The 72,089-nt window shown below is 38.1% G+C and overlaps 1 protein-coding gene across 1 annotated transcript; it reads left to right on the top strand.

The window, feature by feature from the left end:
• The first annotated feature begins 19,467 nt into the window (after positions 1-19,467).
• LOC139744331 (uncharacterized) lies at positions 19,468-49,689 on the top strand. The gene is made up of 25 exons (XM_071654772.1): positions 19,468-19,494; positions 20,165-20,228; positions 23,167-23,273; positions 24,336-24,537; positions 26,002-26,291; positions 26,988-27,099; positions 28,116-28,478; positions 29,444-29,779; positions 33,659-33,826; positions 34,817-34,899; positions 35,536-35,728; positions 36,427-36,593; positions 36,739-37,002; positions 37,501-37,642; positions 38,337-38,513; positions 39,544-39,867; positions 40,444-40,511; positions 42,330-42,428; positions 43,387-43,522; positions 44,382-44,672; positions 45,041-45,343; positions 46,050-46,346; positions 47,157-47,453; positions 48,422-48,550; positions 49,490-49,689. The coding sequence occupies exons 1-25, from the start codon at positions 19,468-19,470 to the stop codon at positions 49,687-49,689; spliced, it is 4,839 nt and encodes a 1,612-aa protein (XP_071510873.1).
• Positions 49,690-72,089: the final 22,400 nt, after the last annotated feature.

Below are 72,089 nucleotides of genomic sequence, written 5' to 3' on the forward strand. Positions count from 1 at the left end.
GAAAACCATTCTTGCGCGCAGTTTGTGCGTAGCTCTCAAGACATAATATGGTTATGTGCGAATGTCGTGTGTAACACTGCTGAACTAGGGCAAGTAACATACATGAAAATCACGTGACTAAAATGGGAGCAACGCAAAATTTTCCAATAATCACGGGCAGAATGTTTCCAAGGAGAGTATAGACAGCGGTCTCGGGTTGAAGTCAAATAAAACGTTCTTTTCTCTTTTTGTTTGTGTGTTTGCTTGTTTTGTTGTTCTAGATTTTCCATCAGAGAAGATAGCTGGATAATTTAGTTTTTTCTCTTTCTCTCTATCTCTCTCTTCCTCTTCTCCCTATTTTCTGTTCCTTTTTCTCAGACTTTTTCTTTTTTTCTTTTTTTTTTCTATTCCCGACTTTCCCAGTTTCCCGCACTCTTTGGTAGTAAGTTTTCCCCCCACTTACTTCCCCCTTCCCCCTTTCCCTCAGAGGTACCCACATGTTACAAGCATAGTCTTTTGAGTGGGTACCTCCACTTTTTTTTCACAGAGTGCATGAATAGAAAGTATGTTTCTTTTTGTACTAAAAATGCAGACATGAACATGTTGTTATCCCTGTCTGGCTATGTATATTATCAACGACTCGCATGCCAAATGTATCATATTGTTTGTTGTACATTCTGTTGGAAAAAAGTGAAAATAAAGTTTGAATTTCAATTTCAATTTGAAAAAAAATTCAACATGCATTTTAAGGAGGGTGCCAATAGGCAGCAAGGAATAACATGTACATGTCAGTTGTCATTACAAAGTGAGGAATTTTTCATACAAACATAATCTATTTATACATTCTGTGAAAAAATGGAGGCACCCACTCTAAAGACTGTGCTTGGACTGTGTGGGCACCTCGTAGGGAAAAGGAAAAAAAAGGTGAATAGCTTAAAACTACAAGTGTGCGGTGAGAAAAGAAGGGGAAAAGGGGAAAAAGAAACAGAAATAGAAGGAAAGAAACGAGATAACTAAAAGTTAAAAGCCTAGATCAATCGATACAATAAGGATCAATCCCTCTGAGACTATTAGCCAAAGAGTATAGAGCAAGAACGTGACATAGGGAAGTTGCTGACAGCGGGTCAATTTGGATGTGAGGCTTTTCTTTCTCTTTCATTTACCTCTGTTGTGCGTTGGTTGAGCACGAATATACCTTGGAAATATACCTTGGAAGTAGGCATTTAAAGTTAATAACTTATTTGCCTCTCGTTGTCGTTATCATCAGGACGAAGAATCCACATTAGGACACAAGTCTAGTGGCGCTGTACAGCAGTTGATGAACATGGACAGGCAAAGGACTCTTCTGGGTCAAATTGGTCTTTTCTTAACAACCAAAATTTCGACAAGTTGGACTTGAAAGTGTTAATTGATGTACTCTCCACCACAGCAGATGGGAGGTTGTTCCAATCATTTATACATCTCTGAGAAAAGGATCCATGTCGAATGCATGCATGTTTTGTGTTTGCGTTTGTTTGTTTGTTTGTTTGTTTGCTTTTTGTGTGTGTTCTGATTTCTTTTCTGAGGATTCACTGCCGCAAATATCTGATTACCTGTAGCCCCCCCCCCCCATTGGTTGTACCCAAGTGACATTTCATTCACTTTACGGGTTTTCAGAAAATTTGTATTGTTTGATGTGCAGATGTATGATATGATTTCAAATAGAAAAAACCAAATAAATGAAATGGAATCAAATTTGATAAAATGAAATGAAGTCGTTATGAGGTAAGACACCTCGGTCATGAGCTTTATAGTAGTCAGACGTCATTTGGCGCGAATTTGTCCCCAAACATACAACAAACGTTTGCGAGAATGTCTCAAAAGTACACGAACAGTTTTCGCTTCTGTCGAAACTCATGATCGAAAAAAAAAACCTTCTCTGCTTTCGCGGAACGTTATACTCGAGACTTCTCCATATCGGGATCTGTTTGGGGTTTCACGAAGATCGCGCACGTCATATGACGAGACTTTAGGAACATTTTCAAGAACAAATCAAGAGCAAATCACACCCATAGGAATGATAAAAAAATCACGTGAAATGTCCTTTCTATTTTGGGAACTCCTGAAGTAAAAACGATACATACGAAGAGTTGACGACGCTTCCGAACCCCCTTGCCCGTCTGTCGATCTTTTGCAGACTTTATAGAAGACGAAGGGTAAATGATTTGCGTAGGATGCTAATGTCGACAAAAAAGGTGGTTAAGTCCGACAAGTTTTGCATATCTTGTACCGAGAAGTAATTTGTTTGCAAGAAAATAATTCAATTTGCAAATCGAAATGATAGTGTTTTCACTTAACACCGCACCTCCCACATTGGTTTGAACAATGGGAAATGATAGATAAAAAACCCAGAAAATCGGGTATAGATGATGTTGATTGGTAGACACAGAATCTCCCGCTGTAAGACACAAAGATATGTTGATATCTTTTTTCTGTCTCTGTTTGAGTCTATTCTAAGTACACACACACACACACACACACACACACACACACATTCACACACAAACAACATGCACACAAATATGAAGAAAACTGTTACTATAGTATTAGCTTAGTTTTTATTTACGTTAAAGGTCCTGTTTACCTTTGGGAGCAGTGACTTCAAACATTTTCAAGATATCACATTTTGATGCATATTATGTGTAGGTCTGTTGTGTCACAAAACATCCTAGGATGAAAATTTCCGCAACAAAGTCTAAAATATAAGGCAATATCAGTATTTTTCTCAATAAAACATAACTGTAGACGGTTAGTATGGAAACATCTTTATTATTACTATTGTTAAAATTTTGCACATTTAACAGTAATTAACATCGACTATTCGGATTTTTACATTAGTTGTTTCTATCCTAACTCACATTTCAAGAGTATTTTAAAGCACCAATGCTGGGTTTTTGTTTCATCTGCAAATGGTAAATTATGCCTTTATTGAAGGTGCCTTTAATTGAGAGATTTACGCCTTTAATTGAGTGAAAATGTCATTCAAGAAATATGCATGGCTGCATGCGTTTAGGGATGATAATTTTAAAGATGTGAAACTTTAAAGTCTTCTTCATTTTATGTCCGAATTTTTAGAAATTTCTTTCGCTTCTTGCGTCTGATTTTTTAAATAACTAAAGTCGTCTTTAAAACTGAACTGGTAGCAGTACATCATCATTTGGTTGTGGTTTCTTAACTATCCTCTCCATTTCCCTTGTCAGTACATGACAAAGAAGACAGATCAAAGTAAACATTGTGGAAATAAAGTAAACATGCAGATAAAAAAGAGAGAGAACTCATCCATCCAATTAATGACGTAAAATGATAGTAATAGGGGAAAAATAAGTTCCGGACAACAATAGACTCACGGATGCATTCTGTATTGGGATGGAGAAATGTATTGAGATATTGTAGATATGAATATACACAGACTAACTGATTCATATTAAGAATATTATTGATAACTATAAACTCCGGAGAAAATAAAAACCCAACGATTAAATTTACATGGATCTCAAGGCTCGGGCAACGATGTAGAGTGAAAAACTTACCCCTATAGACGCAATGTTCGCCATGCCATTACTGTTAATCCGTGCGGTATTCATGTATCAGAAATTACTGTTGTGTCTCTACAACAGCATGAATTGAAATATTACGCAATCATACAGATTTGTGTTTGATTGAAAATCCAACTGGAAGAAAATGCCTGTAACTATTACCGCAAGAAATGACTCTCTCTGAATGAACTTTGTTGTCGGGTGCTACACCTTTTTAAATGAATTGTATGTCCTATTGCATCAGTAACTGAGTGAAACAAGTATTTGTTAGATAATTCTTCTTTTGTACGAAATTAGATCACGTTCACGATTGGCTTCTCCGCGTGATTTATTTCTTGTTTCTTTTTAAAAGAGGTTTAGGAGCTTTGATCGATTGCATTCATCACGTTTAATGCTGCATGTTTAAGGACCATTTTATTTCCCCGCCCTTTCAGAGGCTCAATGCAGGATAGAATAGTAATCTAGATCTCATATCCTGTGCCGTCATTGGTTTATCGTTTCTTTTTTAAAGGAGTTTTAGGAGCAATAATCGATTCCATTCATCACGTGTAGGGATGCATGTTTAGGGACCATTTTGTTTTTCCCACCCTTTCAGAAATTCGATACAGGACAATACAGTAGTATAGACCTCATATCCGGGAACGTGATCGGTTGATCGTTTGTTTTTAAAAGGATGCTTAGGAGCATCGGACTGGCCTCTCATTCATCCCGTTGACATACAAGATCAATAATTAGCGAAACGTGGCAACAAGTGAGTTTATTTCCACTCTTTTTGATTCAAATAGGTATAGATATTGATCGATTGCATTCATCACGTGTAGTGCTGCATGTTCAGGAACCATTTTGATTTTTTTTCGCTCTTTCAGAGACTCGATACAGGACAATACAGTAATCTAGATATCATATCATGGGACCCAGAAAAACGCCACCATTGTGGAACTAAAAGTACGAGAACTAATGCTGTTTCCACATGATCATCTATCATATCTATTATCGCTATTGTAAATTGGTCTGGACACTGCACTTTCCATAATTGCTTTACAACTTCATCATGCCATGAAAGTACAAGTTCACCTTAATATCATATGCGGTTGATTGAATTTAGTAATATTAGTAGTACGCTTCAGTGAAAGTTTGAGGAAAATTGGACAATCCGTTCAAAAGTTATGAGTTCAAGTTGAAGTTTGAAGTTTCAGTGTCACCATCGCTGGATGAGTTGATTACTACAGCTTGTGATGTTTTATACATGACGTGTAGAGCGATAGAGAGATAGATAATTCAACAAAATGTAGTTTTTGTCAAAAAAAGTGTACATTTTCTTGTCATGTTACCAGGTTACTGAGGTACGTTAAGGTTGATATTATTTTCCCTGCCTTCTGAAAAAGACAAGTCAAGGTTAGTCTTCTTTAATGCAAGAAAAGTGAAAATATGTTGAATTTTCTTTGATCATTTTCCTTATCATTATCATACGCACGTGACATTACAAAATGTAGGTATCTTCTCATCTAGCGACGGCGGCACTGAAACTTCAATAATTATTAACTTTTAAACAGAGTGTCCGCTTTCCCTTAAACTTTTACTGATGTGCTATCTGCATTCACTCAATTCACACATAAAAACTGGGCATAGTATTGATTGTGGTGAGGATTCAGCCTTTTTGTGACATACTTAGAAACCACTTTATGAAATGACCCATAAGCAGAGCATACGATAAGCATTCTGAGAGGAATTCAAAGTATATAGGACGAAAATCTGGTTTGAAATGGCTGAGATATCAAAAAAAAAGAAAGAAAGAAAAGAAAAGAAGATAAAACAAAGCGATCATGATAAAAGGTGGGTCCCCCTTCATCGATTTGTTTTGGGATCTCAGCCATTTCAAAACCAATTTTCATCATAATAAACTATGAACTCTTCTTACAATTGTATGCTCTTCCATAAATTGTTTTAAACTATCTCAAAAAATCACCCCCTAAAAAAAAAAGAAGAAAAAAAGTTGGAAACCTGACGCCCCGTGTCAACCGAAACCATATCTTGAGAGGAGACCTCTGGATGATTTTTCAGACTTTTACATTTGAACAACTATAAACTAGTTAAACTGTGTACAGAGTTTCAGGATTTATATTGATTGGGAGGGATGGGGAATAAGAATGTTTTCAAAATGTATAACAACTTGCACTGAACAAGGATGATGACATGGCAGCCTCACCATAAGAATGCATGGCTTGGGGCTCAAGGAGTCATTACAAAAGAAGGCAGGCATGGATTCTACACAGGTGGAATTGTTAAGCAAGCGATATTGTAACGGTGTGATATTGCTACATTTTTTTAATATGTGAGGCTCCTATATAGTATGTCATCGCTATTGTTCAATGTAATTTGTTTTGGGTGCTTCAGAGTACTGATTTCTCTGCTCAGGAACCACAATAAATTCTACAAATCTATAGGAGCTGTCGATTTATGTACTATCGACGGGATGTGAAATTACGCAAATCGTCTGGAATGACCCTTTAAAGAGATGGTATATTGGTGGCGATGAGGATTGAGCTTGTAACCTTTTGCAGGATGCTAAGAAACCATTTGTGAAGTGTTACAGAGCATACCGTTTAATAGGAATTAAAAGTTTATTATTTTGATGAAAATCGGTTTTGACACGGCTGAGATATCTAAAAACAAAATAAGACTGTGAGGTCCTAATCAAAGGTGGGTCCCACCTCTTGTAAGATTTTTTTTGTACCTCAGCCAATTCAAAATCAATTTGCATCATCCCTATGAATGTTAAATTACTCTTGAAATTACATGTTATTTCATATTTCATATGAGGTTTCTCATTCTCACCCCCCCCCCCAAAAAAAAAATAGAAACCTGAAGGCAGCCCTCAACCAAAACTATTGTCCTTTTAAATCTAAAATTATATGTAGTTGCTGCAAGAAGCAACAGCCAAGTTCACACACACACACACACACACACACACTCACAGACACACAAATACAATTATGCGCATATTCTGGCATTTGCAAGTGTTAATAATCATATACTTACATAATATGATATGTGATTATATATGCCATATATGATCAAAATAATACATATACATTTTGCATTTTGGTATTTGCTTTTTTCTTTTCATAAGCTGTGTTGCTTTGGTAATAATATTTGTTTCTGGAAGATTATGCAATAAATTCATATTTCTTTTCTCCGAGCTCCCTTATTTTTTTGAGCGCTTGACTTGAAGTTATACACATGTGACCACTACGGTATGAGGGAGTGCAGACCCACCTTTTGTAGTTGTCGGATGGTAATGTTGTCGTGGTGACAAGTTTTGTTTGTGTTTTTTTTTTGAAGGTCATTCAAATTGCCGGCGGATGTGATAGGCTTCCTGGTTCATTGTTGAACAATGCGTTGCCACGGTAACAGCGTTTATTTTAATGAACAATCATACAAAAATACTGTGGATCTAGCTAACTCACTGCGTGAGTTTTGAGCATTTTGCTTGAAATTTGGCACATGTGATCATTATATGACTTAGATATGTGAAATTAATTTTTATTATTGTTGAGAAGTGTGTTGCCATGGTAACAATAATTATAATTTGAATGAAAATTAAATAATAGTAATGTGAATACACTTAACCCCCTTTGCTTTTGAGTATTTGACTTGAAATTTGGGACATAATTTATTATGATGGTTATGATATCATAATTGTGCAAACTTCATTTTATAATGTTAAACATTGTGTGGCCATGGTAACGTCAATTTTTATTGATAATCATATATATTACCGATTTATTCATTCAGTTCAGTTCTTATTTCTCCATTTCAAAATCAATACAAGTCAACAAATCAACAAAATGCTTACACAGTCATTTAGACCAGGCGTCCACTAGGGCGCGGACAAGACGCGGACAAGCCCCGGAATGCAAATTTGGTATTCCGCACTCCTTCGGGAACCTGTCCGCACGTTCCTGAACGTGTCCGCTCACTGTCCTAAACATGTCCGGGCGTTTCCGCACCTTCGGGAGAGAGAAAAATTTCCGCGTCCAAATTTTGATCGAGACCAAAATTTGGACGCGGAAGTGAACTTCCTGACACCTTCGGCGACTTATCCTGACGATGTCCTGAGGATGTCCCGCTTGTCCGGAACCCTTCCGCTCCTTCCGCACACGCTCCGGAAAGAATCCCGCGGTGTGGGGAAGCTTCCCGAATGAAAGCGGAAGACACCAGGAATGTTTTAGGACAGCGCGGAGCCAATGCGGATCTATATATGCAAGTGTCCGGAACCTGTGCGGAAATTTTGTGATCCAGACATGAAAATGTCGACACTTTCCGCGAGCGTCATGCCAATGAAACGCAAAATGAGCAAGAAGGGAGGCGAGGCCCCTATGCAAATATCTCCATCACAGGCACACCATTCGTCTTGTGATGAAGAACAGGTAAATCTAAGGAATTTCCGGTCCCAGAAGGCAAAGAAGAAGGTAGTAGAGACTGTGCCAAAAGCAACCAGAAAGAAGTGAAATCAGCCCCCTAACTTCCTAGTAAGTTTGTTTTGATTTGATCTTTTCAGAAATTATTTTTCATCTGAGTGACTTTCCTTGTTCCTATTACTTACTATAGGCCTAGTACATTTTCCTTTATGTTGTTTTCGTATTTTATTTGCAAACAAACTATGTTGTCCCATGTGACAGCCCAGCTGAAAAATCACAAAAGTAGGTGGAAGTACACTCAGAAGAAAAAGCATAGCATTTTTGGCTAAATGTTAATGTACTATAATTATAAACATGAACAAGTTGTTATTCATACGTAAATGCTTTCTAATGATACAACATATTAGAACAAAAGACAAATTCATCACACTAAAAAGCATGAATTCAATAGCAAAGATATACCTGTCGTCTCATTACAATGTAATATCTTTGAAGCCCAAAATAACAATGAAAGCTAAAGATGATAGAGGAAAATGAAGAATTTTCTGTAACTTCAAAATTCAAGCGAAATGAGAGAAAAAGCAATAAATCATGAATTCGAAAAAGTGTTAAATTTCTGTCTTTCTTTTGTTTTTGTTTTTTTTTTGCTGAGTGTTAAAAGTACACATTAAGCATCAAAAATCATATCAGAAATATTCTTTACCTGAATGATTTTCGTAGTTGTTATTACCTAATAATTTTTTCTTCTCTTTTTGTTTTAGTTGCAAATAAACTCGATTGTCCAATTTGACAGCCCAGCTGAGCCCCCCCCCCTCCAAAAAAAAGTAAATTAAAGTAGGTTAAAATTATTTCCCCATTTTTACACTTCATTGACAATAGGCTAGTAAGCTCTAAGCATTAAAAAATTCTCGGACTTGAAAATGTTCAAAAGTGATCAAAATAAGAGAGGGTTAGAGATGCAAAAGGGTAAAAATCAGAGAAAGAAAAACAAATTTAATGATTAGGATCATTTTGGCATGCTCTACAGAAGTATCAGACAAAACATGTATATACTTCACGATGGATAAAGCACAGGTCTAAAAAAAGGGAATAAAGAATATATATATATATATATATATATATATATAAAACAATACTGCAACAAAGTTCATGCTGTATTCACCAACGGTTTATTTCTTGTGAAGAAATAAACCGTTGGTGAATACAGCATGAACTTTGTTGCAGTTTTGTTACTTATCTTTTTATCTTGCCCAAACGTGGACTACCTTATCAACATGATTATATATACATATATATATATATGTATATACATTTACATTTTTATGTATATCATATATATGTATATATGTATATATATATGGTTCAAAAAGTTTGCGAATATCATCCATGTGACTGTAGGCAGAGAAAAAATTGTTCTCCCAGATGAGACAAATCAAAAAAAAAATGAGGCGTCAGCCGACATGCAGACAATCCTATTCTTCGACTTTTGGTGGTCACATTCTATCATCAAATAATATTGACCAATCATATTAATATAATATCAGCCGCTACTGCGGAAGCATAACAAGGAGCATCAATGACGGCTAGCAGTCAAATGAGGAAAAGTCAAAGTCAGCGCCAAATTTATACCTTTCCATTTTCCTGGTATTGTCCGCAGTTTGTCCGCGTGCCTAACTTGTGTTGTCCGGAAGGCATCCTGATTGTCCGCGTTCATTCCTGGTGTAATCCTAGATGTTTCCGCGCTGCCCGGCTACGATTAGCATATTCCGAGGTATTTCGCGCTCTTCCGGAGTGATTCCTAGGTTTGTCCGCAGTCAGTCCGCGGACAGTCCGCGGACAGTCCGCGGACAGTCCTAGGAATGTCCCAGGACAAGCCAATTCACAAAGTTATTCCGCGTCTGTCGCGGACAGGATGCCGAAATAACAAAATTTGCTTCCGCAACCCTTCCGGGGCTTGTCCGCGCCCAAGTGGACGTCCGCCCAGTCTACAGAGCTGATATTCATAACGTTTGGATCATACATACATTTTTTTTTTCAAGAACGAATATTATATAGAAAAGGAAGCAATATGAAATGATAAAAATGAAATGCAGGGGACCATCATCATAAGCTAAGCCTGACGAGGAAGATGACCCCAGGTAAAGAGATACATCAAGAAAATCTTGCCACTCACTGAGTGGGAAGTAATTGTGCGATGGGCGTGCGGTGCAGTGCGGTGTGCATTGTGCTGGGATGAATCTTGATTTGTACGTTGAGTGTTATTTTGTGTATCAGTGTGATGAGGTGAATGTTACTTCAGTTATGGCCGTGAACTCATTGTTTAGGGTGTTTGTTGACCAGGTGGTATGAATATTTACGTGTCAGAAGTATTCTGGATCTAAATTAATACTCAGGTTTTGAGCACTTGATTTGAGATACGACGTATTGATTATTAGTAAGCTAAATATTTATCTGTTTAATGTTGAACAATACATTGCCATGGTAACAATATTTAAAAAAAAGCATATAGAAATTGCTGGTTGAGCTATAACTCCTTAGGTGGGGGTATTAATCACATTGGGTGATAGTTTTAGTTTTTGATGAAATTTATGGTTAACATTTTGGTTGATAGATACGTAGGCCCAACATGGTATTATCGTTTGTTTGATTAATGTGTGTATAATTGTCAGAGTATAGTTATTGTGTGATTGTATGTACGGGACTCAGTGGAAGAACTGTACAGTATGTTGTATTTAGTGTAAATGTCATATTGCCTGTTATGTTTGGATGTGCACGGCCCCCAGTGAGGACAGAACCTGCCTACTGATGGGGCTACCCTGTTGAAATAAGACCGAATATGTAATTAAGTAAGTAAATAAATAAATAAATAAGTAAATAAATAAACAAATAAATAAATATAGATAAATATATCTTATCGTGTGTGTATGAGAGAGAGAGAGAGAGAGAGAAGTGGTTAAAGATTTGGGGAAACATTAGGTAGATATCAATATTTATGGGGCAGAGATAAAAGTAGCAGGTGCAGCAACACCTCATCGATGATTACTGTGGTGGCTTCACGTTGCAGAAGACATGGTGCCTGTACGTGAGAACACTGATTTGCGGGCACAGAATGATTATCAGGGAGTATTTAGAGGGAATCATGACCTCATATTTCGCTTTTATGTAGGTCCCGTTGTTCTTTGGTATAGATTTTTCGATTGTGGATTTCATCTCATTGTTTTCTCCATTTAGATTAGTATACACATTAGAACAGCCGTCATGTATTTCTAAACTGCAGAAATAAAATTAGAAAGGCCCTGGCTTACCTACTCTTGTTTTCCGAATAATTTACCAGCAAAACAAGATTAAGCAGTTTACATACTCACACACATTTCATGCAGTGAAGCATGGGCGTCTACAATATGCTATATTAATATGTAATCTTGTACGTGTGTGTATGTTTGTGTGTGCGTTTGTGTATTTTGATTCGTATGAGCAACATAAATCTCACTGATTCATGCTTCTTCCCATCTTACTTAATCATGCAGGATAAAAATAGGGTTAAATCACAGTTAAATGAAACGTCGTATACCGAAAAGATTTTAGTCGATGTCATTTTTATACTTGATCTGTTGATGTTAATTATTCTGAAGATTCGTTAATCAGAAATTGAAATAAGTTTTGTTATTTCGAAACACACACACAGTCCATTATACCTATAGATGTTCGTCAATCCGACATTGAAATCGAGTTCACCAATCCAAAAATCTGTATCGTTATTCCAACGGTTTGTTACACCTAAAATGAAATATGATTTGCTAATCCGAGTGTTTGTTAATCCGAAAACGAAATAAGACTCGTAGAAGTGAAAAGAAGGTGCGTGCCTATACACGAACCGTTGAAATTACGCACCCTGTTCCGTTTTCCAATTAACAAACTTTCGGATAAACGTACTGTTAATTTTCGGATAAACAACTTCTCGGAATAACGAACCGTATTTTATTTTCAAACTGTTACAATTTTTCCTGTGTGGAAAATCCCAAAGTTGCATGTCCCTGTTTAATACGATCACTCGAATTGAAACTTAATGTAATTTTGAAGCAATTCAATTCCTGTGGATCCAATCTAAAGCATGTGTACATTTAAACATTCTGTTCCGCTCAATTGTACGGTATCACCGTATATTCTACAAAGATTTCACATTCGAAAATGTCACTACTCTGTCATAAAATATGGTATCGGGTGTGTAAAGCCAGGTTTTTCATCTTTAATTCAGTTCATGTATTACTCATGTTTTGAATTGCATACATATACATTAGATCAATAAATTCACGAATATATCTAAAACGCAGTAACAATCAGATACTTTTTGCTTCAGGAAATTTTACACGGCATCCAACAATTTGCCACATAATATCAGCGAGAAACATGCGGACTGAAAAAAGACACATCAGCATCTAGCCAACTTAAAGTTGCATCATACTTTAAATGTACATCTACAAAGAACAAAACAAAAAATAGTAATTCTATAGCATTGCACTCTCAAACTTGTATTTATGCGTTTCATCCTCAGCTTTCACAATTTGCCGTGTTGTATAAAGTGTAAACCTATTATAGAACATGAGATTCAGTGCTATCCATTGTTAGTTTATTTCAAACTACAAGTGTATTTTTTTTCTTTGCATATCTCTCTATTCTATTCGGTGACTATGCTGCCACGTGTGAAGATAGCCATGAGAAACGATGAATACATTTGTACGTTTCTCAGATGATTTGTTAACTTAATAATATTCATAAGTAAGTGAATATGGACATCAAAATTTTGTGGAAAATAATCTTCGTATAGCATTAGTTATCATGTTTAGCAAAGGAAATCAGAGCTCACAACGTACTAACGACAGCCAATTTAGAACTGCTATATCACTTTAAAAAGCTATCCCTACCTCTCTGACAGATATCGTTGACGTGGATATTTGGAACATTTCTCATCACATATAAACAGAGGCCAATATGCGAGGGTAAAAGCCCCATGACCTCCTTGGGGGAATATGACATTTTCTTGAAGTCCTGCTGTGACTTCTCGTACGGGTTATCATCATTTGAACCTCCCAATACTTAAAAAGATCATATAGTTTTGGTTGAGACCTAACTTCAGATTTCTAACAATCTTGTTGAGATAATGAGAAACTTCTTATAAAATGTGACAGAGCATGTAATTCCGAGAGGAATTCAAAGTTTGTTTAATGATGAAAACTGGTTTTGAAATGGCTGAGATAACCAAAACAGAGCCATCCTAGTAAAAGGTAGGACCCAACTTTTATTACAATCGCTTTGTTTTACTTTGTTTTGGATGTCTCAGCCATTCCAAAACCGATTTTCATCTACAGTAACAACCTTTGAATTATTCTTAGAATGGTATGCTTTGTAACATTTCGTAAGTGGTTTCTTGGTATCTCGCAAAAATTCAAAGCACAATCCTCATCTCAAACAATACTATACCATCCCTTTAAACAGTCTGTATATCTGGTTTTACTATAAAGTAGCTGGTCCCCGTCCGTTCAACAAGATGGTGTCGCTTGTATAAGCGCGCGAAGAGTTCGCATTTTCTCTCAACGACACCGTCGGCATCTTCAAAATTGAAGCTGACACACAGGGAGTTCCGGATGCAGTACTTCGCACACCCTACCACCACGTCAACGTAACGCACTTCGATCAGTCCATTCTTCGTAGAGGGAATTGCCCTGTCGAGTCCGAGAGCGACGTAATGAGCCGATCGAGAATTAGCAGACCGATAGTCATCTGAGTTGAAGAGAGAAACGATACATTTTGGGAGATGACAGATTGTGAACAATTGTCATACAGAAAAGTTCAGTTTTTTTCTCACTCTTCTATAGAACACATTGAGAAAGTCGTTTAATATTTATAATACATACAAATTATGTCATTATGAAAAGAAGTAGTTATTTTGCCTACTTTCTGATAAATGACAATGATAACGGCAAAGTTATTACTTGTCGGCCATCGATTACATTTATCTCATTACCTTTAACTCAAGAACATAATATGATTTTCAACCCTCTTTTCAATATATTCTCTTGAAATTTAATCGTTCAACCATAAAGGAGAAAAGACATAACGCAAGACATTGATGTTTGTTGTGATTGATAAATCACAAGCTGAAGAAGTATAGCAATTATATCATTAAAATCTAGGTGAAGGTTATGAGGAACTCCATTCATTACTACAAAAAGTAATGTAAATGAATTTAATAGAAAACATATGATGACAATATTTATCTTAACCGCAGAAACCCCGGGAAAGATGAAGGTGAAGACTTATATGTTGTATTCCAACAGTAATATCAGGTTAACAGAAGGATATACATAAAATATTTATTGTTTTTACATTTTAAATGGAACATTTGTAGGAAGTGAGGTCTAAAAAGCCACATAACGCCATTGCATGAAGTAAACATTTCGTAATTAAACAGCGCCAAATGATTCACATGGATTAGAAAACACAAATTATGTGAGTAAAAATGAAACGAAACAAAACATACAAAGTATTGACGGAAAATTATAGGGATATAATGAATTGTGCCAATTAAAAATACAAATACAACATTTGGAACACTATCGTTATATTTCAGTTATAGGCTGACATTGGTCTTCTTTCTATTGAGTTACCTAGCAAACTACTGCACCTACCACTTGCACAGCAAAATATTGCAATGTGGCAACGCTAGACGACCGACACCTTATGAACATGGATATGTTCAACATTTCAAAACGGGAAAACAACCACCTTCTTCACAATAGAGATAGTATATACGCTGTTCCAGAAAATAGACACAGACAGTGCGATGTAACATTGAAGAATTATAATATATGTTCCTCAAACTCAGGCAACCAGACTATAATAACAACGATAAACGTCATTACCATCGTCACCAATGATGACTTGTAACATTGATAATGATGATTAAAAAAAAACAAACAGCAACAAACAAACAAACAAACAATATGAAATTGAATACAATGCAATCTATGAAAAAGTTGGTTGAGAAATTGACCAAAAATACATCAGGAGAATTCAAAAATAAGAAATTAGACCCAGTATCTCCAAAAAAAAAAAAATGTAGCTGTTAACGACGTTTACACCCTTCCTATTGTAGATTGTGTCCATGTTTTGTCTTTTTACTGCAACAATGATACATGAGTGCTTTAAAATATTGTCCTTTCGCACTGAAACATGTGTGACAATAATTGTTTTCCTGTGAAACAGATAATACAGCCGGTTGAGTATGTCAAGAAAAACCATTATGAAGTCAAAATTCAACACGCTTATCATTAAGAACTGCTTAATTATGAGTTGAGTCGTGCAGACCACGGTACTACCACCGTACAAAAAATGAGAACGAAGGTAAAACAAATGTCAATTACTCATTCAAATGTAAAGAATGCCATGGTTAATTTGAAATGACATTAACTCGAAACATCAAGAAAGTTAAAAGAAATGGATGTTACTCATATAAGTAGGGCATAATGGAGAAAGAAGTTATGGATTAAAAAAAAGTGGAGAAGAAAAATGTTAATCCAAAATCATTCAGCCTATACTTCGATGAATACAAGTTGTACCTGAAAAAGAAAGAGACAAGAAAAAGAAAATTAGTTTGCCATAATTATAAGACACGAATTACAGCTAACAATGTCAAATCACATCAGTAATGATCCAAAGATGGAAACATTAAAACAAAAAGACCACACACATTATTAATGACAGTATCTTATTTGCTCTCTTTATCTATGATGATCAGACTGCGTCATTCATTAAAATATTCCACTTGGCACTATTGGATTATACAAATTTTTAGCTATTGTTAGAATTATTTCTACTCAAATTTTGCTTGCTATTTGCAAACATCAACAGAAATGCTAGAATTTCTTACTGATTACAGTTAAATCAGACATTAGTCCATCATCTAAGATACAACATATGAAATAATTGAGTATACTTTTGACGTCAGAAGAATAAATTTCACTTACTTGTGGAAGAATACACTTGTGTGGCTACCAACGTGAACGATTCTGTTTCTCCATCTAAAAGAACGTAGAATAAGAGGAGATAGTTATTCTGCTTCATGTGGTGGTCATAAATGGTGTAACACTGACCAACAATTCTCCTTCCAACGTTTGACCGTACCAGCGAGAAAAATAAATATAACCATTGAAAAAAACAATGCTTCAACAAATATTATGCTATCTTATTTTATGTATTCTCTTCGAGGACATTGTAAAGAGATTTAGTAGTTCACTAAAAGTACACGCATGCGCAAACATTGTAAAATCATAAGAGATACATTTTATGTTGTTTTATGAATTGGATTGTGAGAGGGAACGGAGCCAGACTGCTGCCTAAAATGTGACCTTGACTGCTGTTTTTTCTGTTTTTCCTTGATTTGCTGATTATTCGTACTTCATGATTGATTTTATCGATTCGACACATTTCCTACAAAATTTTCACAAGTAATTTATCACTGCCTTGGCTAGGAAAGATTGCTGCAGCATACAAAAACTAAAGGAAAAACAGACTTCAGTACGCTATAGGCCCTACAATGCACCTTCCGCATTGAATTCAGTGAACGTAGATAATTATGTCAACCTAATTTAGGCGAAAATGAAGAGCTGCAAACGTTTCATTTCATTGCGGAGTAGACCAACCTTCGGAAGAATGCAATATTTGCCGCACACCGCAACTATCACCGTCAGCAACAAGTTCTGTGTCACCGATCGATAAATATGGCGTCGAAAACAAATTGCCACTAACTACCTAAAGGGAAAAAGAGACAGTGCCTCTTAGATGCAAACGTTCTCTTAATATAAATCACACTAGTTACCTTATTGATTGGCGTCAATGCATTGATTTTGCTCATCATCGGCCAAGGATATGCACTTTTCGGGGAAGTAAAGTGGGTTACAAAATGAAATCAAAATTGCTTCAGCTAACACCATTGGCTAATTACATGTGTGACGTATCTACTTCATCAACAAGTGAAGCGATAGAAAATTGTTCAAACGACCCCAGATTTTAAGCTGTCGTTATTTCGAAACTATCGATTTTTAAACGGTTATAACTCTTGAAATATATCACTCACTTACGTCAGCATACGTTATTCAACTTTCTTTGGTGTAAACAAGCTCCCTTGCTTGTTTAGTTCTTTACAGTTCGAGGTAAACCCCCTCAGTGCCATATTATCTTGATACAAGCAACGCAGGCAAGCTGTGAAAAACTAGTCTGTTTTTCAAACCCATCTTATTATATTTTGATAAATTTTGTAGAGAAGCTTCGAAGCTTTCCAATTATGGTGATGTAACTCTTATGGCAAATCTTTGATCACTTTTCTTTCAAATGACCATTAGGTATACATAATGGTGCAGGATTGACTTTTGCACACACACACACACACACACACACACACACACAGTGACAGAGACCTTAGAATTTACCCGGATATCCAATAGGGAGCATCGCTTTAATATCTTTATCACACATCGCGAGTAAGGCTTTCATTGTATTATGGCATTTGGCATGTTATTTGGTTTGGGCGGGTTTGTGCGTTTGAACAAAATATGCAAACTTAGCACTTGACTGGGTCCGGCGTACGAACCTGCCACATGAAGTGTTCTTTCACTATACAATGAAACAAACAAAGGGGGAAAAAAGATACCAGGCACTGTCCATGACAGTGTTCATTCAAACTCTTCTCAGATGGTCCTTTTCTGGTCATGCGCAGAAAGTAACTCCAGCCTGGCAGATTGAATGCATTTGTATCGCCTTTACGTGGGTGCGATAAAAAGAAGAAAATGAAGTAGATTGAAGTAGATTGACGTATAAGTGACTGATGGAAGAGAATGTCTCTGATCTATATGCAGAGACATGTCATTAATGAAATCAATGGCAAAATTTTTCGAGACATAATTTTTTATATGAAAAAAAAATCTAGACATATACCCTAACTATACTTCATATTTGGCACGTGGTAGGATCTATACAGTTATGTTTACAAGTCATGAGACCGCAGGAAATAATCAGGTTTATCCCTTTAAAAGTGTGTACAGTTCTGGTCGAGGTGGGGATTTAGCTTTTAACGTTTTGCGAGATATTCAGAAATCACTCTATGAGATGTCAAAGAGCATGAAATTCCAAGGGGTATCAAAAGTTTATTTGATGAAAATCGGTTTTGAAGTGGTCGAGATATCAAAAAACAAGGTGAAACAAAGAGATCCTAATAAAGTTGGGGCCTGTAGTCTTTTCTTATTATCACTTTTTTTGATATCTCAGCCATTTGAAAACCTATTTTCATCAAATAAACGTTGAATCCTTCTTAAAATTACACGCTCTTTCATATTTCATAAGAGGTTTCTCATTATCTCACTTAGGAATGTAAAAAACATGAATTCCCACCTCAACCAGTACTGTACAGCCCCTTTAATCTTTAGAAGCTCTGAAACGCTGAATACAAACAATGGATGTAATAATGACAAGGAAAAGGAATGGTCCCCTTACGTTTCTATGTTAGCAAGTTCTTTGGGAATTCAAAAAGTCTCAGTAACCCATCTTTTGCATAACATCATTAATCCCACCTACCGTCCTCTTCTTACAAGAAAAGCTGTACAGCAATGACAATCTATTTAATGACAAGTTACCAGGGAAATCTTAAACACCATAAGACATAAAATTATTGGGATGAGGGGATTTTTCTTTAATGAAAGCACTAATGCAAAGCACTTAAGAATGTTCTCAACCGCTGAGAGAGAGAGAGAAAATATAGGTGAAGTGGTGACCGTGAAAGCGCGTTTTGCTCCCTCCTTCGCGTGTCAAGCTGGAAGTAGGTTTGAGGTGATGACGAATGGAATATTAAAAAAGACGAAAAACAATGATTTCTCCAAAGCGTCTACTGCTCCCATCTAATTATTACAGAATTGCCTCATATAACTGCAGACTTGACTGCTTGATCTATAATGACCCTATTTTATATGACCTCGGTCATTTTGTTCACAACAATCTTAACAATGGTGATATTTACCGGCAAGTTCTACCCTCTTTGTTATCTAAACGCGTTTGTTTGACCTTACCCTTGACTGAGATTTTTTTTTTCTTTTCCTCCGGTCTCATAAAAAAGTCAGTTTGTGATATAACTTGATCGGATCAATGTTCAACAGGTATATTGCAGGCAAATTGCACCAAAACAATAGCCAATTTTGACAAATCGAGTTCCAAAAAACAAAGAAGTGGCAATGGCGGTTGTAAAACCGTAAACAGTATTTACCTTGAAAATTGTTGTTTTACAAGGCAGCCCCTTCGACCTGTGATCATGGCGTATATGGTCATTTTAAAAGGCAACCAAGGATGAAACCTGTGATTTTATTATGGGTGAATAATAACTGAAGCAGTATTTAAACAATTAGTGTAGGTGATAAACGTTCAAAGACGTCGTCCTTGCTGCTGGAACGATGTCTACCCATGGGGTACTTGCCGTGGTAAGTGCGTTTACTTGCTTTTAAAGACAAAATAAAATGTTTCCAAAGAATTAGGTGACAATTCTTAAACTAAACCACTGTGTTTTCGAAACTTACTTCTTTCATTTATTTTGCTTGGTGTATTAAGTCTACTGACATACAGAAGCCTCCTTTCCAGTCAATCATGTATCATATCAAAGCATATTTAGACAGAATTCATGTAAAAATGAATAATGTGCAAAGAGTTTGAATAGACACAAGAGAAAAGCTGGTCAAAAGGACGACATGCGATAAATGATCATGTATTATATAACGTCATTTAAGATTTCAAAAGTCTTTGCATGAACACTTAGATAAAGGGCTTATAATCATAATTCCTCTATAGCTATTGACTCAGTATATGAAATATAGTGTGACCGAGTGAGCAAATTCACATAAAAAGGGGAGTTCAGGACTTTTAAAATTTCTTTTATTAGTAAGTATACATCTAATGATTTCAAATTATGTTGTTTGGAACCTGTATGCTTATCCCCCCCCCCCCAAAAAAAAAAAAGGAATATCAAGACTGGAGGAATTAGACTGCATAAAACTGTGATAGAGTACTTGCATTAGAAAGGTCCTTAATCTGTGTTTTTTTTTCCACAGTTTTTGTGTGTTAATTTCTATGTTGTGTATTCTGTTCTATTTGTAGTTTGTAGCAGGTGGACTACTCGGCTCCCTCCTTCTCACTACTCGAGCAGAGGACTGTGTTGCAGGTAAAGATGATTCAAATGTTCTTACATTTATTTTACACAGTTGCATCTGTCACTGAAAAAAACAAAAAACAAAAAAGAAAAACTTGGTTGAGAGCAGCGAAAGAAAGGCAGCAGTGTACCACAGTAGGTGGGCAACATTATATCTTAGTATGCATGCATGTAAATGTCAAGAGTGTACTATTGCAGGATAATAGGGTGTGGCGATAAGGAAGTATCAGGTGGATTTTGTTTGAAAGGAAATTCAACCATATACAGTAAATATGTTCTTTGTCTCCGCGGATATTTAGCAATATAGAGGGTTTTTTTTACCTTTTACAAGTTTGAGCAATCGTACTGTAAGTTGAATCAAGAAAATCTTGGTGTGTTTTTTTTTCTCAAGACGCAACCCTTACTATTTATAGTAAAGGTTTATGGTAAAGGTGTCCAACAGGATGTATAATTTCGCCATCTTGGTTTAAACTATCCGTAAAGGTATACCTTATTGATACCATTATCCTCTGGTACTACTTTAAGTGAATAATGGAAATACTTTCCACTTCGGAAAGTCATTAAATGTTCAACCACAGTAGTTTCAACATCTTAACGGAAGAAAAAGAAAAATACACGAATAGTGTAAGTATATAAGCATATGTCTAACTATCATAATTAAGTAGGTCAGTATAGGGCCCATACCTTATTGAAGATTAAATTATCCTCCGGTGCCACTTTATAACAACGGAAATACTTCCGCATCGGAAATCCATTACATGCTCAACAGCAGAGCTAACATCTTAACGATAGAAAAAGATTTATACACGACCTGTCCTGACTCTCCTGGAAGGAATGATTAATCTACTTTCTAAGTCTTAAAGAGCATTTAACAAACAGAAAACAATATGTTTCTTTCAATGGGTTTGGTCCCAGTTATCTTTTAGTCGAATGGGATGTTCCTTAAAGGCTCTATTTTGGACCCGCTATCATGAGATTTTCTTCTGTATATTTCAACGGTATTATCAATACATTCCCCTTCATTTTTGTCTTAGTATAGCGGACCACATCATTGCACTCTCCTAAAAGATCGTAATTCCTTACACGATGCTTTAAGAATTATGAAATTGATCAAGTATCAAAGTAAATTAAGTCTAAATATTTAAAGAAATATGCATTTCAAACTTCATCCTCACAGCAAAGAAACGCGCAGATATACAGTGTATAAGTATATTCAAGTCGATGATATACCACAAGGTAGAAAACACATTTCAAATTTTAGGAGTACTTTTAAATGAAAGCTTGACTGGGAATGGACATTTGCAACATATTGTAACATGCATTTCTAAAGCACTGGATTAATTTCCAAGCTGTTGTTTCTTGTACCCCATGCAATGTGATTCATGTTATGCAAGTCCCTTGTTCTCCTGTACAACATAATGTAACATTGTATGGACAAACTGTGGTTCTACAAGCATTAATTCTTTTTTTTAATCAACCAAAGAAGGTCATACGTATTTGCACCTCGCATTCTTTATCTTTTTTAAACGCATACTGTTCCTTTGCTCGATGAATTTAAAAGGTTGTTTTTGTTTATGTTTTTTACTTTGAATAATATTCAATTGTGGCAGTCATCTGTATTCAAACAACATTCGTGATCAACTTCAACTTTTTAATAACATGTTTTGGATTAACACTTCTGTTCATTCGTGTCGGTATACTCGCAGTTTACGAAACTTCCATTTAAAAAATCCCAAATTATAAATAAGACAAAAATCTATCAAACATTCTGGTTGGTAAATTCTTTAACAATTTTGCCTGTAACGCATCAATTGTTGTTGCATATAAGTTGTTGTTCAACTACATATTTGTTTGCACTCATTCCTAAACTCTATACATTCAAAAGAAATCAGTCATTTATGCTCCCCATGACCATCACTTTTTAAAATAAAGGAGTGGTATAGTTTTGATTGAGATGGGGTTTCATGTTATCATTTTTTTTGGTAAGATAATGAGAGAACTCTTTTCAAATGCGAAAGAACATGCAATGCTAAGAAACATTCAAAGTTTATTTGATGAAAATTGATTTCAAAATGTTTGAGATATCAAAACAAAGATGTCCCAATAAAAGGTGGGACCCACCTTTAATGGGACCACTCTGTTTGACTTTGTATGTTGGATATCTCAGCCATTCCAAAACCGATTTCCATGCAAATAAACATAAACTTTGAATTGCTCTTAGAATTGTATGCTCTTTAAGTGGTTTCTATCATCTCACAAAAAGCGTTATGCACCTCACCTGCAATTGCACAACACCCATTTGATCACTCACTTTTCCTTCTGGAGTTATCAGAATAGAGAATATTTCTGTCTTTAGGAGACTCCATCCGTTTCCAGCCTAACAGCGGACAATGGATGTCTGCTGCGTTTAGTATCTCTCTCATTTACTGGAAAAACATTTACTATAACTTCCTATTTACGTTTCTGTATGTGTTTACATCAGTATGATACAATTGCCTACGATGCAGTTTTTCTACTCTTGGAATATTTTGTTCCAATTTTTTCAATTACTGCATTTGTCATTCTTCATTTTTTTTCTTTTTACATTTGGGATTTGACAGTGAACTGGTGTTTGTTTGAATGCAGAAGCAAACCAAACCAAACCAAATAAACAAACGAATTACGACAACAACAAGAAAGACGCTATACTCATAATGTTATAGTGAATAATGAGTAATGTTTACTTTCTTTCTGTGATTCGTATTGGATGTTCCTTTTCTGGATCAAAAATAAGTGAACATAAGTCTGTTTTTGATAAATACATAATAAATGTCTTTCTCTGTCCATATCCATTTCTGCTTACTAAAGTAATCATAATGTATGTTTGGTTATCTGACAAATATATTCACTTACCTGTATATCTGTATTATATTCCTTTGTTTATAAGTCAAAACATTTTCTAAACTTTCAGGCGCAATTAACAGCCCAACCCCAGCCGGTCCCTACTACACGGCTTGGTATAACTCAGATACGCCTGATGATGGCGTAGATACAGAAACACTTTCTTCAGTCAAAGAGGTGAGTGTGATTTAATACTGAAATCATACCGAACATGGTATTGCCGCGTTTCCACAATGCATCAATTGATTTATAACCTTGAACGTTCCTTTCATGAAAATATCTTGAATTAAAAGTTTATATAATATATTTCGAATCTTTCTTTTAGGGTTTTATGTAACGCGATTTTTTTCTTATATTATGTGTGATTCTTCTGGCATTGTCTCCAGATATTTTTTTTTTCAATGAAAATCAGCTTCATTTCAATTCTATTCCTCTAATAGTGTTTATAACGTTGATTTTTCCTAGCAGATTAAACTTCAAAGAGTAAACGTTAGAAAATTCGGTTAGATACTTCCTAAAGATGATACGAGTTACACACAAAAAAAGTTAAGCGATAGACGGCATTCTGTCATGAAAGAATGTATCTTAGTCCTGTCTTTGCTGTTGATTTCATTGTGATTAGCCTGCTCATAAGAAGTGTCTTCTTTCTTTCTTTTTGCTGCTGTTATAATAGTGTATTTACGGCCTCTCCGAAAAAAAAGCCTTACTTAGTTGTCTTTGCTGTTGATTTATGATTAGCCTGCTTATTACAAGTGTCATTTCTTTTTTTTTCTTTGTTGTTATAACAGTGTATTCACGGCCTCTATGAAAAAGAAAATGTCTTACTTAGCTGATCGAGAGCGTGTTAATTTCGTGATTAGGTAAAATAAAAACAAACATACAGACAAACAAACAAGTTTAGTTGATGGAACTATGACGATGATGGATTGAGCAGTAACAAATTCATCCCCTCTCCATCACACTCAAAAGAAGAGCCAAACGTATTATGATGACAACTTACTGGACCGTATTGACTTAGAATTTTCGTCATTAGTTCTATTCTTAACATGATCCTTCTTTCATTATCATTGTTTTGACTCAATATTAACTTCATTTTCACAATCATGTAGTATCATCATTATTGTTATTACTTATAGGGCGGCAATAGTTTTGAGACTCTGTTCAGTTCAGGACGATACGTTTGGTTTCAATACAATTCAAGGGATACGTTCAATTGTATGCTCTCATTAATGTAACAAGCTGGACAGCGGCGTCTGCGATTTTCCAGTCGATGTGGAGTGCCGGGCTCGCATCTCGCAGCTTTCCTTGGCGGACACTGGTCAGACCTTGGCACAGGATTGCACCAATGCGGCCAACGGTCTCCAGTGTCAGAACATCCAGCAAGGTGCAGGAGAGGTGTGTCATGATTACGAGATCAGATTCCGCTGCCCCGCTCCAGCGGGTAAGTTTACACCCTCACCCTCCTCGCCCTCACCCAATTATATCATCAACATGAACACCCAGCATCAGACACACAACGCACACACGCCCTCACATACGATTTGTACATATTACCTATGGAGGACGAGACACCATGAAATTTTCCTGGGCTTTTTAAGCTAAATATTCATGTTGGTTTTTTTTTCTTTTTTTAATCTTTCAGCATTTTCCATAGATTATGCATTCCCGAACTCAAAGGGTTACCAAAAATATAAATCTATTGAAAAATTCTCACATCTTTCACTAAAAGTGTTCATCGGCTCTCCGACTTAAAATTTAAGTTAAATATTCAGTTTTTCCTTTTAATATTTGTTAACATTTTTTGTACATTATGTAGTCTCGAAACTGCTCAGAAGTTACCAAAACAAAAAAGATCGACTGAAAAAATTCAATATCTTCCGCTAAAAGTGTGCATCTGCTCGCTGTTTTTTTTTTCTTAATTTTGAAAATGTTAAAGCTCCCTATTATGAGAGGAGAAACACACCCTCCCCCTTCTCTCCACCTCCATAAACTTAGTACACAGTGATGACTCACTATGAGGTTCAAGAGGTGACAGTTCTATAATCTTATTTCAGCCATTCACGTTGCATCTAGATATTTTGTTTGCTATTTTCCTTAAAAGTTGCAAACATTCCACCAAAGTGTGCACCACATAGCTGAACGTCAATTCTGAAATTGCAAAAGCTCCGTCGTGTCAGAGGAAATACCCCCTACCAACTCTCCCAGACCTTTGGTCCACGTCGATAAACTTTAATGTAGAACACAGTGAAGACGCACACGCTGATCAAAAGTTGGTAGACAACACGATTTTGCCATTTATTTGTTCGTTCGTATTTATTTTGCTTATCACATCAAATCAAAATGTTTTACATGGGAGTGACAAATTTCAACAAGACATAACCGAATGACAAAAGAGCAATACAAAAGTGTAGTTTATACATATAGGCCTATAACAAAAATCTTGGTAAAACATTTATAATTGCATATAATTCAGAAATGGCATTATATAATTCTGATTCAATAAAGAAGCAGGAGACCGTCAACATCAGCATGGCTTTACTGGGCTGATGGCCTCATTAGGAATATAGCTCAGGTTTGCCTTTCACGAAAAGTGGTTTTGTTCTTATTTTGTCCCTAAAATATTCAATTTCATTTAAAATTTGGTGAATATTCCACAAAAAATGAGGCCACAATTTACCCTCGGCACCCCACCCCTTTGGGCCGCAGTTATCAAAGGTCCGATCTCTTGACCTACGCACCCCTCCTCTTTGAAAAATCCTGGCTTCGGGCATGGGCCTGCAACATACTGTTTTAATAACAATTCATATAAGTTATGCGTGAAGGTTACAAAAAAAAAAAATCGATAGAAAATAAATGTGCGTCTTTTGAGTACTACTCGTGTTGTCCATTTCCCGTACCTTTCAAGGTGCCCTTCCTGCCCCGTCCTTGCACTGGGAAATGAACGGGCGGACTTCCGCGTCTGACACGGCCCCCACCGACTGCTCGAATCGGAAGAAATTGACAACGAAGGTCTACAGTAGTGTGGCAGGTGTCGCTGATGGGGTCCTGAATAGCGCCACCTACAGCACGTTGATCATCGACGACGCGCCCAGCGCCTCGCGGCATGTGTGCGCGCTGATGAATTATGGCACCGCGCAGGTGGATCTCGGTACCTTTGAGGGGATCTGCATTAGCGAGCCTTCCTGTTGTGCTTCTGTAAGTCAATGGATTTTTTTTCTTTCTAATTTCTGCTTCTCTTTTCTAAAGTTCAAAACAATGTTGCATGAAATATAATAATGTAATTTCGACATGAACGATGCTTTACGGCAATAATGAACTGCTCAGATTCCGTCTGTCTTTGACAGGAATTGGATATTATGCTGAGATTGCCCTGATTGTCATGCCAAAAGCAAAAGACCATTGGCACATTTTATTCATTTCTACATGTGTTAATTTAAGTGTCTCTCCCAACATACGTACTACATGCTAGATGGACATGCTTTTGGTGAAGAGGACATCCAAAGTCCATGACTGGGAACCTATGCAAAGTGCATTCGCTTCAGTACATAATGATAATGATTAATGATATGGTCATTTTCATCCAGAGTGGCATGTTCAGGGTTGCCACTACTTTTAGACTACTAGAGGGCCCTGCCATTATCATTACCTGAGCGTTGCTAAATACCTATTCATACATCTGGGTCGAGAGGGACCTGGCGGATAAAACATCTTTTCCGATGGAGGTACATGTATATAAGCACTGGGAGGGAATCTAACTCGAGTCGTCCGATTGGGAGTCGGGAGTCTTATCCACTAAAACACAGCGCCCCATCCACTTCCGATGTGTTCACATATTACTCCATATTCTGACGGCACTTGCTCAATACTTCCATCCGTTTTGGTCATGTTTAGGGTGCAACAATCAGTGTCTGGATCAAGTTCCAAAACCCTCCGGTAAGCGTCAAGGATATGATTGTGACGTCAGGAGGAAACCACGGTGACAGACGGGGCTTTGCGATACGAAGTAATGTATTCTTGTTTGTATTTCCGTTTCTATATATCTGATATTTAGGCCTACGAATAAACTGTCATCATTCTTTTCAAAATTCTTGTTGTTGATGTGTTATCATTAGCATTTTAACTATCATTACCATCTTGATCAGGGCGAAATATCATCGTCGTCATTATTGATTAACATTGTGACAATATTGCGTTGTGAAACACCGCGTATACGGCCGACCAACCAAATAAAAGTTGAACAACATGATAAGTGCCTGTGCACGAAGACAATAACATCATTATGAATGTTTATAGTCCCTAAAGGGCAAATGATATAAGTTCAAACATCGTTCAGTGTTAATATCCCCGTCGAAAGATACAGCTATTTCAAATTCCTTGCACAGAGGACGAAACAAAATGGCGGATATCACTCTTTGCGCATGAGCTATTTCGACGAAATCTTCTGTGTGTTCGGCGAATAACCTCACGTCTTCCACAGGGTCTACATCGGTGGGGGAAAAAGAGTTGGAAAGAAATGAGCAAAGCAAGTCAACTATCACTGACTAGCAGTGGCCACTTATGTCTTGGGTATACATGTAGTATATATTACAAGCACAGTGAGTTCAAGTTATGACTCATTATTTGTAACTGAGGATGGAGATAGATTCGTATAGGTAATGGTTAACAAAAATTTAAAGGTATGTTACAGTTTCGCTTAAGACGGGGCTTCAGGTTTCCAGTGTTTGTTTTTTTAACGGTGACGTTTATTAGATAATATTTATTGAGAAACCTCTTATAAAATGTTAAAGAGCATAATTATAATTCTAAAAGGAATTTGATGAAATTCGGTTTTGAAATGATTGAGATATCCTAAACACAGCGATCCTATAATAAAAGATGTGACCCTCCTATTATCAGGATCACTTTGTTTCACATTTCATAGAGTGGCTTCAAAGTATCTCACACACAAAAAAAAGGATAAAAGGCTGAATCCTCACTTCGACCAAAACTATATCATCCCTTTGATATTCTCCCTTGCAGCGGCCTCCCTTTCTGGCAAGCGGCTAATGCAGTTTTACGTCAACGACGACACTGATAACATGGTCGCTGAAAATTCGGGAAATCCTGAGATTCTCATCGACCAGTGGCAACACTACATCTTCACCTGGATTAAAGGGACGAAAAACATCTACGTTGATGGCACGCTGGTGTATAGCTCCACCGCTGAAACTTCCGCGAGCAGATCAAATTCACCGAAGAGAGATAAACTCACTCTTTTTGCGCCGGAGCTCAACTTTAACAAAATCGACAAATCTCAGCGGCTGACTATGAGCGACCTGAAAGTGTTCTACACAAGGTTCGATAACACCGAAGTTCAAAAATTATACACGGAGGAAACAACAGGTAAGCTCCCGAGTCTTGCTCTCCGCAGTTCTGTACTTGTTGTTGTAATGATTGCATATTTGATTTGATTTGGTTTGATTATTCTCTGTAAGGCATTGCTTTACAATTCCATTAATTTTCACCATTATTTCATCAACTTTCTAAAAAAAATTGAAGGAGTGAATAACAGAAAAGAGTGGATCTAGAGTGAAATTGGAATGAATTTTAAGTGAAAATTTTCATTTTCACTTATTTTAGAGTGACCTCAGGGATCACTCGAAGATTTGGGATTGATCCCTGAGGTCACTCCAAAATGAGTGAAAATGAGCATTTTCACTCAAAATTCACTCCAATTTCAATCTAAATTCACTCTTTTTTGTTATTCACTCCTTATTCAAGAGTGAAAATTTTCACTCGATTTTTTTAGAGAGTTGACAGAAATACAATATTTATATTGGTATTCATGGTCACTTTGTACAAGTGCCACGATTTTCATGACACATCCTGTAATATAATTACATGCGTTATCATTGCACTGTCTTGATCATGAAGCTTAATGTAATATCAAGAATTTTACGAAAATCGTCGTCGACCAAGAATGTGTATAATGCCATCGATACTAATAAATGATCCATCAAAAGAATTACGTGCTCTGTGACCACTGGTAGTTACATGATATCATTTTTTTTTTTCAAAACGTCTTTTTTTCAATCTAATCTGATATTCAAGTGAGAAATATATCTTAGCATGCAGCGAGCTGTTTAATGATGGCCTAAGAGTAATGTGTGTGTGTGTGTGTGTGTGTTTGTGTGTATTTTTGTAATATATACACATATAAAACAAATTGATTTACTGGTATATGTCCATCAATAGATTAAAAACTTGCGAATACCTTTATATTACGATTTACGATTTAGGTATATAAAAGCAATTATCCTAGCAATATCGTTATCACTGTATACTCTTTTGCGAAATGTCATGACAAGCCTTCGAAGAGAGTTCGGAAGACAATGTCCGCATCCTGGCCGTCAGCCAGGTCAGTGACCCCTCTGACCCCAACCTCCTCGTTGAATGTCTTGCGAGGGGACCGTCGCAGAACAACGAACCGACTATCAACTGGTACATACTGGATGAGGACGGTTTTAACTGGTTAGCACTGACTCAATCCAGTTCGAACTTTACACGATACGATAGCAGCGTGTCCGATAACTACAGAACGCGATCGGTTTTACAATGGATTGAATACCAGCACAACCATACTATTGTTTGTGAGGCAGTTGACGCGGCAACAGGATCTAGAACGTCCTTCAAATTTGTTCCAGGTAGGTATTTCCTCAGTTTATGTATTATACTATATACTTTCGTGAAATCTCGAACAAATGATACATTCAAATTCATGAAATGATATGTTTTGAAATATAACTTTATTCACCAATGTGGTGTTGGGATTTCACAGACTTTTAGGTCAATACCAAGGTATAATAGATCCGTAAACCACCATGTTCAAATCACCCAAGAATGCTCTTTCAGAATCTTTATAACCAGGATGAAAGCTGGTTAAGAAAATGACATTTTTTTTTCAATGGCTCATATAGATTGTACGTATTTTGTCTTCATTTCCAATCATTCCTTAAAGAGCACCCACAAAACTGGACTATGTGGATCAGTCTTGATACACCAGACGACGGAGTGGATGACGAGAGTTTTGCTTCGCTTCGACAGGTAAAGAATCGGACACAACTCATCAAGCACTCATTTCGTTAACTCACAAGGGAAGAGAACTGTTTTTATGTTATTTCTTTCGTTTGGATTTCTATTTAAAGTCGGTAACCTGAAACAGGGCTTCATTTCCTGAAACCAATACACAGTTTTTTTTTTCCAAGTAGAATTTTGGTAGGTTTTCCTTTAATTAGAATAAATCTCATTGTCTTCAATGTGTGAACTGGTTTCTTGACTTCAATGATAGCATTTGAAAGTTAAAACCTAAGAATTTCCAACCTTATCAGTCAAGCACCATAATCATAATCAACAGACATTAGATTTCGTCGTAACTTGTCTCCAGAAAATGCTGCACTCTTTTTTTGCCAGAAAATGAAAAATATGTGTATGTTGAATACTCTTTATGTTTCGTGAATATCATTGCACCTACGTGTCATAGGGAAATTTATATAAATCAAAACTTTTCAATGAATTGTCCGATTTTTCTCAAAATTTACTGATCTGTTCTAATCTAAATATTGCTGCATTCACTCAACCCGTATACTTGTATTTATATATATTTGGGTTTCGTGCTGTTTAGTTATTCCGTCTCAAAGGTGGGATTTCACGGAGCACGCGAACGATTTGCGAAGGACGCGAATGACAAAATCCAACATTCGGAAAAGTTTTTCTCCGAATGTTTTCCGACAATGAAGCCGAAAACTATTCTTGCGCAATTTGTGCGAAGTTTCCACGACGTATGTGCGAATGTCGTGTGTATCATTGCTAAAGTACAGCATGTTACGTACACGAAGAACACGCGACGGAAATGCGAACAACGAAAAATTTTCAATAATCATGGGAGAAAATGTACCCAAGGAGAGGTGGAAGCTGTCTTGAGTTGAATTTTTTTCTTTCCTCTATTTCTCCTTTCTTTTCTCTCATTTCTCTATCGTGTGCTTGCCTACATTCTTTTTCTTAATACCTATCTCCACTATAGTAAGGAGCATTTGATTTTTTTTTTCAGTTCCTCCGACACATAATCTCTATAGTTCAAATGAAATTTTACATAGTTAAGATAAATTCTAAGTGTATTCTGCGATTTTTTTTTTTTGTATATCAAACATTTCTTTATCTTTGCTAGTCTTTAATTTCTTTTGTTACTATAGTTGTTAATAATTCTTTGATGTTTAGATGTATTCTACAATTTTTATCTGCAGAAAACGTATAAGTCATACATCCCCCAAACGTGCGCTAAACGTTCGCGAGAATGTCTCAAAAGGTACGCGAACCGTTTGCGATTACGTCGTAAAATGATCGGAAAAACTTCGCAGATTTCGCGTAACATACGCGAGACATTCTCCAAAGTTTCGGAGTCTGTTTGGGGTTTCACGAACATTTTGCGAACATCGCGCGTGTCTTGCGAAGGTCTTGCGCATATGACGAAGCTTTCAAGACAATTTCGAGAACAATTCACGAGCAAATCACGACCAAGTGTGCGGAAAAGGTTCGCAAAAAATTTCAAACTTTTTTGAAATTCTCGCCGAAGTAAAAACGACATTCGCGAACAACTGACGACGCTTCCGAACGCTCACGACCGTTTGGCGAACTTTTGCAGACTAAAATACGAATGCTGGATTTTGCCATTCGCGTCCTTCGCAAATCGTTCGCGTGCTCCGTGAAATCCCACCCTTAGGGTGGGATTTCACGGAGCACGCGAACGATTTGCGAAGGACGCGAATGACAAAATCCAACATTCGGAAAAGTTTTTCTCCGAATGTTTTCCGACAATGAAGCCGAAAACTATTCTTGCGCAATTTGTGCGAAGTTCCCACGACGTATGTGCGATTGTCGTGTGTATCATTGCTAAAGTACAGCATGTTACGTACACGAAGAACACGCGACGCAAATGCGAACAACGAAACATTTTCAATAATCATGGGAGAAAATGTAGCAAGGAGAGGTGGAAGCAAGAAAAAAATCAACTCAAAAAGCTTTCTTGAGTTGATTTTTTTTTCTTTCCTGTATTTCTCCTTTCTTTTTCTCTCATTTCTCTATCGTGTGTTTGCCTACATTTTTTCCCCCTAGGACGTATCTCCACTAGTAAAGCATTTGTTCCTTTTTTTTTGCAGTTCCTCCAACACATAATCTCTATAGTTCAAATGAAATTTACATACTTAAAGGGAAGGTAAACCCAAAGAACAATGTGGAGTGAGTGAAAGCAGCAACATTAGTAGAACACATCAGTGAAAGTTTGAGGAAAATCGGACAATCGATGCAAAAGTTATGAATTTTTAAAGTTTTGGTGTTGGAACCGCTGGATGAGGAGACTACTAGAGGATATGACGTATGAGTGGACAACAATACAAAGAAAATATAAAGGAAATTCAACAAAAATTCACTTTTCTAGAATTATGAAAGAGCAATGGACCAACCGCTTTCAGAAAGCAGGAAGAATAATTGCTACCCTTAACATATGTCAATATCAAGTTGATGGAATTTGTAATTTTCATGAAAAATGGATTTTTGCAGAAATTTCTTTATATTTTCTTGGTATTGTTGTCCACTCATACGTCATAACCTCTAGTAGTCTCCTCATCCAGCAGTTCCAACATAAAAACTTTAAAAATTCATAACTTTTGCATCGATTGTCCGATTTTCCTCAAACTTTCACTGATGTGTTCTACTAATGCTGCTGCTTTCACTCAATCCACATTGCTCTTGGGGTTTACCTTCCCTTTAAGATTGATTTTAAGTGTATTCTGCGATTTTTTTTTTGTATATCAAATATTCTTTCTCTTTGCTAGTCTTTAATTTCTTTCGTTACTATAGTTGTTAATATTTAATTGTTTGATGTTTAGATGTATACTACGATTTTTATTTGTAGAAAACGTACAGGGCATACATCCCTCAAACGTGCGCTAAACGTTCGCGAGAATGTCTCAAAAGGTACGCGAACAGTTCGCGATTACGTCGTAAAATGATCGGAAAAACTTCGCAGATTTCGCGTAACATACGCGAGACTTTCTCCGAAGTTTCGGAGTCTGTTTGGGGTTTCACGAACATTTTGCGAACATCGCGCGTGTCTTGCGAAGGTCTTGCGCATATGGCGAAGCTTTAAAGACACTTTCGAGAACAATTCACGAGCAAATCCCGACTAAGTGTGCGGAAAAGGTTCGCAAAAAATTTCAAACTTTTTTGAAATTATCGCCGAAGTAAAAACGACATTCGCGAACAATTGACGACGCTTCCGAACCCTCACGTTTGTTTGGCGATCTTTTGCAGACTAAAATGCGAATGCTGGATTTTGCCATTCGCGTCATTCGCAAATCGTTCGCGTGCTCCGTGAAATCCCACCCTTACGCTTTCACATTGAACAAAATAAAACAATCCTGTTTTCTTACAAATGTTTAATCCCACGAAAAGCTGCTAAATACACAACAAACAATAATTACTGTCCGTGGAACTATTGGATCTTTAGGAAGCTTGCCCATATCCGGCAGACATAGAATGTAGAGCCAAATACACGGAGGTGGCCTGGGACCTCACTGGACAACAACTTGCGGTACCATGCACGATAGAGGGCGGGCTAGTGTGCAGTGGCTCTCAACAACTTGAGGCTCACAACTTCACGTGCTTTGACTACGAAGTTCGACTATTGTGTCCACAAGGTATAAGTACAAATAACTGTTCACAACTTGTGAAACTGGTGAAGTCATTTTAAGAATATTATTTGAAACATACACAGCGAGAATAATTGAGTATTACTCTGGCCTTGTCGATCAGTAAATATCAGAAACAAAGATTACCGCTCACTGGGCCAAAAGACAGGGAAGTCGCCACTATAATCTAAAGGCATAATTATATTTTACCATTTGCAGATGAAACAAAAACTCAGCATTAGTGCTTTAAAATAGTTCTAAAATGTGAGTTAGGGGAAGAAACAACCAATGTGAAAATTTGAATCAGTACAATGGATGCTAAGTATTGTTAAATATAAAAAATGTGAACAATAACTATAATAAAAATGTTTCCAGATTAAACTGTTTCTGCCACGGTTTATTGAGAAAAATACTGACATCTTCTTATATCTTAGGCTTTATTGCAAAACTTTTACATGGGAGGGTGTTTTGTGGTACAACAGACCTACACATATGTATGAAAGGCGATATCCTGAACATTTTTCAAATAACTGCTCCCAATGGTAAACTGGACCTTTATACTAACGTTCGTCAGTGATACTTATCATGCACCCATATAGACAGATTTTAACTTAATTGCACTTGAAAAACTCGATAAAACAGTAAAAGGATGTATATGTCGCTTGTTACCACTTGAATGTTTTTAGGAAATGACTGATCTGTCAGAAGATAAAAAGAGAGAGAAAAAAAAACCCCGAAATTCTATTGAATGAGATATTACATCGAATTCCGTCCTTCTTCACCTATCGGTAATTACTACTATTTTATTTGTGACAATGATAAATGAGCAATGATGAGTAAGAATTTTGAAATATGACTTCTACATCGCACTCTCAAAAGTCCTAATCTAAATCGTTCATATCTTACGCAGTATACTGTATAAAGATACCAGTCAAGCATTGCTTGAATATTGCTAAAATTACACAGACATCTACATGCATAATTATTGTCTTTTCTCAGAAACTATCTATTGGACGCAATGGTATGACGTCAGCAATGTGGACGCAACAGGGGACGATGAAAAGTACACTGCTCACCTTTCGGTAAGCTTACTAAACACTATAGCAGCCGTCATTCGGCATATGATCACGTTTTGATACCCAGGATTTTTAGCTTTAATGCATGTTCATTTTTGCTGGGTACCCGAGGAAAATCATGATAAACTTCAGCACTGTGATACCCACGTGTAAAAATACTTTAAAGGACACTCCTCATACTGAAAATGAAGTAATTGTGTTAGACTATATGTGTGTACTATAAAGTGGAAGCCAACTAGTTTGAATGCTTCTCCATAGAATGGAGTGAGAGCACTTTCCATCCGGCTTATACTTCAGTTGATGCAACCAAGGTTGCATGGCAACAGTCACAAAATTTGTACACTGGCTCCAGATGCAAGTTTGCTATATTATGAGATCAAGGTCCTAAAGCATAATGCATGTTTAAAAGTTCTCTTTTTCACGCTTATCACGAATTATTTGGAATCGTGATATGCGTCTTAAAAGCAATTCATACATTTATATTATTACCAATATTATTGCTATTGTTGTTATCATTATTATTATTATTACTATTATTATTATTATTATTATTATTATTATCATTATCATTATTAGCATTATTAATATCATTATAATCATAAGCTGACTTAGTGATCCGATCATTGTTATTTTTCCTTATAGAGCGATTCGACGCTCTGCTTGGACCCCCTCTTCGCCCAGTGTCGAGAAGTGGGGTCAGAGGTTATCTGGACGCCTTCCTCCAACAGTCTATCGTATCCGTACGTCTGTGCGACCGACGGACTCGTGTGTCTCGAAGCAGACAACAGTGGTTGTCAAGACTACGAGGTCCGCTACGCCTGTCCTAGTCCTGCAGGTAACGCGAATTATCCTCCACTGATTTGAAGTTGTTGTTATTTCTCTTCAGTTCTTACTATGAACTTTGAATTCACCCTCTTTTATACTTAAAAGGATACAGTGCTGTTTTTACTTCGACGACACAATTCAGACTTCGAAATCGCAATATAATTTTATCGATCTTTGGTAGTCAGCTGTTTATGTACTTGTTAACAAAAATCACCCTCCCCTCACCCAAAGAAAAGAAAATATTTGATACTTATTAAACTACTCATTTACGTCTTACTTTTTCTCCACGGTGAATGAGCTAAGTTTAAAGTAGTTAACAGTAGAATAAAGTAGATATTTACAGGCAAGTTTCCGCTTCTATAGCAAACAAACTCTGTCTTTGAAGGATCTGTATGAACCAGCCGGGAACAACGGCGGAATTAATAGACGAACTGAAATTGGCATTCATTTATAGCACGTTTTCCACATACTCACCCAAAGAAATCTGTATCGTTCGGACTTTCGGAACTCAGCAGGTGCGTACTAGAGCGTTGATCCATGAAGCAGCGCCCTCTTAAATCCCTAATACATTGTACCTTTAACGGTCGAGTTTGTGCAAAGTCGGTGATGATATTTATGCAGAATCTGGTTTAGGAGCTGGATCTTGGTCAATGCTAAAATTCCACGGATGACTGCGTTATAGGCATGCTATATTTTTTCCACCTGTAGCCGTACCTCCCACCGAGTATTGGGATCTCAGCGGGCGAGCGTCCGTGAACGACCCACAACCTCCCGGGACCTGTGGGACTCACGTACAGAACACCATCATCTCGAACACGGGTGGCCCGTCCGCCGTACAGGGCGCAACCGTTCTTTACACAGATGCCCCTTCCCAGGTAACTTACCCCCTTTGACCCCGTGTTGTCCAATGTTGGTCTCATTCACCCAAAATCAAATATTGTAGTGCTTTGTAACGCTCGATGATGAGGAAAATTCAACTGCCTCACCCACATAAAAAATTGTATGCTTTGCATTCCTTAGTTGCCTCAGAAATGTGCCTTTCTCACCGGCACAAGCGGCGGCGAGGTCAGAGGGCTAAACCTCGGGAGCTTCGCTGGCGAGTGTCTGTCCAAGGTCGGATGGTGTGCCGACGGAATGACAGTGTCGCTGTGGATGAAACAAAACGGACCGAACGGCGGCTCCAAGCTGTACTTCTTCGGGAGCGGCAGCGAGATAATGAGTTCCACTGTGGACTCCTATACGGCTTCGAATGGATTTGGTTTCTTCCAAAAGAATACATTGGAGGTGGGTACTTTACCAAACTACTTTGTAATAATCGTCAGAATTTCACTTGTTTTTCTTTGCTCCATGCAGTGTCCAAGGAGATTTGAGAAGAAAGATCATCGCCCCGTAGTTGTTTTGTTGTTTGTTAGCTTCGAATCTATACAAAGCATAAAGTGGTCGACTATTTGTGTACGACTCCCCCGTCCCCCTCCCCCACATTTTCGACATTCCTTATAATAGTTAACTTGCTTTGGACATTACGCGAACTACTTCAAAGACCAGAAGTCATAAGGGAGCGCATGTTTTAGTATGAATGATAATATCTATATCATAATATGTTCCTTTTGTGCTGGAATGTTTCTGCTTTCATCGTACAAGGACTCCTATGAATGTGAAAGGACGTGTTTAGACAAATACTTATGTGCGCTGGTTACGTGGTACATGTATATAATGTTTCCTCTTCTGCAACTTTTGTCTCATTTAAACGGAATGTTGTTCTACTACCTTGTATTTGTGCAGTACGTTGCCAAATTTCGATCCGATGGTCGTAAATGGAATGACGTCATTGTCACCGGCATGACTTCTGATGTATGGCATCACGTCACTTTGACTTTCGATGACGTAACAGGAGGGAGAGGGTACATTGACGGCGTATTTCGAAGTAAGCAAACAAACAAAGCAAACAAAACAAAACAGAACCAAAAAAAAAAAAAAAAAACCTTTCGTCGCATTATGGTGTCACGAATATTCTAGCCTTAGATAAAGACCCCGTGGGTTTATCATTCAAACTGTGCGTCTTGTTATAGATAACAGTAAAACAAGGGGAGAGGGATTTTTTGTCTGTTTGTTTGTTTGTTTATTTGCGTGTGTGCCAGTGTTTGTGTGTATGTTTCTGTGTGTATATGCTTGCATTTGCATCTGTATCGCGTGTCTGTGTATTTCTTTCACTGGACTGCGGAATTCCACTTGAATTGTGTGGATTATTTTTCATCGTTTTGTTTTATTGCTTTATCTATCTTTGTGTCGTCATTTTCCATTGTTGATGTAATACGTTTGTCCCCTGTTACCAGACTGTTACGCAATATAGTGATATCTTCAACAAATAACTTTCAGGTGAGACGAAATATTTGCTTTGATAGGCGATTTAAGTATCTCTTTTTTTAGATTATGCGGAACTTTTGATTTATATCAATAATTGAAAACTGCTGTACTACATCAATTAAGTGTACCAAATTTACAAGAATTGCACTTCCATTGTTTTTTTTTATTCCTTTACCAATAAATGTACACATAAGTTGCAAAGAAGAAAAAGCATGGGATAACTGAAATAAGTTATTCTTTCTTTCTCCATCAAGGCTCCGGATCAACCCATGAGCACGAATTTAACAGCTTAGACAGCTTAAATAGGTTTCTCCTTGGTACTTCAAACGAGGACGATGAAAATGCGAACGCAGCCTACAGTGACGTCATGTTCTTTGAGAAAGAGTTGAATGATGAGGAGATTTTGACACTCTTCTACTGCCAAGCCACATGTAAGTAAAGGCAGATTTCCCTCAATTCTAACGGTGTCCTTCCATTAAGTCATACAGCCCGCGAGCTCGGCAATGAAAAAGAAAAGGTCCATGAGTCATACAGTCCATGAGCTCGACACTATTTTATAGGCAAATAAGGCCCATTAGTCGAACAATAGGCAGAGAAGGTCAACGCGTTCGACACTGCACTGCGTACGGCAAGTCCCGTGATAATGTTATGATGCTATGATGTTGGTGATGTTGAAAACAAAATGTTAAGCCAGGCTGCAAGCCAGGCTGACACTTGCACGATTCTTTGGCACGCATTGGCACGACTCGAATCGTGCCAGTGCGCAAACTTGACGTAAACTGGCGTGAAGTGTGCGTAAACCCGTCGTGACTGCGTGCCATGTCGGGACGAGAATTTTGAAATGTTCACAATTTTGGTCACGACTTGCCACGACAAAATCATGGCCAAAAGTCGTGCAAGTGTCAGCCTCGCTTTACACTTGTACGATTCTGCGGCACGCATTGGCACGAATCGAATCGTGCCAGTGCGCAAACCATATACTGGCGTGAAGTGTGCGTAGACCCGTCGTGACCTGCGTGCCATGTCGGGACGAGAATTTTGAAATGTTCACAATTTTGGCCACGACTTGCCACGACAAAATCGTGGCCAAAAGTCGTGCAAGTGTCAGTCTGGCTTTAGACTCATGCTCATTTTTGCCTAGTGCCAATCCCGTGGGCTGTATGACTCGTGGGTGTCAGACTCGCGACAAGCACACATTCCAAAATGAAAACCTGCCGCAGAGCCTTCAGCATAACTGATATTCTTTTCTTTGCCTATTGGTATGTGTTCCTGGTTGTCCTAATATTTTCCTTGGTGACGACATACACGAAGGGTGTCTGAGTTACTGAAGTATTCCCTGCTGATTTTTTTTTTTTCGTTGTTGTTGTTGTTCAAGTTCCTCCTCAAGCCACAACAGATTATCCGTTTTTATTCAAAGGGTATACCACTCGATAGCATTTCATTATTTTTTTTTTCAATCAGTTGTAGAAGCTGAAGTGACGTCAGTCAACAGAACCAGTCACCATTTCAACTCTGACCTTACATTGACCTGTGACGTCAGAGGTCGTCCAATCACCGGCATCACGTGGTCATGGACGCAGAGCCTCGATCCCCCAATGCCGGTCGTAGACCTGTCCAACAGTATGACGTCAATAACCATAGTGGAATCTGGCCAACCAGGTTGCGACAGAACGTCAACTTTGACCTATCAGGGATTTCCCCGGAACCAAGTGGAGAACGCCACCTTCTTCTGTACTGTGAACTATCAGAATCGGTATGACCGCCTCGCCGTGGAAGTGCAAACTCGTAAGTCGGCAGTCCTTCGAACCGTTTGTCAATGAATGGAAAAGAAAAGTATACCCCTGTAAGACAATGAATGAAATGACATTTAATGTTGTGTCTCATCAGTAAAATGTGAAGTTCAACGGTTTGGTTGCTTTTTAATCATCAAAATGCAATGTTGTGGCAAAGGATTTTAATTTGTCGTCTTCTAGGGGTTTCTGTCGAAACTTTTTCCCCCTCATTTATGTAATGCTTTATGTCACAATGATCTGTGTGCGTATAATTTGTGTGTGATTTTTCTGTTAAACGAAGTAAAATGAAGAAGAGTTAAGTTCGTTAACACACCTGGCATTCATAGTGCTGAAGCAAAGAAGTCTACACCAATTATATTCCTTTAATACATTACATATCACGTAATTGCACGTACATACATACACATGCATACATACATACAAACAGACAGACATGAACACATCTATGCTATAATAGTTATATATATGTATGATGACGGAATTGTACTCGTGTTTCGTGTCGATAGCCGAAAACTCTCTATTGTTATGATTTCATTCTTGCTGTTTTGCATTTCGTTATGATAACCAGCTGTGTGTGAGCGCTCACTGGGCTTCGAAGACGGATCCATTCGACTACTCCAGATAACGTCAAATCCGGTGAGTTTATGAGCAATACTGCAGTGATGATGTTACAGTATTTTGTTATAGCTTGGTTTGGATCCTGCAGGTGCGCGCATAAATACTCGGACCAGAAGAGGTTGTTTCGGATCAGTTTCCATGGCAATGAGTGGTTATGACGTCAAACTTTGGGACTCTTTATACGTCAGTGGTAGCTAGAGGTATTGCACTGCCAAGTAGGACTACAATAACCCTAGGGCTAAAGCTGACGACGAAAATCTGTGTTGAATGTTTGTAGGTCTACATCCAGGACAGAGCTGGCATGGCGGTTACAGGTGCGCATGATAATTATACGTAATGGTCACACACAAATGTGAATAATGACATCCATGATACCTTATCTTAATTTGTGAATAAGGACATTTTGAATACATCTAGAGGTATAACTCGCAAAGCTCGAAGTAACGCGCTGGCTAGAATGCTCCAGATGAGGACTTTAAGAGCTTGATATTTCACGTTTTTAGGTTCACTTGCGTTACTCAATTGCTTGAGTAAAGTATTGTAATTGTAATGAATTCAAATTGTCTTCTCGGCGAGATTATCAAATTCTATAAATTAAAAATAAAAAAATTTGCATATTTTTAGCAGCTATAACTGTACTTTCTGATGACAAGTTGATGCACTGGATTCATTGTTAAATGAATAGTATAGAACAATGGATTTTCCTATCCACTTTATTGGCTACCCTCTTTCGAAAACAACCTTGATTTTTTTTTTTTTATCAGAATGAAACCTTTAATTGTGTCAATATCATAGTCGCGAAATAACCATGCGTCACATATGCTGTATCACCTTCCATCTCTTCCTTTACTATTTTTTGCTTTTATCATGCGGAAGGAACTTTCCTCTTGAATTTTGAATTACTAGCTATCAATGACGTTTTACATCGGCAGCATAAATCAAAGGTGTAATGATCATCATTCAGCACGGGAACTTCTCTTGTTTTGATACAATTATTACAACCTGCAGACCGTTTCCAGCGTCCCAGCTTTAAATGGGATTACCCCGTGGAGTTCCACGCTCACTGACACTTCAGGATATATCACCATCGATTTCGGTATTCAACATAAGGTAATCGAATACGCATTACGTCTACATAAGTATCCACAATTCGCCAATGATTTTCTAACGAAATAAGTCGTGAAAACTTCAATTACAAAAGAAAAAAATAGGCTCTATTCTCAATGCATCATATTCCAAAGTTGTATCGATTTGATTTGATTTGATTTATTTATTCTCTGTATTGATTTTGTATAACTATGCACATAATGTTTTACCATAACTGCACACTTGTAGGAAATGAAAAAAAATAAATGAAATGAAATAAAACTGAATGAAATGACGCGACATAAAAGTTTAGTTTTTGTATTTCGTTTTTTGTCTTCAAAGCGCCATCGAAACAAAAGTGTTAGTTGGCATTAAGTGATTTTTCTGCGAGATCAAAATCTTTGTAAGAAATAATCTAGTATACCTCTAAACTGGAATTAGCAATACTATTCAAAACAAGTTGTCTTCGTAACCATATATTTTTGTCAGAGGCTGCATTCATGGATTTTTCCAGAGTTCACACGGGCCTGGATTCGATACTGACAAAATATACACTATCCTCATCAATAGGTTAGACTTTAAATTAGCTGCATAGATTATGTACTCTTCACTTGCATTGTTTATACAGGAGTTTCTGTGTGTGGTTATTTTATGTGTCTATACATAGAAAGAAAATGTTAAAAAAGCAAACAAAACACTTATTTAGAAACTAAAATCTGTCTTTCCTTCTGTATGTTTGACCTCTGACAGTTTGCTGGACTAGCTATTCAGGGGAGTGCAAGTGACTTTGTGGCTTCCTATCGGGTATCTTATCGGGACACCACGTCGGACGTCTGGTCCAGAAACTTGGTAAACTTGATAGATTTGTACCTTTATTTCTTTTTTCATACTACATAGTCTCCTTAACAATGATCATCTGCAACTATAATTCAATGTATATTATCATGATTATTATTATTATATTGTTATTTGTATTAACGTTGCAATATCTATATCTACAATTACACTCTAAATGATAGACTTATAATGTTGGGATTTTTAAAAGTTTTTGAGAGTTATGAATTGGCCAGATACAAAGCTTTAGATTTATACATAATTTTGTCCAACTTCATTGCACAGGAAATATTGTTTAAAAGAAATAAAGATAAGCAAACTGTAAAGGCTATGTTGCCAAAGTCGGCATCAACTTTAACGTGACGTTATTTTAATTTTTGACCTCATTTTATCATTAATTTTGTAATTGATTCAATAAACCTCATATAGACGCCCAAAATTTCTCGCAAGGTGACATTAACTTCTCATATTTCTCAATACCAAGCTTTCACTGTAATGCTTGTACACAATCCTGGTAAGACCCTATTAGTCAATATTACTGTTGTTGCAGTCATAACTTTTGTTGTATAAGTGAGCGTCACATTTGTTGGAAAGCGAGAAAAAATGCATTTCTTTGGTGGCGGTCATTATATAGTAACTCATAATAATAAGCCCGGGCGCATATAACTACACTTAGAGGTTATATAATATCACTAGGAGAATACATTGTATTTATTATCCCATAATGTGTTTTGTGAGAGGATATGAACGAAATTATTCCAGTCTGTAGAACAAAATCTCCACGTTATTGGCATGACGCTTCCAGATTGCTTCCAGATTGCTGGATTATGTCAGCAGATAGCACGCGTTAATGTTAACTGTTGTCGTCTAGCGATATATAGAGCTAAAGATATCACTAGATTTGAATTTTCACAATGATATACTCTTTCAAACTGTCATCGCGTCGGATATTTCTTGATACTCTTCCTCCCAGGACTTTAACGGTGGTCAGGGGACTGTCTGGCAGACGTTCGATCCGGTGATCGAATCACGATATCTCCGAGTCAATTCGCGAGACACGGACGGAAACGATGAAATCAACTTGGAATTCTACGGGTGCGCCACAGGCAGTGAGTTTTTGACGATGAGATACTAGGGAGCTTTAGATTTTAGACGCACGGACGTTCAAAGGGAAAAAAAAAACATGATCTAAGTATGCGCAGAAGCGTGCATCAACTTGACCCGCGCTACTGCGCATGTTCAGAGCATGTTTTTTTTTCCTTTGAAGGTCCGCACGTCTAAAATCTAAAGCTCCCTAATGTAAAAGCGGTGGCGCCACTTTCAGATACATGTATCAGAAATGCGGGGGAAGAAACAATAGGAAGAGCGGCTGCTGCTGTTGAAAGGACTCTCTAGACAGAAACCACTGTTCGTTCTTGTACTCTGTATGAATTAGGCTACAAGTATTAGGCCTATGTGAGTTATCATTACTGGTATTTTTTTTCCCTAAAAGGTCCTGTTTCACATCTTTCAATATTGTTTTATTGAGGTTCGTTATTAGCTCGAAAAAATTTTTTTCTTGGAGAAAAATAGAAAAATCAAAAATTGTGTCATCGTACAATAGCTCTTATAATATGTTTTTAACTTCGGAATTGTGTTCTGTGTGAATTAGGCTTCAGGTATTATAATGGAAGTTATCATTACTGGTATTGCGGTTTTTTTTTTCTAAACGGTCTTGTTTCATATCTTTTACTTAACTTGTTTTACTAAGGTTCGTTATTAAATCGAAAATGTTGATTCTTTTTTTTTCTAGGGAAAAAAGAGGAAAGTAAAAAAATGTGTCATGGTGCAATAGTTCTTATAATTATCTTCTTAATTTCGGAATTATAGGATTAATAAAGCCTACAGCTATCTGATACCGTTTCGAGATTAGAGTTTGACCAAAAGTCAAGTCCATCGCCTTCTGCACTCGTTTCATATCTTCCGAAGATAACGTACTCCAGATCACCAACACGTCAAGTTCCTACAACCCGTCCACCAACACCTACACTCTGTGGTGTGAGGGGTCCTACTATCCACCTCCCACTGTCACGTGGCTCGCTGATGGTCAGGTGATCACGGGAGAACCCAGATATGTGGAGACCAGCGTTGAGGGCGTGTTGACACTCAACAAGAGGCTTGACCTTACTGGTTTTGTGTTGACCGATGAAGATGTGGAGTTTTCTTGTCTTGTCGAGGCTAATGGTTTCAACATGACCCAAGTTGTAAACACTGAATATGGTTAGTGAATTTATACTCTAATGTTAGTAAGAATAAAAATGAGAGAGAGAGAGAGAGAGAGGGGGGGGGGGGGCGAGGAGGGAGAGTGAGAGAAAAAATTTATTGATTACACGTGTAAGTCGAAAATATATAATAAAACGATCTAATAACCCGTGCCGATTTTATGCTGCGTAATAGTATTACTGTTAGCCACCCCAATAGCTTCGAATATTCCATGCATGCATGGTTTACTCCTGCTCTTGATTGTTCAAAACGCTTTTATACAGTATTTCCCTCGTGTTGTTAATTGCTTTTTTTATTCTAGTCTAAATATGTTTTTGCCTGTATTTTTTTTTCTAGTCTATAATATGTTTTTGCCTGTATGATAGGGTTTACCGGACAGGTGATCGTCACAAACTTAACGAACATCGTGCACGACGAGACAGTCTTGCTTCAGTGCACAGCCGACAATGATGACGTGTACACCATGGATTGGTACTTCTCCAACGAGACCATCCAGACACCGGTCCTACTTACCAGTGGAAACGGGATGACTATTTCCGGCTTTACCGCAGGCGATTCGCCCGGTGTGTCCACGCTGACTATTACGAACTACGATGAGCAGGACGACGGCACTTACATATGCTCGGTGAACCGTGACACGGGAAGGAGTAACTTCTCTTCGTTCGGAGGTCAGTGTTTGGAAACGATATCATTTTCTCGCTATAAATCACACCAAGTTGATTATGTTCATCTGTTCGTGACGTTTGTTGATTGACCCTATACATAAATCGCAAGCCATTCTCTTATTGTGAAACTGATAAACCAACTTGCCGTATAATCATCCAAAACAGAACCAGATGAGACGAATCTTTTTTTGTTTAAATTATAATTAATTTCTTCAAGAAATTGATTATTACGAATCCTTTAAGCGTGAGTTGCTCTTACTTCATCCGAACAAGGAAAAATGTAACTTCTACAATAATGTTGATGACCTTGGAATGTCATTGAAAACTCCTTCAGCGTTGTGTTTTGATTTTCGTTGATTTGAAATAAACTATGATTGATTGATTGATTGATTGATTGATTGATTGATTGATTGATTGAAGTTATATCGGTAGTATGGTAACTCGCGTATTCACATCATTATAAGTAAGGCCTACAATAATGGTAAATATTTTAGTTTGGTTCCTCAAAAAAAAAGACATAAAATTTTGCATGGAAACTCCACGAGACAAATTCGTGAGTTCCAAATTGTGAATTGTCAGAACAGGAAGAACTGCTAATACTACCGTGACAAATGCATTGTCAAAGTATACGTTGTTGTCTGAGAATGGGCAATTAAACCTATTGAATTCATAGAGACCTTTTTTTTTTTCTAATACATCTTCGCTGCAGCTGGCATGACTGTGAGTGTTGACCCGCCCGTCTTCAACGAATCGCAACTTTTCTACACAATCACCTGCCACGTCCAGTACTTTCAAGAGGCCCCCTCTTCAGTTGAGTGGACTTTACCAAACGGGACTGTCATAACAGGGCAATATAGGGACGGAGTGTACGATGTCACTGAAACTGCAGGGGCGTCCAGCATAGTTTCTCGGATAATTCTCCTCTCAGGATACTTGGCCGGTACCTACACCTGCACTGGTCGGTCTTCGATCGGGTCGTCCGTTGACAGTGTGTCAGTAGATTCAGGTTCGGTTTCGTTCGAGTTTTTGAGTCGGATTTATTTTACTTGTTCATCTATCTTGCTCAGAGTTTGTTTGATTTTGATATACAGTGCACTCCCGTTATAACGAAATGCTCGGGACCGGCAGTTTTCTTTCGTTATAACGAAATTTCGTTATAACCGAACAAATACAATATATAACGAAAACAAGGAAACCACGTATATATATCATATTCTGTTTGCCGAAAACTCATCATACACTGGAAAGCTATATGAAATGTGATGGGATAATTGTATCACAATAATAAACGCAAGTCCCCCTCAGAATCTGTGCGTGACACAAGGAGCGAACACACGGTGGTGTGACGCGTTCACCCATGCAGAGACGCTATAAATGCTTGTTCTGCTACGTATTTTCGAAAGCAATTCGCATTTCGTTATAACGGAGCACATTTCTTTTGTTTTTCTTTGTCTGTGGCGCTCGGAAAAGACTTCGTTATAACGGAAATTTCGCTATAACCGTGTTCGTTATAAGCGAATTTTGTACCATAGACTTTAATGGTGATAATTTTGGGACCGGAAGATTTACTTCGTTATAACGAAATTTCGTTATAACCGTGTTCGTTGTAACGGGAGTGCACTGTAATTTGCAGGTAATTCTATCTGGTGTAGAATAGTGCTAAGAACGGCTGCGAATGTCCTCAGTGTTATAATGATAACAAAATAGGACCTAAACTGTTCTTAGGGGGCCTGATGTAATGTATGAAAAAATTATGATGATGTTGAAATTGTTGAGTATCACGTTTACGACATTAATATTCTCTCACTGATCCCAGATGAGCTCACTGTGACACATATCAGCGGCGCCTACAACTTCACTAAGCTCTTCTACTGGATGGAATGTGCCATCTCGTTTGGCGGCTCTCAACCTCGCGTTTCTTGGCTGACTCCTGAGGGCGCTAGTGTAAATCAAAGCGCAGACGACTACCTCGCGTCCGTGACAGTGGGCGCAGGAACAATCAATCTCGATCTCCAAATCTATTCGACGGACTACGCCCGCTACGACGGAACTTACAGGTGCAAGGCCACAGGTGCATATCGTGAAGCAGAACAGGATGTTGTTGTGAAATACGGTAAGAAGAGAACTACTGCACTAGTATGGTCGAATAACCAAAAGTCCTGGGGGGGGGGGGGCCTTTCATGAAGGAACTTGTCGGATAAAATATCTGACAAGTCAATTATATCCGACAAGTTTTGAGAAATTCTTTAGTCTGATTGGCTGATTTCTCTGAACTTGTCGGATATAATTGACTTGTCGGACATTTTATCCGACAAGTTCCTTCATGAAACGCCCCCAGGTGTTAATTAATCATTTACACTAATGATACGTCACAATGTAATGAAAAGTGTATACTTCCAATGATTAGCTTGTACGGTACATTGTATTGTAGTTTTGTAAGCTATGTATTAATGTATTGCAGTAATGTAACGTGAGTAAGTGAGGGGACTGCACTATACAAGTTCTCTTTTTAGCAGCCCCTCAATTTCCATTCCCACCAAGTCCTTTATGAAACAAGATGTATTATGTTACAAGATATTTTGTCATATGATGTTTGTAATATCTATGTATATTGATTGGAAATGAAAATAAAAACATGAATGAATGACTGAATGAATGAATGCATTAATGAAACGACATAGAAAAAGAAATGCACATGAAAGGACTTTGTGTGTTAGATCATTGTTTCAAAACGTTGAGTCAGTGAAAGTGCATGAGCGCATCAGATAAAAAAAAAATCTTGAAATATGCCACTCTTGAAAGTAATGAGTGAAAAGTCGGATCTACATGGTCTGTGCCTCACTCCATTCCCTTTGAAACACTATAGCTTAATATTCTTATCTATTTACATCCATGATTATGTCAGTGTGTATGTGCGCGTCTGTGTGCGTGTCTGTGCGTATGTATGTGTGCATATATGCATACTCTCATTATTGATGGAGTATTATTTTTGCTTCAGAAGTGTCTCCGCATGAATGGTGTGAAGAGAAAAATAGACGTTTTCCAAATTAAGATTTCATTCCACTGAATCATGTTTTTCAGCATACGAGGGAAGTCTGACGATACAAGCCACGTCAGGATTCGTCCTGGGAGATGACGTACGAATCACGTGTTCGGCTGCCAATTGCAGCTACGTTCATGACATCTCATGGTCCCGGATAATCAATGCAAGTAGGTTATCCATCAGCTGCGATAAAAAAACTTCGAGATGTATTCACAGATTTCATTAAAATGTATTCTATCCAAGTATTAAAAAAAAAAAATGTTTTCCCCTCTTACCATTCAATGACTCACCCGATTTTCGAGATGATACTACGAGACAAAGAAAATCTCTCTAAATTCGAAAGGAAAACATGTCTATTCTCTTTATATAGATTGGATTCGGAGTATAGAGTTCACCGGGTTTTTTTTGGCTACTTTTGGTTTTGGTCGAGGTGACATCTTTATAAGCCTTAATCCAGATTCATAGTTAAAGGGATCGTATAGTTTTGGTGAGACCTAATTTCAGGTTTCTAACATTTTTTGGTGAGATAATGAGAAACCTCTTATGAAATATGAAATAGCATGTAATTCTTTGAGGAATTCAACGTTTATTTGATGAAAATTGGTTTTGAAATGGCTGAGATATCCAAAAAAGAGTAATTCTAATAAAGTGTGGGACCCACACTTCATTACGATCGCTTTGTTTTACTTTGTTTTTGGATGTTTCAGTCATTCCAAACCCGATTTGCATCAAACAAACTTTGAATTCCTCTTAAAATGGTATGCTCTGTACTATATCATAAGTGTTTTCTTGGTATCTTGCAAAAATTTAAAAGCCCAATTTTCATCTCCACCAACACTGTACTATCCCTTTAAAATGTGTGGGTCTGCAAAGGGAAATGATCTGGGGGGCATTTCATGAAGCATTTTGTCTGACAAAGTTGTCGGACGAATTTGCTCTCAGCCAATCAGATGCAAGGATTTCAGTAGCTTGTAACAGTTTATCAGAAAAATATCTGACCAAACTGCTTCATGAAATGCCCCCCAGGAAACGACATCTGTATATCAGCAGAAGCGGAGACTATCTAGTTCTTGTTTGTTTGTTTGTTTGTTTGTTTTTTGCAACAGGTTTTGCTCACACAGTTGTCGAAGGCGATGTATTCAGGACGATCGAAGTCAGAGGTCAAGAGTATTGCACGAGCTATCTTGACATCTTTTTGTTCTCGAGACTGGACGAGGGAACGTATCGCTGTGACGTCAACAGCGGTTCGAAGTCCAAAAACATCAGTCTTTCGGCACCCGATGGTAAGACAAAAGAGACGAATTGATGTGTGTGTGTGTGTGTGTGTGTGTGTGTGTGTGTGCGTGCGTGCGTTTGCATGTATGTGTTGTGTGTGTGTGTGTGTGTTTGTGTGTTTGTGCGTGAATGTTTTTGTGTGGGTGCAGGTGTCAAGGATTTTATGCACATGTGAAGCCATTGTCTCCAACGGAACGATCCGCAATAAAAGTAGTCATCGCCGGATGTAATTTCTATCTTGCTTCCTTCCGGATCATCAAGACATGTTCGAAACTATTGTTCTTGCATAACGTCTTTCTCTCCTAGGGTTTTTCCACTGCAAACAGATTGAACTTGACTTGTAAGGTTCTAAATATTTAATTTAACTTCCCCCGTTGCGCATATAGCAGGACGAAGGGCTACGGATCATCGCGGTATCACGGTGAAAATTGAATACAGTGACGACTTGCAGACGTCAGTGTTTGAATCATCACCAACAAATTAATGATTTCATTTCCCCATTTTCTTTCTAGGTCACGCTTAACCTTCTGCACAATAATTTTCTATCCATTATAGGTATGTGCAACTGTGGGTGTATAGGTCCTGCATATCGTTAACGTCCGTTCCTCTTTTTATGCCTCCGCAACGAAGTGGCCGGAGGCATTATGTTTTCGGGTCGTCCGTCCGTCCGTCCGTCCGTCCGTCCGTCCGTCCGTCCGTCCGTCCGTCCGTCCCGTTTTGTTTTTGTCGATATCTCAAGAACCGTGTGGTGGTTTTACATCAAACTTGGTATGAGGGTATATCCTTGGGGGATAATACTTTGTGTGGATTTTAGGGTCACAGGGTCAAAGGTCAAAGGTTACAGATATTTTGTGAAAAAAAATGAAATTTCATGTTTTTCTCCATATCTCGCAAATGGTTCAAGGTATCTTCATGGAACTTAGTATATATGCTTGTACCGATGGGCAGTAATTATCTAGGGAAGTTGGGGGTCATGGGTCAAAGGTCAGGGGGGTCAAAGGTCAAGGTCAACTCCTCAAAATATCACTACTTTCCTTAAAATGCAATATGCCTGAAGGGTTTTTTTTTTTTAAACTTGATGTATGGCGTGTATTACCCAATATATATTTTTGGAGAAGTTTCTTGCCAAAAGGTCAACGGTCAAAAGGTAAAAGGTCAAGTGAAAGTGCTAAATTGCACTTTTTCCTCCATATCTCGAAAGTAACTCAAGGTATCATCATGAAACTTACATATTTATGCATGTTCAACCTAACAGTGATTCTCTTTGGAACTGTGAGGTCAAAGGTCAAAGGCCAGGTTTAGATAATGCTATTTTCCCATTTGATACTGAAATTATACTTTTTCTCAATACCATGAAAATTACTCAATGCATAAACTTATAAAAGGGTCAAAAGTCAAGTAAAAATCATCAGTTCCCCAAATACCTGCACTTTGACATTTCAATCATTCATCCAATTGAACCTAGTTCTAGGAAAGTGAACATTCAGCACATTTGTGTCAAACCTGTCATTTTAATATTTTGCCAATTATTGTGTGAAACTGTCATCACACATTGCCAAGACATTGTACTATAGACCTATTAGGAGAACCATGCATTATGGCGGAGGCATATCAGTAGCCGTATAGCGATATATCTAGTTCTTTTTTATTTCCAGCACATTGTCTCCGACAAGAGATTCTGTCGTTTCTACATTTCTCTTTTTTGTCAATCAGTTGCAATCTTTTATTTTTTTCTTGTTGTTCAATTGCTTGGCGCTGCCGCTCTTTTTTATTTATATATTTTTTTTGCGCTTTCATATGTTTTATTGTCTTATGCTTTATTGTCTTATGCTTTCACATGTTTTATTGTCTTATAAGCTGTACGTGACAATTCATCCAGGCTTTTGTATCGTGATGTCTATGTTTTATGTATTTGTTGAAATGTGGAATATGGAACAATAAAAAACAAACAAACAAATATGAGTGTAATAAGTTTTGATGTACATTCGAACGCCTAGCAAGCTATTATCAATAGCCATTTTTTAATATGTAAATTTTCTGTTGAGCAAGGTTCATAGGCCTACTAACCATTCTAGTTTGGTAATTTTCGAGTGTCCTTTTTTGTCTTTTGCCGTATTTTTGCTTTATGTTTATGTGTAGTAAAAGGCAATGTAATGAGTGGCACAGTCCAAGCAATCTTACTGACGTTCATGATACTGCGTTTGATTATTTTATTATCAAGATCTTTACATATCTTGTTTTAGAAATTTTCACTTTCGCTTCTTTTGGAATGCCGGTTTTGTTTTGTTTTGTTTCTTTCTGGTGTTGGTGTTTTCATTTTGAAGTATTCCTGTGCGTTGATAGGAATGAATGTGGTGGAATTTAAGGAGGCAAAGAAAAGCAATGAATCCAGGACAGTTTTACTGTAAGTAAGTATTATCATGGCGTACGACATGGACAGCAATGATATTATAGCCGTCATTCTTTGAATCAAATTAAACTTTGAATTCAAATTGAAATTGAAGTTCAACCATTAAATAGTGTGGTCACACGTGACCATGCCACTTGCCTCCTCCACAAAGAGCTTTCCCCCAGTATCTGCTCTTAGTCAATAAAGAAAGGAAGAAAAATGTCGTATATATTAGAGAACACCTAATATCCATAAATTCGTTGCATGTATACATTTTGTTGAGGCCTTCAGCAAAATATATCCTCTCGAGCTGTCTTTTGCAATGACATTATGTACACTGAACATTATTGCAGCGTTTCAAACTTGCGAAGATAATACAGGTCACGTGACAAAAGCGAAAGCGTAAATGGGCCAATCAATCTATATACCTACAGCTTCAGTGAGAGATTTTCGAAAACTCTTTTATTTCCACCCTATATAGTGAAGACTTTCATTGAGTTTTGTTTTCTCTTCGTAAATATAATTAATTACCTTCTGATATTTTGTGCATTTTGTGTTAGGCAACTCATGCAAATTGCATAATACGAATTGCATGAAAGCTATATATAACAGTTTTTTTGTTCTATTTTTTTAGCCAGCAAAAGAGAAAAAGATAATAACTGTATTCAATTCTTTTATTGTTTATCATTGCATGCCTGCTTCGCCTCAAATATGTAATCACGTGGTTACAGTACATTATGCATGGCGGCATGGGAATGCACAGTAGTATAGTTACGCTATTTATAGTCGCCGAAGCATAGTTACTGTAACTTGTTAGACTCTGACTTTCATGAGTTCATGAAGGGGAGGGGGGGGGGGGGAATACCCTATTATGAACCAATCTTATATCTATAAGTTCATCAAATCCTAGGATAATGGTGATTATCGTGTCCTCATCAAATCAGCAACTCTGAATCTTTATCGTTTATCCAATAGAAGGACTATAGATGGAACAGCTTAAGGCCACCGCACACTGTACGACTTTTGGTCGCACATTACTGACCGACTTTGGATCTGAAATAAACAAGCGTTTTTATTCCTTGGCCATTGTGATTTATTTCGGATTCAAAGTCGGTCGGTCGTGCGACCGAAAGTCGTATATTGTGCGGTGGCCTGTAGTCTCACTGCAACTCACAAATCTAACAGAAAACAACAAATATTTGGGAAATTTTTGCCAAGAGAAAAATATCAACTTTGAGCTTAGAAAATGTATTGTCAGTATAAGAATCAATTGTAAATGTATGAGAGATTCACAGGATCGCTTGATAAATAGCACAAGCCGCATAAACAATATATCACCAAACTGCAGACAATAATGACATTAGACGTTGTACAATTTAGGTCAATGTTGATGTTGTTCGCCTATAAGATGACGCTGAAGGTGACTTATTTTTTGTCAATTCGTCTGTAAACTTGATATTTATCCTTCGTTCTCGCTTTGGTAATGGCCTACATAATTTGTAATCTTTCCTTATCAAGTTCCACAAACAACATTTCCATGAGGCTGATGTTGTGCTCTCTATGCCTCATTGACCGCCCAAAGGGTGCCGGAGGCATTATGTTTTCGTGTTGTCCGTCCGTCCGTCTGTATATACGTTCGACCCCATTACGCGAGTAATGATTATTGAGTGGAATTTTACCAGACTTGGTAAGGCAATTACTTGATTGGATTTTGGGTGAAATCGGCCAGAGGTCAAAGGTCAAAGGTCAAGATAAAATCATGAAATTGTATCCGTTTATGCGATAACTCAAGACCGGATGAAGCAAATTTCACCAAACTTGGTCCAAGGATGACGTATGATGGGGCAATATTGATTAAAAAGTTTATGAGTAAATTCGGCGAGAGGTCAAAGATCAAAAGATAAATGTCAAATGTTCAAAGTATATTCCCCCATATCTATGCAATGCTTGAAGGTATTCTCTTGGAACTTAGTGTATACATGCACTACCAAATAAAGATTCTCCAGAGAGAGTTTCAGGTCATGAAGTCAGAGGTCGAAGGTCAGATGAAAATGTTAAAATTTCACCTTATTTCTCCATATCTCGCAAATGGTTCAATTTAAGATATCTTCATGGAACTTGGTACATAATGCATGTACTGACTGGCAGGGATTGTCTAGGGAATTAAGTGGTCATGGGTCAAAGGTCAGGGGTCTATGGTCAAGGTCAATTCCCAATATTTCACCTTTCCCTCATTTATGCAATGCTTGGAGGATTTTCTTGAAACTATGTATTACCTAATGTAGATTCTGTGGGAAATTTCCTGCCAAAACGTCAAAGGTCAAAAGGTCAATGTTCAAGTGAAAGTGCTTTATTTCCCTTTTTCCTCCACATTTTGAAAGTGACTCAAGGTATCATGAAACTTAGTACATATTCATACATGTTCTATACCTGACAGTGATTGTCTTGGGAATTTTAGGGTCATAGGGTCAAAGGTCAAGGGTCAAAGGCCAGGCTAAGGTGCAAAAATTGTTCTCTTTAAATATAGAGCTAAGGTGTTAGACAGTCATATTTGGAGTTATCAATGCAAAAATCTGATTGTACAGTATTTTTTATTTTTTTTATTTTTTATTTTTTATTTGTTATTTGTTATTTTGTTATTTTTTAATATTTATTTTTTACTTTTTATTTTTTATTTTTTTATTTCTTATTTGTTATTGTTATTGTTATTATTATTATCTATTTATTTATTTATTTATTTATTATTATTATTTTTATTTTATTTTATTTTTTTTTTGGGGGGGGGGAGGGACATTCTGTTTATATAACGAATGTACGGTTAGTGAAATGAAAAGAAAAGTGCAGTCCGGGTACCTTTTGTCGTTCCTGTCCATGGAGGTAATAACCAACTGCTTGCGATCGCATCCGTGAATATCTTTCCTCATCGAATGTTTGACCAAGTGTTTTGCGTGTAGGCCTAGCATTCAATTTCACGCAAAACCAGATTTTAAATCATGATTAGACCTATATACTCAAAGCCTTAACCCTATAAAGCCCAAGCTATTTTGACCCTTCCCAGGCCCAAGGGGGGGGGGGGGCACATTGTGCCCCCTCTATAGAACTTTGTTATTGTTTGATGTTTCATCGTCATATTTGGCACATGGGTAGAACTACTTTATACTTTACATGACCGCACATTTGCCTTTTCTCAAGGTCACCCATAGAAGGCGCTATTTACCAAAATATAAAGAAATACATAGGAAATATCCTTTAAAAAGGATGATGTTTCTGTATTACTTCTTTATCCCAGGTATAATTATGTTTGAATGTAGATCAATCATTTTCATATTTGCCACAAATCATGTGCAAAACGAAGCTCATTATTTGCTTTGGTTAGAATTTCTCAAGGTCACCACATGGGGGCGCTATTCATTACAACATATAGAAATACATTATGAGACCTGTGATGTATTGTTTTGGATAGGTATAATGCATAGTTATCACATTTCAAATTTCCATAATATTGAAATTTTAAGTTTGCAAATTGATTATGTGATAAACAAAATACAGTTACAGCTTGGGTGAAGTAGGCCTAATCAAAATGATACAAAATAGAACGGCAATCTTTGGAAAATACTGTTTCCAATTATCTCCATTATATCTATTGTCTTATGCAGTTGTCACATAAAAACAAAGGAAATAATAGAATAGTTGTTACTTATATAGCGCACAGGTCCACCTTTCAGTGCTCACGGCGCTTCAAAAACGAAATAATAGATATACATTTTGTATATATCATATAGTAAGTCTACTACTCATCGACCACCTATTTATAGATCGACCACCCTCGCGTAATGGCTTACTTTCTCCCGTATAAAATTGAAATTACGCGTGGGACGGGGCGCAATACGCTGGAACATTCGAACATGAATACACATCAAGAAAAATTAGGGGGATACAGGTAAATGACCTGAGGAAACAGGAGGAAAAAGAATTGAAGAAAATACTCATTAATAATACGCGTAATTATTGTTAACACGTATTTGCAATCACTGGATTAACGTGTTTTTCAATGGAAAAACGGGCGGTCGGTTTAAAAAATGAGCTATCGCTAACCGCTGGCGCACGGAAAAAAAAAAAAAACAACTCCCATGTGTTTATTGCCAAGTATGTATGGTAGGTGTCCAACCTACCGACCGGGTCCATAACGACCGGCCGCGCATTATAATGGCATTGCGCGTACAGAAAGAAAATGTACGCATGGGACTACGCGCAACGGTGTTCGATTATTCACTTGGCTACGCTACCGAGTAAAATGTGGCGAAAACAACTAAGTATTCCCTCTAAATTACCGAAATTTAGCAAAATCGAATAAGGTTTATCGTGTAACTAACGTTACATATATTATAACTAGGCCTACCTTTGCTGACTCGTTGTTAGATGTAGAGTATCCTTCCGTAATAAATTTGACGATTTTGACCGCAAAATTGTCACCGCCGCTTGTACGATCGTGCACACACGTTACACATATACATGACATAAACATTTTGTCGCCCGCTACGACCGTACGAGTTGATGCAGAAACGAGAAATGAATGTGAAAAAACAAACCGACTCATCTAATTTATTTCAATTACGATGAAAAGTTTCCTTATGAAAATCAATTAAAATTCATCAAACGGTCCTTCAAAAGTAATATCGAAGGATTCAAAATATATTCAAATATTATTGGGAAAAAAATGACGGCTAGAAAAAAACAGCGGCCTGTCGAAAAAACGCATTTAAGTGCCCTTTATACGTATTCTCAGGGTGGTCGGTGGAAATGAGCAGGGCAACTGAGTGCGGAAAAAATGACACCCCACGCGTTCGAAGCCGCCATCTAAGAGCGCGTACCTCAGATCGCATTTTCAGCGCGCTTGTGAATACGGAGTATTTTCTCCACACGTGAGTAAAATTTCAGGCCAATTGTGAGATTTTTCACGTTTCTATTGATAGAAAAACGTTAGGTGTCCGGTATTATGGACACCCAACCATACATCGTAGGGTAGGGCCTACGGAGCGACAATCTGAGCATGGGGAAAGGATATACGGTATTTTCTCTCAAAGTGAGACGAAATTAAGGTAAATCTGTTGAATATTTTCGGTGAAATAGTGGTTACAAATAAAGGCGGTCGATGAGTAGTAGGTCCAACCTGACCATATGTTCAAACATGACAACAGAGAAGAAAATGGCACACACAAACACATCAAGGCCTACTATAAAATAATGAATACAATAATATTCCGGACATTATACTGTAGTCAGCAACAATACTACTCATGGTAGCGCTTTCATACGGTCATGTTTAAACATTTGGTACAGAAAGAGGGAAAAATGATAATCATCAATAGATTCATACTGTGTTTTTTTCCTTATTAAATTTTTTTTTCTTTTTTGTTTGTACATAACTCACCCTTGCTTGAGAAAATGGGGGTCATTCTGTAACCTCTGAAGCTCGAGTGACACGACCCACTTTATGATACTGAGTAAGGTAAAGTATGCCGCCGGCTGAGCAGCATTGCTGTCTGTATCACATGTATCCAAGGAAATCCCCTGCGCCATATTAGTGCGCGCATCTACCTTTTGTTTTGACACGACGCGCTCGCGCGATGCATGTTTTCACAGTGCATGTGGTGATGATAATAATCCCATTTATTTTATGCATTATTATTAGCACCCGTCTTCTTGATCTTCCTCACAACTGCCAAGTTTGACTGATGGGGAACGACGCGACCTAGAACTTCTGAGTGAAAGAATCATTTTGCGGTACCGACTACTAACGTTAGTAGACTAGTCTCGACTCTTCAGATCATCACAAAAGATGGCTAGAATTAGGAACATCGCTGTATCCTTCCTCCTCGTGACCGTCATCGCTTCGTTCTTCACCGGTGTGTACTCTTGCGCAAGAGGATGCAGGTGCATCGGCCGCAACAGGTTCAGGGCCGTCTGCAGCAAGTCGTACAGGTTCTCGCATGACCGTCCGGTTTTTGTAGAGGAGACAATCAATTCATTGTAAGTATACCTAACTGCTAGGGGCCGGATCAGAGAGTAAAAACGTAGGCCCTATTATCATCAATGTTTTTCAGAATTCGACTCCTGTGGTGTGGGCATTTCATGAAGCGTTTTGGTCGGATATTTTTCTGACAAACTAACCCGTTGAGTGTTACTGTTACGTGGGAGATAGACTCTCGTCTCTACGATCTGGGCCCCGTTTCATAAAAGACGTTAGGATGTCAACTCTTGCTGGAATGACAACTTCCTACAGCAACAGCAAATCAGGAAGCTGCATTCATGTCGTTACCATGACAATTGACATTCCAGCAAGAGTTGTTATCATATCAACTTTTTATGAAACGGGGCCCTGGGGGGCATTTCATGAAGCTTTTTGTCCGACAAAGTTTCAGAAAAATTTGCTCTCAGCCAATCAGATGCAAGGATTTCCGTAGCTTGTAACAGTTTGTCAGAAAGATATCCGACCAAACTGCTTCATGAAATGCCCCCCCCCCCCCCCCTGATTGGCTGAGAGCAAATTTCCCGAAAACTGACAAAATGCCGCCCCTCTGCCACTGGGGTGGATAAGGATCTGTACGACTGTGTAAAGGATCCCTCTTCTCCTATTATACGCGATTGGTAGGCCTCCATTCTGTAATTCAACGAGGAGGCCTCAGGAGGAGAAATAGGAAAATGACGTCAGAGTGTAGAAGTCTAACGTTAAAGTTAGTAGGGCTACTAGGGGCCTAGATAGAGATCCCCAGCTTAGGATGGGGGCATAAATCAAATCAGAAATCAAATGAGATCCTCCCCTAATATTAAGTGGTAGAATAGAATAGTGAGGTGCCCGCACCTTGTCAGAGGCCCGAATACCGTCACCCTATTCAAAATTGTTACGAGCGCACTGAACAATAATTTTAATATGCCTGGGGCTGTGTTCAGAATGCTTGAAACTTGGCAACCAAGCAAATTGTTGTGAAAACCGAAGAGTTTTTCGCGGAAATCTGACATTTATATTTGGAATAGACAGTCCTATAAAAGGGTTGTTGTTACATGTTTTATATACTAATGGATTCTAGATATAAGTACATTGTATCATTACGGTCACCCGCACACGCCTTTTACGTGCTTTGTCTATGCCTAATGGGAGCGCGGGTGATGAGTTGCGGGCCCCTTCCTTTACTTTAGCGCACAAAGTTCTACTTCCGCATCGTTCGCGTTTGACGACCATAGCTGCAAATTTCCGGTTTTGATCAGTGAACTTGTGATTCTATTGAGATCTTTAGCATTTTTCCTGTATGCGAGTGATAGAATTCTAGTGACGAAATTTGATTCAAACATGCATCAATATTACTGTAACTGTGACGAGGTGCCGGTCACTCAACTCTAAATCTGAGGTAAAATGTGAATTTCTTCGTGTTTTTACCATTTTATGTCGCGTTTTTTTTGCGATTTCAGTTCGCACAACGTTCTGTGAGGCTTATCTACGAAGTCTCGCGCGTATTGAATGTCATTATTATGCAAAAATGTGCGTGTTCGGAATTACCATGCTGTCCGGTGATATCATAAAATTGTATATCGACAGTGTTGTAGGGTTGGACCTACTACTCATCGACCGCCTAATGTTTATTTGCTTGATAAGAATATTTAACACTGAAATTCACGTAAAAACTTGACCTACGTGATTGAGAAAATCCAGCTCTATCAAATGCCGTTGTTCCCTTTTCGATTCGAAGTTTCAGTGCAAAATATCGCCGACGAACTTCCGTGGCCTCGTTTCAGCTCCCCGCGGTAAATCGCGTTGTTAGGATCGACCGCTGTTTTTGCAGTGACAATGCACGCAAACCGAGTTGTATTGAACACCATGTTGTACGAAGCTTTTTAGAAGCCTTTAACTTCCATAGACATATACATTGTGCTGTCATTACGATTCGGTGAAAATATTCATTCGAAATTTTGTCCTTGATTAAAACCATTAAAGCCCAAACAAAGTTCTGGTAGGCCTGCAAAAGTTGTCAAATTTCGCTCCCAAATGTGAACGTATGCTTAGGAAATGTGCAGGGTAACGATGTTATTACAAGATATTCGATGGGTAACAACGAAAATGCGAAATATTAACCAAAAAGGTTCAGTCTCAGAACTTACCCGAACGGGGTCAGGCTAAACTCGGACTCGGGGATAACTCGGCTTCGCTTCGACGGCGGGATGAGTTGTAATGGTTGTCCCTCTGATTGTACAGTGTTGTCCTATGGGATCCGCCTGTATAAACTAGCGCTTCGTGTTCTGGCTACTCGCAGTAATGGTCCGAGTTGCTACAACGCGCGCATCAAAAACCTCTTTTGCGCGCAAGCAAAATTAGTGTGCGCCTATCAAGCACCTCTAAAACAATCAAAGGCCCTTGATAAACAACAACAAAAACTCCAAAGACCGCGCGTCTCAGCAACTGAGGACCGCGCGCTGTCATTTTTGTTTCAAGTGTTTTGTACAGGATTACGTTAGCACGCACTTTCCTGTCCATTCAGTTAGGCCTCATTTGGTACTTTGCAGTGGCCAGTAGAATGTGGCGATCACTTACTGCGTGTGAATTGTCTGAAGTAGGATCGAATTTTTCCAGAGACCGAGTTAGTCTGGAGCCTTCTGGAATAAAAGTCGGTTTTCCTACTATTATTATTTTTCTCAAAATACTCCAAATCGACTCATCATTTCGGCAAACCGCGCCAGCCAGGTAAGTTTCTTAGTGGACTCTTTCGATATATTGCAAGTAAAAATGAAATGGTGCTAGACGGGTTCTTCAGCACTTACCGAAACTTAGTTTTCACTTTAATGAACAGTGAATTATCGCGTTTTCCCACACCATCCTCGTCTACATTCATACATTTTTATGTGCTTTGCGCGCAGAGAAGTGCGTACTAAGTGTTCAGTGCGCGAATTATACGCGGTCGATTTAAAAGAAGGTGGTCGATATGTAGTAGAGCTACCATACTATGGGAACGCTTCGCGTTTTGGCTGGTCGCAGTTATGGGCCGAGTTGATACAACGTCCTTATCAAAAGACGTCTTTCCTAGAGGGAGGCAAGCGCCTACAAAAGGAACGTGCGCCATGAATAGAATATGGCGATCACGAACTGCGTATAAATTGTCTGAAATAGGGCAGAGTTGTCCCTCAGGCCGAGTTAATCTGGATCCTTCTGGAATAAAAGTCGGTACACGTGTATCTCAAAATACTCCGAAACGACTCATCGTCCCGGCAAATCGCGTCAGCCAGGTATAAAGTTTCTTGGTAGACTCTTTCGATTTGTACATACTTTTGTACATTGGTAGGCCTAATGTACTCTTTCTCCCACATTGGACCAAAAGTTTGGAAGATATCCCTGTCACTGATCGCCAGTCATCCTCGATGCCAGGGACGATGGAATCATTTAAAATATATGTTTAACATGTTGAAGGAAAAAAAAGTGAAGATGTCATTCTTTTCTTCTTCTTTCTATTCCTAACTTTAAAGACTTAAAGCGCCATGAACATCTTTTTGATTGGTTGTTGCGCTATAGAAGTATTCACTATTATTATTACATGCATTATTAGTATTATTATCATTATTATCATTACTACTACTACTACTACTACTACTATCATTATTATATTTCAACAAATACATGTATGAAATGGTGCAAGACGGGTTCTCAAACTCTCACTAGAACTATGTTTTTCACTTTAAACCTGGTTAAAACCATGGTGATAGTCAAACCAATATTTTACCATCCCGCTGGACCTCTCTCTCTCACTCTCTTTCTCCTATCATGTTTTTCTCTTGCAGGGAAACTCATCGGCTTATGTTCAGGGACGTTGAACCGTATTTTGATGCACTGGGGGATAGATTGACGGAGGTGATGTGAGTATTATATTCAGATTAGGTCGAATGCTTGGGTGCTTTACATACTTAATTTGAATACATGGTCAATTAGCTCTCTTTTCCTATAGAAATGGCATTCAGTCTACTCTTGAAAATAGCCACAGAAGATACACGGATACAAACAGCTCAACTAGACTTGGACTTTGTCAACACTGACAAATTTGGTGATCCGACGTACTCAGAAATGACCTTTGACCATAATTTACCTAGAAAAGACAGTGTCTGATGAAGTATATAGTTGTTTTATTATGAAAATATGTACTTGACATGGACTAAACATGTGCAAAATGTGGGGGTGAAAGGGCGTGTTTTTCTTGAGCTATTGCAAAGAAAGTCACTGAAGGAAAGACATAATATCTCCCGACATTGAAGCTAAGCCTCAATTTCAACCTGGTCTTTGGACGTAATGTCGACTTCCAAGAAGAATATGGATCACCTGAACAATAGCCCAAAGTTTCATCTACAATATACTAAAATCTGGGAGAAATTCACAGAAGGATAAATTAGCTAGTGCTCGATAAAGACAGTCATGTCATTTTTCATTTCCAGAAAAAATGTACTCCCATAGATTTGCACAGCCAAAATGGCGTCTGACCAAAGCGTCGTTATTTTACAAAATGATCCATCTATCGAGGTCCATGTGTGTGCAAACTATGACGGTGATTATACACTCATGAGATTACAGAATGAAATATATTTGACCTTTGACCCCACTTTACACAGCAAAGATGGCATCTGAGCAAAAAGTTGTTATTTTGTGAAATGATTCTTGCAACATCTTCTTTACGTGTGCAAAATTATGAAGGGTTTTCTAGGCGTTGACAAATTGTGTGACATTCCCACTGCTGCCGCCAAATGAAACAAATCAGGGTCTCATTTCACAAAAAAGTTGCTATGATAGCAACTCTTGCTAGAATAGTGATTTTATGGTAATGACGCGAATCCAGCTTCCTGATTAGCTGTTGCTACACTAAAAGTTGCTCTTCTAGCAAGAGATGTTAGCCCAACATCTGTTATGAACTCGGACCCGTTAATGTCACAATTTGTACCATTAAAAGAGCCCGTGCAATTATACTCGTAATCTACAGAGTCTTAGCAGATCACAAAATACTGAGGTACTCTGAGTAGGTCCAAAAGTGGTAATAATTAGACAAGCTTGAGTTTCTTTTTAGATAGAGCTTTACAAAGTGGAGCTTCATAGTAGGTCATCTGTGCTATAGTTGCGTATTGCAATTTCAATAGAAATCAGACTAAACGATATTTATTGTTTATTGCAAACCTTAAGAGCCATACCTGATTTTAAAAGTGTACCGTTGTGTTCAAATGAATGTCTGGTGCCCTCTAAATATTTTGTAATCGTGGCAATTATCATAATTTTGTTGTTGTCGCCTTGTGCTTGTCGTGCAGAATCTTCCCTGGCCCTGCCCATAGACGGGAAGACAAAATGAGGGAACATCTCTTTCATGGTCTGGATCGCGTCGAGAAATTGTGAGTTCTGCAGCCCAGTGTGTCTTTTGACACGAAAAAAAAAAAAACAAAACAAAACAAGTGACGGGGCATTAATCTGCATATTACTTGAATATGAGACCGTTCCGAAGCAAACAATTTTCACACGACAGTAGATAATGTACTCTTAAATGAATCCCAAAAGGATTGGAACAATCATCCCTCAGCATTCCCACTGATTCCCACTGATCGGTTACTAGCCATGCCCTGTAAGTAGAGGAAAGGCGTTTAGCTCCGAGACCATAGACAAAATTTGACATTGAGTTTTGTTTGTCTATACGTTACTTGACAAATTCAGCTTTGATAACTCTCGTCGAAATATCAACAGTTTTCGTCCGGAGTCAAATTGGATCAATTAAAGGACAAGTTCACTTTCATAGACATGTGGATTGAGTGAAGGCAACAATATTAGTAGAACACATCAGTGAAAGTTTGGGGAAAATCCGACAATCCGTTCAAAAGTTATGAATTTTTAAAATTATCTGTGCAATCACTACTGGAGGAGAAGACTACTACAGTGTATGATGTCACATGTGTGCAACGTTATAAAGAAAATAAAAAGAGAATTTCACAAAACTTGACTTTTTGAATAAAGTGCACATTTTTTCAACTTCTTACTGACTTATGTTAGGATTAATGTTATTCCCCCTGACTTCTGAAAGAGAGAAGTTGAGTGTTCTTTTGTTATGTGAAAAAAGTGAGAATATCTTGAATTTTCTTTACACTTTCCTTATATAGTTGTACTCATATGACATCACAAGCTATAGTAGTCTTCTCATCCAGCCGTGACTGAGCAGAAACTTCAAAAATTCATAACTTTTGAACGGATTGTCCGATTTTCCTCAAACTCTCATTGATGTGTTCTACTAATATTGCTGCATTCACTCAACCCACATGTCTAGAACTTGTCCTTTAAGGTCAAAATCAGAAAATTCCTTTGGTTGCTCAAAATGTGTATCAATCAAACAAGACTTTTTGTGATTCAAAGTAAAATTGTCCTGGCTGTTGTATCATTGGCCTTTCTTCAAGTCACCATGATCACATGATACATGTATGTCTGAATGTCACCCAATTTCTGCACGTTTTTTGTGTTTGTTTTATTAACGACTAAATAAAGAACAACAAACACAAACTCTCTTTCTCTTATTCATTTTTTTCTTTTTTCTTTTTTGCATGACAGCGACTTGTTGTTGGCTTAGTAGTCCAGGGCCCCGTTGCAAGAAAGTTGCAATCAATTGCAAATAATTACTAATTTTGAAACAACCATTCTGATTGGCTCAGGGTCTGCCCTATTAAGAAGACATGCATGCAACAATGATTTTGATTGGCCAGTGGCAATCAGTTGCAAGTTGCGTTTAAACGCAAAGTTTCTAGCAACGGGGCCCAGGGTGTTTATTTTGGGGTAGTAAAGTTTCAATAGTTCGTGTAATTCAGGTTTGTTATTCTGCTTTTTATGTATAATGGTAATTCTCATGCGTATAAGAAGATCGTATGTAATTTGGACTACCCTATCAAGTTGGAATGCACCGTTCAATTGTTGCCTTTTTGGTACTCCCTCCCATTTCCAGCATTTACATAATATACTAAAAAATAATGTTTTTTGCAAACTTTTAAATTTCGACTGCGGCTCATTGAAATTTTGATTTATGCACTTATTTTCAGAAAAAAAAAATTGTATTCGTATGTTTATGTAGGAAAACGAAGTGTCAATGTATGAGTGAACACGAATGAATGAATGAAGGAAGGAAGGAAGGAAGGAATGAATGATTGATTGAATGAATGAAGACTCTCAAGTCGATATACCTAATGGACGCTGTACATCTATATGTCATCAGATTTATCCGCCAAACCAGGGATCGACTGACGCCATTTGGCTTGGAGGAAGCGCTCGCGGATCTGCCAGCCTTGAAATCTATGTGAGTACCGACACAACGATAGCGATTATGAAGACCTGTGAAAAGTGATAGCAACAATGGCAATGACCTACATTAGCATGAATAGGGCGGTCGGTCCATTGCAAAATCTTGTGGCTCGAACTCCTCTCTCATTTTTTGAGCAATTATCCCAAATTTGGCATCTGTGACTGTTATCAAAGGTAGATGTGCAAGACACCATTTTTTGTGAGTATCACATAATGCGTTGCCATGGCAATGGCATATTTTCACAAAAAACTTATGGATCGAACTACTCTCTCATCTTTTGAGCAATTAACCCCAAATTGAGCATGTGTGACTGCTTTCAAAGGAAGATGTGCAAGACACCTTTTTCGTTAGTGTTGGGTTATAAGTTGCCATGGCAACGGCAAATTTTTTTTTAAAATCTTACAAAATGTTGTAGATCGAACTACTCTCTCATTATTTTTCGTAATCTCCGTTGTTCGTTAATATGAGATCCCACTCGTACGCATGCGCAGTCAATTCATTCGTAGCGTGTGTTTCTTAGCGGTCAAGTCGCCATTTTGAGCTCTAAATTTCGCCGATTTTCTTTCACTTTGCGATCTTTCGCGTTCTAGTTTTCGGGGTTTAATAGGTTATTTTACCTCCCCGATCGTTGGTAGTATTTTTGGAGAGTGATGGAAGCGAATTCGGGTTCTTCCACGAAGCCGAATTTCCCGCACGAGAAGCTGGTTCGCGATGCGGGTTCCACCAGCATCGCCAGCGGACCGCGAGCGGGATCGATTGACCAATTGACCCCACATTTGGCATGTGTGACCGCTATCAAAGATAGATGTGCAAGACGCCTTTTTCGTTAATGCGTTTCCATGACAACAGCAAATTTTCGTAAAAAATTATGGATCGAACTACTTTCTCATTTTTGAGCAACTAACTTCAAATTTGACATGTGTGACCACCATCACATCCAGATGAGCAAGACACCTTCTTCATGAGTATTTGACAATGCGTTGCCATGGGAACGGCAGATTTTCATAAAAAACTTCCAAATTGTTGTGGATTAAACTACTCCCTCAGTTTTGTAGCAATTCAGTTTGAATTTGGGATATGCGACCAATGTAATGTGTAGTTGTGCAAAACACCTTTGATATGTGCGTCGATAAATCTGTTGCCATGGCAACAGCAGGCATTTTTTACCAATCAAACAAAAATGTGTGGATTAATCTGACTCCTTCAGTTTTTAAGCATTCGACTCGAAAACTGGCACATGTGACCACGATAGAACGTAGATGTGCATACATTGTATTTACTTTTTCGTCATTGTTGATCAATGCGTTGCAATGGTAACGGCATATTTTGAATGAAAATCATACAAAAATATTGTGGATTCAGTTAACTGCCTCAATCTTAGAGCATTTGACTTGAGATTTGGCACACGTGACCACTGTAGTAAATGTGCAAACTTAATATTTCATCAGTGCTGGACAATGCTTTGCCGTGGTAACAGCTTTTTTTACTAAAAAGCATACAAAATATTGTGGATTCAGCTAACTCCCTTAGTCTTTGAGCATTTAGCTTGGAATTTGGCACTCATGACCACTGTGGTACGAAGATGAGTAAACATAATCTAAATACAGTGTATTCGAAACATTCCATGCGAAACTTTGCGCTCCATGGGTTTTATGCCTCCGCCACGTTGTGTCGCCGGAGGCATTATGTTTTCGGGTTGTCTGTCCGTCCGTCCTTCCGTCCGTAATCAATTTTGTGGACAGCGTATCTCAAAACCTGTTAGAGGTATCCTTATGAAACTTGTCGTGTATATGTATGTGGGCGAAGTTGTGCCTATCAATTTTTGGGCGCACACGCTCAAGGTCAAAGGTCAAAAGGTCAAGGTCAATACTCAAAATTTCACTATTTTTCCCTATATCTATGCAATGTCTGGAGTTATTTTCTTGAAACTTGGTGAATACATGAACTACCAAATAAATATTCTCCAGAGAGAGCTTTGGGTCACGAGGTCGAAGTTCAAGGGTCAAAGGTCAAGTGAAAATGTTAAATTTCACCTTTTTTTCTCCATATCTAACAAATACTTCAAGGTACAAATTTGTACATCTTCATGGAACTGCATTTACTGACTGGAGGTGATCATGAATTTAAGGGGTCATGGGTCAAAGGTCAAGGTCAACTCATCCAAATTTCATTATTTCTTTCTAATCTATTCAATGCCTGCAGGATTTTTTCTTGAAACTTAGTGTATGTCGTATGCCTGCATTACCAAATACAGATTCTCTTGGAAGTTTCTTGCCAAAAGGTCAAAGGTCAAGTGAAAGTGCTAAATTTCACTTCTTCTTTAAACTTATAAAGGGTCAAAAGTTGGGTGCAAATCCTCAAGTCCCCAAATACCTGTACTCTTAGACAGTATAGCCATTCATCCAAATAAACCTAGTTCAAGGAAAGTGAACACTCAATGCCTTTGTGACAAACCTACCATTTTAGTATTTTGCCAGTTATGTGAAACTGTCATCACACATTGTCAAGACATTGTGCTATAGACCTATTCGGAGAACCATGCATTGTGACGGAGGCATACCAGTCGCAATATCGACATTTCTAGTTGTCAATGGTTTAAAACATGGATTCATTTGTACCACCTTCGTGAATTTGGGTTGACTCCTTCATTTTAAGGAGGGGGTATCAAACATGTTGAGCGACGGGTAGATAGTTTGGGGGGGATTTCTTCTTTTATACTCGGAATCCCATTATAACGAAGTCCAGGATTGATCCTTGGGATCATCAGCTTTCTTTCGCTGTATCGAAATTTCGTTATAACCGAAGAAATAAAGTTTATGAAGATAGAATTAGATATTTCTTGGACCTGCATTTTTGTTTCGTTATAACGGGAATTTCGTTAGAAGCTTATTCGTTATAACGGGAGTTCTCTGTCAATGTGTCTGTAGCTCTATTTTCCCAGATTGTATGTGAAACAACAACAACAAAGACGTTCGATAATTCCCTTTTTGATTCCCGCCTAACTCTTCTGCAGAGAGCTACGGGGAAACTCCATGCCCTGTGACTGCACACTTCCCGACATCCTTGCGGAAAGGCGACTCTTTATCACGGAAAAGTCCGGGATTCTTCCCATAAAGGGCTGCGACTTAGATTATTTTTCGAGCAGCATGTTTTCTTTCGAAGACTTCCAGGACGAGTGCGGTAAGGCAGAGCCCCAGAAACGTGTATCAACCTTTGCATGCGGGAAGATTTCTTGTTATGTACTTGCTGCAGGAAGGAATGCATTCACTGGAGATTTTACTGTGAATTGAGATGAAATGATAAGAAGGTTACTACAGTGTAGGATCTATATAGGGGGAAAAGGAACAATGTAAGATGAAGATATTCAATTCAATTCAAAACTACATCGTCTTTCCTAAATTGATCAAATACACTGATATCACTATATACGTAAATCCCCCAAATCAAAGAACGAAAGAAAGAAACAAAACAAACACGCCCTATTCATGAAAAATCAGTGTTGCAATTGCACGATATTTTCTACGACGTCATTCATACACTGTAGTAGGGAGCTTCAGATTTGCGACGCGGGCGTCTCATGGTGTAGACGATGATTCACATTGGCTGTTTTCCTCTCTCCATGCATGTCATGCGTAGTGTTGCAAAGTAGCTTTAGATTACGCGAAGACGCAACCAATGAAAAGTAAAATGGCGCCCCGTATGGTCAGTGCATCTAATACTCGTAGCTCTCTGCGTCGTGAATTGAGTGAATGCAAACATGGCCCAGAACGAGTAGTGAAAACTCAGACGTCGCGAGATCGATTTTGATCAGCGATTTTGCTCGTGCACAAAAACATTTTTTTTCTTCCAGTCTGAATGTCTGCGTCGCGAAAATCTAAAGCTCCATAGTGCCTATATCATGCATATCAGCACGGTAGAGCACAGTTTTCTCCATCGGCGTTTTCTTTTCAGCGTCATATAGTGTGGTTTTTTAATATTTTAGTCACATGACGCTTAATGGAGACCAATAGCCGAATTTTAACAGGATTCAATTAGTTAGGGGTGTAGATACAACAATGTAGATATTGATATCTAGATATACTGGTTGTGTAATACCAGGCCGGATTATATCAGTAAATCAGACAGATACTAACGTTGTACTTTTTCCTCCCCTGTCTTTTTCCCGAGCAGCAAGAAAAGGGGAATACACGCTTCCAGACTTCTCGGATACAGAGTTTGGGAATTATAAAGAAAAAGAAAAGTGGGGAACACGTGTAAAGACTGCAGAAGAACATGGTTATACTAAAGGGAAGATACCTGACAGTTACTACGAGGACAAGGAAAAGAAGGAACAAGAAATCGCGAAGAGACTCAATTCTGAGCCGAAATCGGTATCGCGTAAGAAGCAAAGGCAGAATTTTCGAGATCGTTATACGCATAAAAAGTGGAGAAAGCTTCGTAGAGGCCGTAGCGTAGGTGCAGACATCCCGGAAGAACTGGGCGTCGACGAACAGCCGGTAAACTCTGAAAGGAATGGACCCATCGCGGAGCAGGGCGGTAAGTTTTCGTTCAGGAATCTCGGAACAGGATGCTGATTCCGAGCACAATGTTCCGGTCGTAATAGAATCTTTAGTAGGAGGATAGTATGCAATATACGAACTGCCTTCATTATCATAACGAACATCCCAACGAGCTATGTCAAATTAGAATGTGTAGGACTTGTATTTTCTAGCATTGTCTTCATTGTTATACTTTTATCACCACCATCATCATCATCATCACTACTATCATCATCATTATCATCATCTTCTTGTCTCGTATCAATCGAATACCGTGATGATATACAATGAACCATAATGTTACGCATATTGCGATACGAAGCTTCCAAGGAAATCATTAATCCTATCATTCACCGAGCAGATTGCACGAGTTTTACAAACAACATAAAATTATACTACTTTTCTTGTGTGCATATGGTAATGTATGTGCGGCTTTGATATTACAATCTTCTCAATGTCACACATCTAGACACTCTCTTCACATTTGGTGTTGCGGTACCTTCAATTATAATGAAATCGCGCAGGTACGACCGACATTGAAGGGATGGTCCAGCCGCCTGTCGACCCACAATCGAATGCTGTACCAGAAGTGATCGACGCGCTGGATGTACCCGATGAGTTCCAAGATCTTGATCTCCCGGAGCGCTTCCTGGGGGATGACAACGTCCAGAATCTTGATGACGACCTCGTTCCTACTGACAACGGTCCAGAGAACAGCCGGCCGCATGGAGGGCATCACTCGGGCAACCGCGATCACACTCAAGGAGCTGGTAAAAAAACCCTCATTTTCCTTAATTTCGACAACAACGCTTTGACAATCTTTACCCCACCTATACATGGCTGTATCATTTCGTTGTATCTTTTTTTTTTTTGAGGGACTGCTGCGTTGACACACAAGAATTTACCACACTCATTTTTTTTTTATACTTAACTGTTATCATGGTTATCATGATTTTGATGATGATGTACTAGAATCAATGAATATCACAACAGTGTAGTAAAATACACCGGTGATAAAATCAGAATGTGCATGTTTTGCGTTGATTAGCTTCGACTCATTTCCACGGAAACGACAAGCTAGTAAAACACACACACACACACACACACACACACGCAAACAAAACCACCTACCTTCATCGCAATTATTTCATTTCATTTTACCCTAAAGGTTTAGAATGAACATGTATACTTGGCAGTGTTTGGGATAATGATCCTGATAGGGCCTTTCGGAAGGGCATACATGGCATCCCCGAAGAGGTTATCCCCCTATGGTGATTAAACCATAGTAACAATGCTGGTGTCGTCATCACCATGATCATGATCATGATCATGATCAACACCACTACCACCATCAACATCACCACCACCACCACGATGCACCATCATCACCATCACGACTGCTAGCACCACCATCATAACCACCACCACCACCACCACTACCACCATCATCACCACCACTACCATCACCATCCCCACTGCCACCACTACCTTCATCACCACCAACAACACCGCCATCATCACCATCACCACACCACCACCGCCACCACCACCATCATCACCACCACCATGATCACCATCCTCATCACCACACCACCATCACCACCACCACCACCACCACCATCATTACCACCACCACCACCCCCAACACCACCATCACCACCACCATCATCACCATCACCACTGACACCACCACCATCATCCTTCTCTTTCTTATACCTACTCCTCCCTACAGGCCACGGTGCGGCTCAACTTGCGCTTCTGCAGCTGCCGGTGAACGACCTGACGATCAGGCTGAATCCTTATGACCCGTTCGAGGTCGATCTCTTCTTCAAATACGTCCTCCACAAAAACTACCCTGTGTAAATCCGTCCTACAGAACGATGTCGACGCATGGACAAGGTCGTGATGACCAATACGTAATCAAATGTTTGTTAAATATGGACTCACAATTCTACGGGACAAGCAAAGTTTAATGCTCATTTCTATCTTTTGTGTGTCCTTTAAATACTCTTCAACCAACAACGATTCTGAGACTTGTAGGAAAATCTACATGATTGTGGACTCATGTCATAACAATCTTCTTCGTCAAAATAGACATGAAATTCTTCCAAAACCTGGTGCGCGATGATCCCACACCACAGAGAGCGAGTGACGACTC

Source organism: Diadema antillarum, unplaced genomic scaffold (assembly GCF_040938485.1).
Source record: "Diadema antillarum isolate AM-2024a unplaced genomic scaffold, OU_Dant_1.0 seq00001161_RagTag, whole genome shotgun sequence".
NCBI classification, from domain to species: Eukaryota; Metazoa; Echinodermata; class Echinoidea; order Diadematoida; family Diadematidae; genus Diadema; species Diadema antillarum.

Excerpts from the sequence above, each read along its gene's own strand:
- LOC139744331 (XM_071654772.1), top strand. The coding sequence starts at position 19,468 with ATGTCTACCCATGGGGTACTTGCCGTG. Across the intron at positions 29,780-33,658 it reads GTCCTTCAAATTTGTTCCAG|ACATAGAATGTAGAGCCAAA; the intron begins GTAGGTATTTCC and ends CATATCCGGCAG. Across the intron at positions 40,512-42,329 it reads TCCAGATAACGTCAAATCCG|TTTGCTGGACTAGCTATTCA; the intron begins GTGAGTTTATGA and ends GACCTCTGACAG.